This window comes from Pelodiscus sinensis, chromosome 1 (genome assembly GCF_052426305.1).
Source record: "Pelodiscus sinensis isolate ZL-2025 chromosome 1, ASM5242630v1, whole genome shotgun sequence".
NCBI lineage: Eukaryota > Metazoa > Chordata > Testudines > Trionychidae > Pelodiscus > Pelodiscus sinensis.
Genome location: NC_143052.1, coordinates 350,077,762 through 350,148,211, shown reverse-complemented (window position 1 = coordinate 350,148,211; position 70,450 = coordinate 350,077,762). Strand labels below are relative to the sequence as shown.

General features: G+C 49.9%; 6 protein-coding genes across 6 annotated transcripts; 2 read left to right on the top strand and 4 right to left on the bottom strand.

Moving 5' to 3' along the window:
* Positions 1-7,879: 7,879 nt before the first annotated feature.
* LOC102446551 (olfactory receptor 51G2-like) lies at positions 7,880-8,815 on the bottom strand. Its single transcript, XM_006113147.4, has one exon. The coding sequence runs from the start codon at positions 8,813-8,815 to the stop codon at positions 7,880-7,882; it is 936 nt and encodes a 311-aa protein (XP_006113209.3).
* A 13,336-nt stretch (positions 8,816-22,151) lies between these two features.
* Positions 22,152-23,105, top strand: LOC102446799 (olfactory receptor 51G2-like). Its single transcript, XM_006113148.3, has one exon. It carries the CDS (start codon positions 22,152-22,154, stop codon positions 23,103-23,105), a length of 954 nt encoding a protein of 317 aa, XP_006113210.3.
* Positions 23,106-28,231: 5,126 nt separating this feature from the next.
* LOC149526024 (olfactory receptor 51G2-like) lies at positions 28,232-29,167 on the bottom strand. The gene has a single exon (XM_089779684.1). It carries the CDS (start codon positions 29,165-29,167, stop codon positions 28,232-28,234), a length of 936 nt encoding a protein of 311 aa, XP_089635810.1.
* A 15,015-nt stretch (positions 29,168-44,182) lies between these two features.
* Positions 44,183-45,118, top strand: LOC102447296 (olfactory receptor 51G2-like). Its single transcript, XM_006113150.2, has one exon. It carries the CDS (start codon positions 44,183-44,185, stop codon positions 45,116-45,118), a length of 936 nt encoding a protein of 311 aa, XP_006113212.2.
* A 6,587-nt stretch (positions 45,119-51,705) lies between these two features.
* On the bottom strand, positions 51,706-52,641 carry LOC102447793 (olfactory receptor 51G2-like). Its single transcript, XM_006113152.3, has one exon. The coding sequence runs from the start codon at positions 52,639-52,641 to the stop codon at positions 51,706-51,708; it is 936 nt and encodes a 311-aa protein (XP_006113214.3).
* An 11,938-nt stretch (positions 52,642-64,579) lies between these two features.
* LOC102448045 (olfactory receptor 51G2-like) lies at positions 64,580-65,515 on the bottom strand. The gene has a single exon (XM_075921967.1). The coding sequence runs from the start codon at positions 65,513-65,515 to the stop codon at positions 64,580-64,582; it is 936 nt and encodes a 311-aa protein (XP_075778082.1).
* Between the last annotated feature and the right edge of the window lie 4,935 nt (positions 65,516-70,450).

Genomic DNA, 70,450 nt, shown 5'->3' with positions numbered 1-70,450 from the left:
GCCCATTCTCTCCCCTCTGACTTTCTTCAGAATCTGAGTTGGTCACAGTGGCTATGTCTAGACTGCAGGCTTCTTTCGAAAGAGCCTCTTTCAAAAGATCGCGTCTAGACTGCAGGCGGATCTTTCGAAAGAGAAATCCGCTTTTTCGAAAGAGAGCACCCAGCGAGTCTGGATGCTCTCTTTCGAAGACGGCCTCTTTACATTGAAGAACGCCTTCTTTCGAAAGAGGGACTTTCGAAAGAAGGCGTTCTTCCTCGTAAATTGAGGTTTACCGCCATCGAAAGAAAAGCCGCGTTCTTTTGAAATAATTTCGAAAGAACGCGGCTTGAGTCTGGACGCAGGGGAAGTTTTTTCGGGAAAAGGCTACTTTTCCCGAAAAAAACCCTGAGTCTGGACATGGCCAGTGTCTCAGCCCTCGTTCGCTTACCTATCAGTTACCCAAAAGTCTCATACAGCTCTGTCCTGGGGTCAATAGCTGATTGGTTCTCTCGGGTTCTGTTCTGTTGGCTAGTAGCCTGTATCCCGAGGGGGAACCGGCACTGAGGTCAAGATAAGAAATATTCATTCTCTGAGCTCTGCCTCTCTAGTAACCCCAGTATGTGATATGCAGGCTTGATGAGGGTTTACAGGAAGTGGGTTTCAGATTCAAATGCCTGAGTACTCATAGAAATGGAACTTCCTTTCCCATCTGAAAGTAGTCTATCTGTCTGTCTGTCTGTCCGTCTCTCTCTCTCTTAAAAAAAGCCATCGCTTATTAACCAGCCCACAGAGGTTGAGGGATCACGCTGGAGCTATAAGCTAGGAAAAGCCTGTATCCAGCCACTTTTCCCAGCTTGTTCTGCCAGCACTGGGGGTGTGTCTAGACTACAGGGTTTTGTCGACAAAAGTGGACTTTTGTCAACAAACCTATATCTGAGTCTACACTACCGCCGAGTTCTGTCGACATAACGTCAATAGAACTCAGTAGTTTTGTCGATGGCGGTAAACCTCATTCTATGAGGAATAACGCCTTTTTTCAACAGAGTTCTGTCGACAGAAGGCGTTATCGCATCTACGCTGTCCTTTGCATCTACACTCACATGTCGACAAAGCGGCTTGCTTTGTCGACAGAACTGGATGTAGTCTAGATGCTCTTTGTTGACAGAAGCTTTGTCGAAAGTATCTGTTGACAAAGCCTCTGTTGACAAAAGCCTGTCGTCTAGACGTACCCTGGGAGTCTGCCCAGAGGGGGGGCAGCTGTTGCTGAGAAGCTCTTCACACTGACGGGCACAGACATGGCTGGGGACGTCTGAAGGCACTGGGCCTGCCTGGGTCCTGTCAGAGTGGGAGGCTGAAAATTATTTTATGAGCAGGACAGAACAAAAAGACACTCAGCCAAACTTTTCTAAGGCTACGTTCTGGTGTAATATAAAGAGAGGACAAAAGTGAACAGTATTCAAAGCTGTTATTTGTACATCACAACAGTGATGTTACTGCGTTACGTTAACCTACTCACAAGACCCAGTCCCATCCTCCAAGTTCTCCAGTCTACGACAAGGCAGTGGGACAGGGGGACATGCCCAGTGACCACTTGCCTGGCTGGGAGCAGAGGCCGTCACCAATGCCTGCGTTGCTGTGCCTTAATGGGGTGAAGTTTGTGGGAAGCTGCTACACCTGGTCTGCTGTACCCCTAAGGTACCCGGCAGGGGTGTGCTGCGCACGCACACACACACACACCCAAGAGGTGCCCACAAAAAGCTCAGAAAGGGAGGTGGGGCAGCTCCCGGCATCCAGCAGCAGATCAGAGCTTCCCCATGCTCCCCTCAAGAGATTTCCCTTCTCCACCCCTTCCCCGGGCATTCTATCCTCCCTGGAACGCCTCAGCTCCAGGGCAAAGCTCTGAGAATTTTTACAATGTCTAAATATTTGTACACTCAGGAGGGTGGGATCCTACCCCAGGAGAAGGGAGGGTCCGAGGCCTGACATCTGGGACTCACAGCACAGAGAGTGGGCAAAGAGATGCAGCTATGGTGACTCTGAGGGGTCTCTGCGGGGCAGGGATGCTAGAGCTCTCAGCTAGTCAGGACACAGACATGTGCCCTCTTAGGCCTGTTACCACAGGGGAACACGGCTCTGAACTCCTGCCCTCACCACTGAGCCGGAGAATAACATTTCTGAAAACGCTTTGGCTGATTAAATTTCCAGGAGCAAATAAACCCAAAGCAATTTGGGAACTCAGCTCCTGGCAGGATCTCGCCCAGAGCATCCATAAATGGGACCTACTGGAAATCCTGACTTGGCTGTCAGGGGTTTAACACTCCGGGCTCCTTCTGAATCTCTGTTTAGCTTAAATACCCCAACATGGAGCATGGACAGATGTTGGGGAGGGTTCCCAAGCTGCCTAGCACTGCCTTCCCTTCAGCCCCCTCACTGCGTCACCCCGACAGCCCCACTGAGTCCTCTGCCGCTGCACAGAACAGCTGCCAATACAAACAGCCTGCAGCCTTCGCCCTGCACTTGGCATGTTACAGACAGTGAAACCTGCCAACATACCCAGTTCCTGCTAGAACGGAGCCACTGGCACCAGAGGTCTTCACCCTGAAGCACAAGGAGTCACCGGAGAGGTTGCATGGGCAGCAGGCAATGTGTGTTCAGACAGAGAAGGCAACTGCCTTTATGCCGCATGTTTGTACCTTCCCTTGGGGGAACCTCAGCTGCTTGGTTTTGTGGGCACCAGCTTTAACCCCATCACAGCCAATGGCAAACGGCAGGAGGCCAAATCCCAGGGGATGGGGGATGATGCTAAACAACTGGCCAGCAGCACCAGCTGTTCTATAAGCCGTGTTCGTGGAATCTGGACTGTTTGTATCATTCTGATTGGTCACATGGCTCCCTGGGGGGTGGATGTGTCACAGCGATGCTGCTGTCCGACCCAGGATCCAGGGATCCCCAAAGTTACAGTAATCAGAGATGTGCTAGCAGGGCCTGTCACAGTAGCCTCTGCCTTCAGGATCTGCCAAAGGGGCGCAGTGCAGAGTACAGGGGGCTGTACAGAGACAGGGAGCCTGCTTAAAGCAGCTGACAGGCCAGTTCCCCAGCCATTACCTGGTTGGAAGGTTTCGATATCTGCATACTCAGAGTGCAGTGACAGACTCGGTCAGGGCCACCTTCACTGAGTGGTATCCCGGGAAGCTGAGCCTAAACTACATTTTTCTTGGAGCTGATGAGTTTCAGTGTCTGTTCTGCTCTTTGGGGAGGGGCGGTGATCTCAGCTTGAGGTCTTGGCTGGAACCGGACCAGGTGAGCAAGGCAGGATGGTGAGAAGCCCCAGGGAGCAAGGAGGTGCATGTCTGTGGCTTTGTCTGCATCCCAGGAAACACCCCAAAGGGGGTCTTTTGTGACCGTCCTGCCCTCACAGGGCTAGGAGCTTATAAAAATCAAGGAGAGAGAGAACTCACATCCTGGATACAAAATTTCCAAACCCGGGTGCGTCTAGACTGGCAAGTTTTTGTGCCAAAACAGCCGCTTTTGCGCAAAAACTTGCCAGCTGCCTACACTGGCCGCTTGAATTTGCGCAAAAACACTGACGATCTCATGTATGATTGTCAGTGTTCTTGCGCAAATACACTGACGCTCCCACTCGGGAAAAAGCCCTCTTGAACAAAATGCTTTTGCGCAAGAGGGCCAGTATAGACAGGTAAAAACTGTTTTGCGCAAAACAGCCCCGATGGCAAAAATGGCCAATGGAGCATTCTTGCGCAAAATCGCGTCTAGATTGGCACGGATGCTTTTGCGCAAATGCGCTTTTTGCGCAAAAGCATCCATGCCCATCTAGATACTCTTTTCCGCAAATGCTTTTAAGGGAAAAACTTTTCCGTTAAAAGCATTTGCGGAAAATCATGCCAGTCTAGACGCACCCACCATGTTTTGGGGGGAGGTGGGTCTGGAGGGCAGAGGCTTTCTTTGGATCCAGTAGAGACCCCGCAGCAGGTGCTGGCCATGTGCATTCTACTAAAAATGTTCATGTCCTTGCTTGTCCAGCACGTGCATGTCTCGTACCTGAACAAGCTGAGGTGGCCCTCTGCAGCATTGCACGGGGAGCTCGTGTTCAGCTGATTGTCCACTCTGAGCCCCAACTCATTGTCAGAGTCCCAGATCCCTGGGGAGTGTCCCCTATCCATTGAGGACAGCTTGCATCCCTAGTTCCTAGGGAGAACCCTTTCTTGCATGAGCTGTATTAAAACACGTGTTGCTGAGGCAGAGCGAGACTGAGTGAGTTGCCCAAGGTCGCAGGAGAATTCTGTGGCAGAGCCTGGAACAGAAGCCGGCTCTTCTGAAGCCCAGACCAGCACATTAACCCTTCAACCACATTACCAAGGACTTAGGGAATTAAACTCATGTGACATCACTAAACAGGAGCCCAAGAACAATTTCTGTTCCAGACAATAACGCTGAGTCCTGCTTTCTCCTGGATCTGCTGAGGGACAAATCCATGGATCAGGGCCCGGAGCAGGGTCATAGTAACCCCACATGACCTCCAAGCATGATGCTAAATGGGATAATGTGACCCATAGGCCTAAAATAGGGGGAGGTGACAGTTCAGTGGTTTGAGCATTGGCCTCCTAAACTGAGGTTTGTGAGTTCAATTCTTGTGGAGGCTGTTTGGGGCAAAAATATGTCAGGGATGGTACTTGGCCCTGCTGTGAAGAGACTGGACTGGACTCAATGACCTTTCAAGGTCCTTTCCAGTTCTAGGAGCTAGGCAATATCCATTGATTTAATTTAAAAAGGACCACTGGGATCAATGGCAATCACCACAGCTTATCTTGCCTGTCAAAGTCCATCTGTAAAACCAGCCAGGTTGTTTGACCTCCCCAAGCCCAACTCCTGTTAGGCAGCTATTCCAGAACCTCCCTTCTCAGAACCTCATGGGCCCTGCCTCTCTCCTTGCCAGCCTCAGCTTAATCCTGCCCTGTTTCTCACCATTTGTTCTTGTGCTAACGCTATCATGTAGCTTCAGGGGCTTAGTCTCCCTGCCTCAGGTTTACCCACCTGCCCGATGTATTTCTGCTGCAATTCTATCCCCGCTCAGCCTGCATTTTGTCAGGCTCAGCCAATCAAACTCCTTTAACCTCCTCGTAAGACAGTCCCTCTGTTACCCTGCCCATCCTAGCAGCCCTTCTCTGCACCTGTTCCAGCCTGAATTCCTTCCGGAATAGCATGAACAGATATTTACAGAGGTTGCCAGAGCCGGTCTCATCAGGGCTTCTCATAATCATTTTAACACTCCGTTTTCTCATCTCGCATGTTCTAGCCTCTTATTTGCCTTGTTCACAGCTGTGTTACATCACGGCTCACAGTCATCCTGGGAGTGACAAATACACCCAGGTCTTTCTCCTCCTCTCTTGTTTCCAAGTTACCCTTGTCTGCATAAGCAGGATGTAGTGAGTAGGAGCAGGGAGATTGCAAGCTGATGTGATGACTGTGTGCAAGAACCATCATAGGGACCAAACACCGGGTAATAATGGGCTCTTTAATCTACCAGGAATAAGTATAAGAAGAACTAATGGCTGGAAGCTGAAGCCAGAGGAATCGTATTTGTAAACAAAGCAAACAATGTGGATGCTGAAGCAGTGAAAAGAATTCTCAAGTAATGTGATAGATTCTCCTGCTGTCTTCAAATCAAGACCAGGTGCCTTCCTGGAAGACACTTTAGATCAGGGATCTCCAACCTTCTTAAGCACAAGATCACTTTTTGAATTTAAGTGCAATCTAGGATCTACTCTAAACCCAAACACCTTTGCCCCGCCTTCTCCCCACCCCTTCTCCAAGGCCCCGCCCCTACTCACTCCATCCTCTCTTCCTCCCTCATTCTCCCTCACTTTTATCAGGTGGGAGGCAGAGGGTTGGGGTGCAGGGAGGGGAGATGCAGGCTCGGGTCTCGAGCTAAAGGATTTGGAGTATGGGAGGGGCTCTGAGCTGAGCCTGGAGCAGGGAGTAGAGGTGTAGGAGGGGGTTCAGGGTGCAAGGTCTGGGAGGGAGTTTTGGGGCAGGGGGACTCAGGGATTGGGCCAGGGTTTGCAATACAGGAGGGGTTCAGAACTGAGGCTGGGATTCAGGATGCAGGCTCCAGCTGGGTACTGGTTTCTTGGTGGTAGTGCAGTGGGGCTAAAGTAGGCTCACCCCTGCCCTGGGCCCATACCACTCCCAAAAGCAGGCAGAAAACTCTCTCCATCCCTGCCCCCTCTCTGCTCTGTGGAGGTAAGAATCAGGGTGTGTTGAGGGGCACCCTGACATCATCAGCCCCTCAGCTCCCAGGGCTGGAGGAAACCTCCAGGGCAGAGAGCAGGAGCAGCACTGTCAAAGGTTCCAAGATCTACCAATCGATCCTGATGGACTGGGTGGTGACCCCTGCTGTAAATGAATACAGTTGTGCAAGACAAGCCATTGGAATCAATAAAGAGGTAACTGGATGAAATTCTGCAGGAGATTGGCCTAAATGATCTAATATTCCTTTCTGGCTTTAATTTCTATAAATCTGTGAATCACTGCCTGGAGGGGATAGCAACAGGTTGCTGCTCTGATTGCTGACAGGCACTCAACAAAGACACACCCTGACCAACGAGGAACAGAAGTGTCACCGTAAAACTGGGCTGTATGCTCCCTCTTTACTTGACACCTGGGCCTTTTGTGTCTTGGAGGGAGTTTCACAATTTAGTCAGGACGGGTGTGGGGACAGCCAATAAGGAAGTGTTACTGATTCCTTGTCATAACACAGGAAGGAGGGAGCTCCACATGTAATTAATAGGAAGCAGGTGCAAAGCAAGCAAATAGGCGTATTTCTTCACATGGCGCGCAGCCTGTAGAACTCTACCCCAGAGCATCTTGTGAAGGCTAAGACTATAGCAGTGTTCACAAGAGAGCTGTATAATTCAGAGGTCACGTCCATGAATGGATGGCCGGACAGGTGCCCCAGCCGCTGTTTGCCAGAAGCTCAGAGTGGGCATCAGTGCAGGACTCATTTGATATCTCCAGATTCTGATGGCTCCCTCTGGGGCATTGGATACTGTTGACAGACAGGTCACTAGACTGGATAGATCTGCACAAATGGAGGAGCTGGGGAAGGAATTTGAGCCTGAGTCTTTTGCCAGGACTCCTGCATATCAGACCCTCCCTCGCACACACACAGCTCTGTGCAGAGCGGGCTCAGCAGGTGTGCGGCGTGCAGAGACATCAGCAGGAGCATGGGGCTGGGGAGCTGCTGGACCAGCATCTCCTGCGGCTCCTGCATAAATCATGTCTCTCACATGACTGAGTCACAAGCTCCTGGATGAGGGTGTGGAGGAAGGTGGATGTCTGTGCTACCATGAATAACCCCTGCCCACAGCTGGTGCTGTCCCATGGATCACACAGCACCCAGAGTGTTCAGGGGGAGGGCAGGATTGTGACCATACAACAGCTCTGCAGCTGTTTTCATGGCCCATGCATGGTTAATAAGAGATGGGGGCAGAGACAACACAGTGTAATAAGACACAACGTCCATATCCCTTCTCTTTATTGACTGTATCAACAGGAATTCCAAGGTTACAGCAGTTATTGATATGGTTTGTTATGTGCAACATCCCACCTGTCCCCTGGCTCTCCATGCACACTGTCACCTTGTAAATTTTCCTTCCCGCCTTGGTCTCCATCCTCCCCCACCCTATTGTTCTCTAAAAACTCACCAGCCCTTCTTCCATTGTTCCAGGCTTTAAATCCCACCATAACCTCTCTCTACAGAGTGGATATCAGTAGGCCATATTGTCTCAGATGTAAGGGTCTAGGATGGAATAGGAGGAGGTGACCTATGTGTGTTGTCTCCCACATCATGAGCTCTGGAGCCAGATGGTGAATGGAACCTTCATTTGCTAAACACCTTGATTATACTCGCACGAAGGTTTTTGCTTTTGATGCTGTACACTAGTGGGTTCATCAGGGGTGGGACCATCAGGGAGATGTAGCTCAGTAGAACTGGAAGCAATGGAGAAGAACCTTTCACAAATCTATTTATCACAGAGATGCTGATCTCGGGAATGTAGAAGAGCAGGACGGTGCAGAAGTGGGAGACGCAGGTGTTCAGAGCCTTAAGGCACTCCGCATGGGTGGCGATGCTCAGCACTGTTTTGAGGATCATTACATAAGAGAAGAAAATGAGCAGCAAGTCCAACCCCATTGTTAAGATTTTAATGGTCAAGCCATAGATGCTGTTGACGGTGATGTCTGCACAAGCCAACTTCATGATGTCTTGGTGTAGACAGTAGCAATGGGAGAGGACATTGGCTCGACAGTATTGGAACCGTTTCAGGAGAAAGGGGAGTGGGAATGTTACAGCCACCCCTCTTAGCACAAACGCCAGCCCCATCTTGGCTATTCTCGGCAGGGTTAAGATGGAAACGTATCTCAGCGGGTTGCAGATGGCGATGAAACGGTCAAAAGCCATCAACAAGAGCACAGCAGATTCCGTGCATTGAAGTGCAGCAATGAAGTACTGTTGGGCAAAACAAGCATGGAGGCCGATCTCCCTGAAGTTAAACAAGTACACGCCCAGTATGGTTGGCATGGTGGATATCAAATAGCCGAGGTCTGTGAGCGCCAATATGGAAAGGAAAATGTACATGGGCTCATGGAGGCTTGGATCTGTTTTTATAATGAACAGAATGACTGAATTTCCTACTGTTGAAATAACATATATGAAGCAGAAGGGGATGGAGATCCAGAGATGGACATCTTCCAGCCCAGGTATCCCGCTGAGAAGGAACATGGCATAGCTGAATGTGGTGTCATTGACAGCTGACATCATGTACTGGGCAGGTCCAAGGAGTTTTGAATTTTTCTTCCTGAAAGGAACGAGATTAGACTAATTTATAATTACAGAGTCTCAGAGGGGCAACCATGTTAGTTTGTATCTTTAAAATCAATGTGTAGTTCTGTGGCACCTTACAGAATAACCAAAGTATATATGAAGTGGGTTTTTCCCACAAAAACTCATACTAGATCTAGATCTGTAGCTAGATCTAGATCTATACTCATAGTATGTCTATATCTAGCTATGTCTGTATCTATCTATCTATAGCTAACATATAAAGGAGAATGTTTGTAAGTTTGTGCGCTAATAACTTGGACACTATAAGAGCTACCGCAACCAAACTTTGCATCGGATAACCTTTCCTCCAGGAGAAGGTTTTGAGGGACTTTTGGACCCGATTGGGCCCGAGTTCAAGCTGTAAAAATCAAAAAGTAACCACCGCTGCCCTGCCCACCCTAGGTCCTATGCCCACCGCCTGCAGCCCCCAGTGCCATCTGGGACTCACCCCCTCCCACCCACAAGGTTACATAAATGACCCTCTTTCTCCTCCTCCGTCCCGTGCCGGCACACAGCGCCCTGACCCCCAAAAGCACAACAGCTCAGGCACTCACCCTGCCCCCCGCAACACCTACAGCCCCAGGCGCGAGCTGAGGTGCCCCCCAGTGTGTAACCTCCCCTCCACCCAGGGTCACACACCACCCCCTGGAGATGACACGGACCTATATTTTAATCCCTATAGAAATCAGTGCAACTTTTCTACCATTCAAAAAAAGATAACGGACTGCTGTTTTTCTACATTTTGTTCCTCCAGTTTCCCGAGCAACGCCGGGTAACTCCAGCTAGTCTATCTATATATTTAGATCTAGATTAGATATAGTATGAGCTTTCATGGGCAAAACCTACTTCATGAAATGAGCTGGAGTGGAAGTAATAGGAACCCAGAATTTATAACAGAAAGAGAAGGGAGGGGAGGTACCTGCCAATTGTAGGACTGGTGCTAATGAGGCTAAATGGGTAGGCTGGAAAGGTCCCATATTTAGCTTTTGATGTAAATGAGGTTGTAATGGGACACTCTGATGCCCTGCTATGGAGCTGCTCCATCCCCGGCATTATGGGGCGAGACTGCTCTCCGGCTGCATCCCCGGCTATGCTGTGCCTGTGTCAAGGCCATCCAGAGTGGAGCGCAGGATGCCCCGCCCCCCTCCACACAGGACGCCGAGCCGGCAGGTCGCGCCGGGAGGGCCTCACCAACGTAAGAGAGGTCTGCTCCCACCTGACTCAGATGCACACGTGCAGCCGTGGCCCGGGGCTCGACGCGAGGTCGCCCCACCCCTCTCCCTTCAGATGCTGAGCCAGCAGGACGCTTCAAAAGGGCGTCACCGGCAGGAAGAAAGGAAGAGTGAGGAAGAAGCTCTCCAGGACAAAGGAGGGTGTTCCGGCTGTGGAGAAGGCCACCAACTGAGGGAGGTAGGAAGCGATCCAGGGCATGGCAGAGGATTGCCCGTGGGCTGGTGCGTTGCGGGTAGTTACCCCCACCAACCGAACCATAGGAAAGGGATTCCTCCGGTTCTTAGGGCTGTGGCTTGGGGCTCAGAGCGGGGGTGGGCCTGACCCCTCCTACTGCTCCCCCTCGGCCAGGGGTGCCGGTGAGGTAACCAGTTATAGACTAGGATCCCACAGGAATAAACCCAAGGGTTTAACCGCATGCCTAGACTGACATCTCACAAAAGGGTGGTGGGCACTATCTCGCCCAGGTGGGTGGGCCCCTGTCCGGGCAGGGGCGACGACCTTGGCTGTGGGGAACCACTACAGCTGGGTCACAGAGGTGTTACATGCAGGGAAAGCTGGCTTTATAATGCGACATCTGGTTAATGTCTTTGTTCAAGCTTCAGGGAAACAGTCTCAAATTTGCAGCTGAATGTCACTTTTGTACTCTCTCTCTCTCTCTTATTGGTTAGTGACATTCCTTTGTAGAAGAATAACTATTTTCAAATCCATTAATGAGTGCCGGCAGGTTAATATGTTCCCCTACAGTTTTATATGTATTACCATTCCTGATGTCTGACTTGTGTCCATTTACCCTTTGTCGTAAAGGGAACAGATTTAAAACTAATAAAAGAAAGTTCTTCTTCACACAGCGTGTAGTTAACCTGTGGAACTCCTTGCCAGAGGAGGCTGTGAAGGCTAGGACTATAACAGAGTTTAAAGAGAAGCTAAATAATTTCATGGAGGTTAGGTCCATAAAAAGGCTATTAGCCATGGGATAGAATTGGTGTCCCTGGTCTCTGTTTGTCAGAGTTCTGGAGAGGGATGGCAGGAGACAAATAACTTGATTATTGTCTTAGGTCCACCCTCTCTGGGGCACCTGGTGCTGGCCACTGTCGGCAGACAGGCTATTGGGCTAGATGGACCTTTGGTCTCACCCAGTATGGCCATTCTTATGTTCTTATGTCATAGACACTGTCCAGTTTGGCCAGTAGTCATGGCAGAGAGGCATTGCTGGGACTTGATGGCACAGGTGACCTTTGAGGATGTGCAGTAGTATGAGCCTCTGATGTTTACAGAGGCATCGTGCTGCTCTCAGTGCAAGTCTAGAAAAATGACAGTCGGTCATACTTATTTAAGTAATAAAAACACTTTTTTAAGTTTTTGTGTAATATTTGGATGGCTGAAAAGGACAAAAGTGAACGATATTCAACGTTCTTATTTATACTTCACAACAGCGATATTAGTAAGTTACGTTAACCAACCCCCTGGACCCAGTCGCATCCTCCAGGTTCTCCAGTTTATGAGAAGGCAGCAGGGCAGGGGGAACATCCCCAGAAGTCACTAGCCTGGCTGGGAGTGGAAGCCGCCAGAAGTCACCACCCTACTGCGACTTACTGGAACCTGCGGGAGATGGGTATCAGAGAGGTAGCCGTGTTAGTCTGAATCTGCAAAAGCGACGAGGAGTCCTGTAGCACCTTATAGACTAACTGAAGTGTAGGAGCATAAGCTTTCGTGGGCAAAGACCCACTTCGTGATGCATCTGACGAAGTGGGTCTTTGCCCACGAAAGCTTATGCTCCTACACTTCAGTTAGTCTATAAGGTGCCACAGGACTCCTCGTCGCTTTTGCGGGAGATGGTTACACCTGGCCCAACGTATTCCGGACCCTACCCCCTCCAGCTGGGAGGATCGCGGCAGCGGTGTACTGCATGCACACACACCAGAAGTTGCAGCTGTGCTGACACTAGAAACGCTAAGGAAAACATCACAGTGGGAGGTGGAGAGGAACAACCGCTGCCAGCCAGCATCAAGGTTGGAGGGATCCCCTAATAGAATTGCCCTCTCTGGCTCTGAGAACCACTTAGCACAGGTTTTGGGAACTGTAGACCCTGTGGAGATGCCCTGCAACATAGAACAGGCCCCATGGCCATGGGGCAGGGTCTCTTCAGCTCTACGTCAAAGCTCAGTGGGTTTCTTTTTAATGATATCTACATGTTTTTATAGATTTTACAGACAGGTCCAAAGTTAGCTCTGTTATATGAACTGACCCTGAATTTACTGACTCTGGAACCTGGGTAGGAGGACTTGGGGTCAGAGACGTGTTCACACCTATTCACCCCACATTACGATTTATTCCTCCTGTTCAGATTAAACAGTATTTTGGTTCTAGGAGGCCGCCTAGCCGCTTGTCTCATAGAAGGCCTAACATTTGGGACTTGCAGGCCAAAGCGTTGGCAGCAGTGCTCGTAGCCCTGTAACTCTGAGGGGTACCTATAGAGCAGTAATCCTGGAGTCCTCAGCCAACCTGGGAAACAAAATACCACAGAGCAACATAGCTCTAAATTCCTGCCCTCACAACTGAGAATACAATTTTTGAAAATGTATTTGCTGGTTAAATTTCCAGGCGCAAATAAACCTGAAGGGCTACGTCTAGACTGGCATGATTTTCCGGAAATGCTTTTAACAGAAAAGTTTTCCGTTAAAAGAATTTTTGGAAAAGAGCATCTAGATTGGCACGGACGCTTTTCCGCAAAAGCACTTTTTGTGGAAAAGCGTCCGTGGCCAATCTAGACGCGCTTTTGCGCAAAAAAAGCCCCGATCGCCATTTTCGCGATTGGGGCTTTTTTGCGCAAAACAAATCTCAGCTGTCTACACTGGCCCTTTTGTGCAAAAGTTTTGCACAAAAGGGACTTTTGCCCGAATGGGAGCAGCATAGTATTTCCTCAAAAAGCACTGATTTCTTACAGTAGGAAGTCAGTGCTTTTGCGGAAATTCAAGCAGCCAGTGTAGACAGCTGATTTTCCAGAAAAACTGGCCAGTCTAGACACAGCCAAGCTGTTTAGAAACTCAGCCCCTGGCAGCATCTCACCCAGAATTCACAACACTTCTAGAACTGGGACCCACTGGGATATCCTGACTCTGGGCATTGGGGGTGTAACACCCCATACTCATTTTGAATTTCTGTGTTGCATAAATCCACCACCATGGAGCATGGGCAGATGGAGGGGAGGGTTCCCAAGCTACCTAGTGCTGCCTGCCCTCCAGCCCCATCACTGAGTCACCCCGACAACCCAGCTGAGTCCTCTGCCGCTGCACAGAACAGCTGCCAATGCAAACAGCCTGCAGCCTTCGCCCTGCACTTGGCAAGTTACAGACAGTGAAACCTGCCAACGTACCCAGTTCCTGCTAGAAGGGAGCCGCTGACACCAGAGGTCTTCACCCTGAAGGGCAAGGAGTCATCAGAGAGGTTGCACGGGCAGCAGGCAGTGTGTGTTCAGAGAGGGAGGCAACTGCCTTTATGCAGCATGTTTGTACCTTCCCTTGGGGCCACTTGGCCCTCAGGGAACCTCAGTTGCTTGGCTTCCTGTGTTATTCCTGGTGAATAATAATAAGCCAAAATTTGTCTGTGCAAATCCTGCAACTTGCATCAAGAAGCTGCAGCTGTTCCAGGGGTGGCTTAGACTTTCCTGGCCTAGTTTATTCACCATCTATAATTCCCATTATTTTAGCTTCTTTTGATTGTGACTGCACTTTGAGCAGATGGTCTCAGAGAACTATTCTCTGTGACTCCAAGAGCTCTCTCTTGATGGATAACAACTAATGTAGAGCTCGCCATTTTGTATGGTTAGTTGGGATTGTGGCTTTCCAATATGCATTCCTTTACTTGTGTCAACACTGAAATTTGTCTGCCATTTCATTGTGAGGTCACCAAGTAATTTTGTCTTGTTTGCTAAGTATCAAGTATCAGAGGGGTAGCCGTGTTAGTCTGAATCTGCAAAAGCGACGAGGAGTCCTGTGGCACCTTATAGACTAACTGAAGTGTAGGAGCATAAGCTTTCGTGGGCAAAGACCCACTTCGTCAGATGTATGTAGTGGAAATTTCCAGAGGCAGGAATAAATATGCAGGCCAGGATCAGGCTGGAGATGACCAGGTGGATCCAATCAAGGAGGATGAGGCCCACTTCTAGCAGCTGATCTGGAGGTGTGAATTCCAAGAGAGCAGAAGCTGCTTTTGTAGTTAGCAAGCCATTCACAGTCTTTGTTTAATCCAGAGTTGATTGTGTCAAACTTAAAGATGAACTGTAGCTCAGCAGTTTCTCTTTGAAGTCTGGTCCTGAAGTTTTTTTGCTGCAGGATGGCTACTTTTAGATCTGCAATTGTGTGTCCAGGAAGATTGAAGTGTTCCCCTACAGGTTTTTGTATGTTGCCATTCCTAATATCAGATTTGTGTCCATTGATTCTTTTACGTAGGGACTGTCCTGTTTGACCGATGTATATAGCAGTGGGGCATTGTTGGCACATGATGGCATATATTACGTTGGTGGATGTGCAGGAGAATGTACCAGTGACAGTATGGCTGATCTGGTTAGGTCCTGTGATGGTGTTGCTGGTGTATATATGTGGGCAGAGTTGGCACCGAGGTTTGTTGCAAGGATTGGTTCCTGAGTTCGAGTTATTATGGTGCGGTGTGTAGTTGCTGGTGAGAATATGCTTCAGGTTGGCGGGACCTGAAGCATATTCTCACCAGCAACTACACACCGCACCATAATAACTCGAACTCAGGAACCAATCCTTGCATCAAACCTCGGTGCCAACTCTGCCCACATATATACACCAGCAACACCATCACAGGACCTAACCAGATCAGCCATACTGTCACTGGTACATTCTCCTGCACATCCACCAACGTAATATATGCCATCATGTGCCAACAATGCCCCACTGCTATATACATCGGTCAAACAGGACAGTCCCTACGTAAAAGAATCAATGGACACAAATCTGATATTAGGAATGGCAACATACAAAAACCTGTAGGGGAACACTTCAATCTTCCTGGACACACAATTGCAGATCTAAAAGTAGCCATCCTGCAGCAAAAAAACTTCAGGACCAGACTTCAAAGAGAAACTGCTGAGCTACAGTTCATCTTTAAGTTTGACACAATCAACTCTGGATTAAACAAAGACTGTGAATGGCTTGCTAACTACAAAAGCAGCTTCTGCTCTCTTGGAATTCACACCTCCAGATCAGCTGCTAGAAGTGGGCCTCATCCTCCTTGATTGGATCCACCTGGTCATCTCCAGCCTGATCCTGGCCTGCATATTTATTCCTGCCTCTGGAAATTTCCACTACATACATCTGACGAAGTGGGTCTTTGCCCACGAAAGCTTATGCTCCTACACTTCAGTTAGTCTATAAGGTGCCACAGGACTCCTCGTCGCTTTTGCTAAGTATGACACCACAATGCTTACCCCCTTCTCTAGATAATGTACAGTAGACTTCCGATAATCCGGAACCTATGGGACCTAGGTGGTGTCGGATTATCAGATATGCCGGACTATCAGGAGGTACTATAAACTGATTATATATATATACTGTATACATTATATACTGTATAAAAAGTGTTCTTAACCGTTTTTATTGTACATACTGTATAAGGTATACTGTAATGTTTTAATTTTTTTAACCCTTTTTTACCCTTTTTGCTCAGTTCAGCTGCTGCCGCTGTTACCTTGTGACTCATTTTTTGCCGAAGCTGTCACTAGGCTCTTGCCATTTTGATGCCGGACTATCAGGAGTGCCGGACTATTGGATGCCGGACTATTGGAGTTTTACTGTATATATATTTAGAACAGCGCTGGTCCTAGTACAGATCCCTGTGGAACACTGCTAGATACCTCTTTCCCTTCTGAAAACTGATCATTATTTCCTGCCATTGTTCCTTACTTTTAACCAGTTACTAATCCAGGAGAAAACCTTCCTTCTTAAGACATGAGGGCTTATTATTCTTGAAAGCCTTTAGTGAAGGAACTTGTCAAAGAATTTCTGAAAGTCCAAGTTCGCTACATCCTCTGGATCACCATTGCCCAAATTTTGTTGACCCTCTCAAAGAATTCTGTTAGACTGGCAAGCCATGATGGTGTAGATAACTGATAATTCTCTACTGTATGATAGTTTCAAGGAATTTGTTTGGTTCTAAAACCAGGATTACGAGTCTATACTTGCTAGGGTCACTTTCGGAGCCCTGTTTTAAAAATCAGCATAATACTCACTGTTAGCCAGTCATCGGGCACAGAGGCTGATTAAAGAGGTACATTACCTCCTTAATGATTAGTGTTAATGATTCTGGGCTGTATTACCAGGCGTGTTGTGAGCAAGACACAAGAAGTTATTCTTCCTCTCTACTCTGAGCTGATTAGGCTTCAACTGGAGTATTGTGTCCTGATCTGGACACCACATTTCAGGAAAGATGTGGAGAAATTGGAGAAGGTCCAGGGAGCTGGAAGGAGGAAGCCAGGGGGAGAAGGAGGAGGGGAAGTATAAAACTATGGTACGCCATATCTTCAGTACTGTGTACAGATGTGGTCTCCTCGCCTCAAAAAAGATATTTTGGCATTGGAAAGGGTTCAGAAAACGGCAACTACAATGATTAGGGGTTTAGACAGGTCCCATAGGAAGAGAGGCTAAAGAGACTGGGACTTTTCAGCTTAGAAAAGAGGAGACTGAGAGGGGATATGATAGAGGTCTATAAAAGCATGAGTGGTATGGAGAAGGCAGATAAAGAAAAGTTATTTATTAGTTCCCATAATAGAAGAACTAGAGGACACCAAATGAAATTAATGGGTAGCAGGTTTAAAACTAATAAAAGAAAGTTCTTCACACAGCGTGTAGTCAACCTGTGGAACTCCTTCCCACAGGAGGCTGTGAAAGCTAGAACTATAACAGAGTTTAAAGAGAAGTTAGATAAATTCATGGAGGTTGGGTCCATAGAGTGCTATTAGCCAGGGGGGTAGGAACGGTGTCCCTGGCCTCTGTTTGTGGAAGGCTGGAGATGGATGGCACGAGACAAATCACTTGGTCATTGTCTTCAGTCCATCCCCTCCGGGGTACCTGGTGGTGTCCGCTGTTGGCAGAAAGGCTACTGGGCTACATGGACCTTTGGTCTGACCCAGTACGGCCATTCTTATGTTCTTAAGTTCTAAGCTCAGGGCTCAGGGTTGGGGGTCTCACTGGACCAACTTGATTTTCATGCAAACCTGCTTCTGGGTTCTCATGTGGCCTTTGGTGGCCAGATTGGCAGCTATCCTGCCCTAGATGGCCACTTTCCTGTGCCTAGTGTGGATAACGTGGATTTTGGAGGACTCCCCCCAAACCTAGATGAGGTCCACGATCTCCGCACTGGACCAGGCAGGTGCCTGCCTATTGCGGCCCCAGGCACACTCCTGTGAGCTGCCAGCCTGGTCCTGGGAAGAGGCGGAGGGCTGGATGGAGCGGGTGGCTGTCTAATGCTGTGCCAGGTGCAGGGTCTGCTGGCTGGGTGCTGGCAAGCTTGCAATTGGCATGGGCACTGTAGCCAGACAGTGCCCCTTTAAGGGCTCCAGGGCTTGGAGAGGGGGCAGAAGAGTTTCCCTGGTTGTTCCCAGAGTGGCCACCAGGGCAAGCTGGGAAGGGCTAGCCTCCAATTAGTTCCAATTAAGTGGCTATACAGCCCTTAATTCGAACTACTTAATTCGAACTAGGCATTACTCCTCGTAGAATGAGGTTTACCTAGTTCGAATTAAGCGCTCCGTTAGTTCGAATTAATTTCAAACTAGCGGTTTGCATGTATAGACGCTATGAAAGTTAATTCGAACTAACGGCTGTTACTTCGAATTAACTTTGAAGTGTAGACATACCCATAGGGATCAGTACTGGGGCCAGTGCTGTTCCATGTTTTATAAGCTTTCCCAACATTGCTCAGGTGCCTCAGAGCAGAAGGCTGGTGGTGTGGGTGGGTGCAGGAGTCAGGGCAGGAGGAGTTGTGGGGCTTAGGACCAGTAGTGGAGGATGCTTGAGTCAGGACAGGAGATGGGAGGCTGAGGGAAGAGGACTCAGGGCAGGAGGCTAGAAGGCCGGGTGGGACTCACGGAGGCAAGGACCATGCTGCAACTGCCACCTCTGGCTCCTCCTGGGAGAAGCAGACAGCTGTGGCTGTGGTGCCTGGCCCCAGCCACTTGCTCCTTTGGGAGGGGGGCAGACATGGTTGCGTGTCCTGCTGAATTAGAGCAGCCATTACCTGTAGGCTGTCCTCAGTGTTCTCTGAGACTGACCTAGTGGAGGACAAACTTTTCCTGGGGCCTCTTGTTTGCTCTCATGGCCCATTACCCTGAATATACCCTTCACAGTCAGCTGTCTGATCTGGAAGTGTTTGACCTAGTGGTGTCTCCCAGATGCAGCTACATTTGAAATACGGATACTTGGTCAATTTGTGTAAATTCAGATACACGCACACAAACGGGATCTCCATGGTCTTCAAATCGTAACTTTTCCATAGACACCTCACAAGGCACATGTTGTGCAAGATGCACCATAACTATGTCATAATCCCTTCCCATATCACGCTGCTCCTCAGCTCCCCTGGAACCTACAATGGCACGTATAAAAAGCTCATGTTCCCAGGGAAGAGACTAGCGTTTCCTGTGGAGAGGTTTGAACTCTCAGGAGGGGAGACAAAATGCACCTGCAGGGGATCAGACAGACCCCGGGCTCCTCAAAGCAGGGTTGTGTGTGGAGTTGGGGGCTCCAGCCATGGAGGAGAGGGCATAGCTTAGGCAGCAGTGGTAGGGGTGGGATGGCTCTAGCCTTCATCCATGTTGGGAAGCATCAGTAAAAACATAGTTAACAAAAGAGAGAATATTATTTTGCCTGTGTGTAAGTCCGCATCTTGAATGCTGTGGGCAGTTCTGGGTGCCCCATCTCAAAAAAGATATATTTGATTTGGGAAAAGTGCAGAGAAATGCCAGAAATGTTGGTGGTTGTGGAACGGCTTCCAGATAAGGTGAGATTAAAAAGACTAGGCCTGTTCTTACACAAGTAAGAGTGGTGCTGATGATAGAGGTCTATAAAAACATGAGTGGTATGGAGAAAGTAAATTTGGAAGTGTTATTTACCCCCTCACAAGAGGCAATTAATAGGAGGTAAATTTAACACACACACACACACACACACACACAGAAAGCACTTTATAACACAACACGCAACCCATGGAAATGTTGTGAAGACCAAAAATACAACTGGCCCCCAAAAAGATCTACCTGAGTCCCTGGAGGATAGATCAATTAATGGCTATTAGCCTAGACCGTCTGGGAATCAGCCCCCGTGTTTTGGGTGTCTCTGAGCCTGACTGCCAAAAGCTGAGAACCGATGACAGGAGATAGGTCTCTGTTGGAGGACAGGATATTGTGCTAGATGGACCATTGGGTTAACCCAATATGGCTGCGCTTACGGCCAAAAACTGTTCCAGAGCTGGCTGGGATGCTATTTCCAGGGGATCCTTGAGCCACAAAGCTGTCATCGCTGCCCTAGCAAGGGACCAGGGTCTGTTGAATCTGGGAGGTTGCTGGAGGGTTGAATGGTACTAGGTAGGGGAGTGCACTGTGGCATGAATGACAGAGGGGGATGAATTGAGCCAGAGCTGGGCTGGAAAACCAAGGGATTATTCCCCTCCACAAAACACCCTGAGTCAAACAAATATTTCCCCTTCATCCATTTCTGAGGTGAGTTTTCATTGTTCTCTGCAGAAAGCTCTGTGGCCAGCATGCAGCCCAGCTGCTTAGACCCCAAAGAGACGCTGGAGACTTAGCACCTGCCTCTCCCTCGTAACGGAAAGGAGGGTGGCACTGAGAGTCTAGGGCTGCCTTCTGGGTATGGAAAGGTCACAACTTCCCTACCAGTCTCGAGCTGGGGTACTGGGCCCATCAGCTATTCCAACCAGCCTTCCCCTCTGTGTGCAGCATCCTCCACTCTGCACAACGCCCCTTCCGCAGATTCTAAGGGCAGTGGCTGCTGTGACCATCTCAGATGAATCTAAGTTGGGGATTCCCTGGACCGTGGGTCTGACACCATCATCATCACCAGCCATCCACCCTGTGGGTGCCATGTGACTCATGGGAACCACACAAACAAGCCTGGATTCCAGTGGTGGAGCCTGGTGCAGGGCTGGTGCTGCACGCCAGTTGTTGAATATCAACCCCCCCCACCCCAACTCCACCATCCCCTGAGATTTGGCCTCCTGCCATTTGCCACTGGCTGTGATGGGGTTAAAGCTGGTGCACATGAAGCCAAGCAGCTGAGGTTCCCTGATGGCCAAGTGGCCCCAAGGGAAGGTACAAACATGCTGCATAAAGGCAGTTGCCTCCCTATCTGAACACACACTGCCTGCTGCCCGTGCAACCTCTCAGATGACTCCTTCTCCTTCAGGGCGAAGACCTCTGGTGCCAGCGGCTCCCGTGTAGCAGGAATTGGGTACGTTGGCAGGTTTCACTGTCCATAAAATGTGAAGTGCACGGCAAAGGCTGCAAGCTGTTTGCATTGGCAGCTGTTCTGTGCAGCGGTAGAGGACTCAGCTGGGCTGTCGGGGTGACGCAGTGATGGGAGTAAAGGGAAGGCAGCACAAGACAGCTTTAGAACCCGCTGGTACAACTGCCCATGATCCATGATGGGGTATTTAAGTAACATAGAAATTCAAAATAGCGTGGAGTGTTACACCCCCCCAATGTCCAGAGTCAGGATTTCTCAGTGGGTCCCAGTTCTAGAAGGTGAGATGCTGTCCAGGGGTGCGTTTCTAAAGAGCTTTGGGTTTATTTGCTCCTGGAAATTTTACCAGCAAATGTAGTTTTAAAAATTGTATTCTCTGGCTCAGTTGTGAGGGCAGGAATTCAGAGCTCCGTTGCTCTGTGTCTAACAGGGCATGTTTGTGTTTCCTATCAGGCCGAGGGCTCTAACATTTCTGCCCTTTACAGACCCCTCAGATTGACAAGGGCTCCTGGCACCTCAGCCCTGTCTCTGAACTGTGAGTCCTAGATGTTAGGCCTCTTAGCTGCCCTCTGGTGAGGTGCAATCCTGCAACCTTCCCACCCTTTTGTTGGCTCTGGGTTACCGCACACTGTGGTTTGACTGAAGTTGCCCTGTAGCTCTGAGGTGGTTCGGCATCTATGGTTCTTCCGATTGGGAGCCTGCAAGGGGAGAGATGTGGCCAGCCGGTCTTCTTCCACCAGAATACTGTGCAATCTGAACAGCGGGAATAAATCATAACGTGGGCGAATATGTCTTCTTTAAAATAACAGCCTGTCCACTCAGACCCCAAACTCTTTTCTCCAGGTTCCAACCGTCAGTGAATTCATGGACCGTCCGTAAGAAAGAGCTCACATTGGACCTGTCCCTAAAATCTATAACAACATGTAGCTATCATAAAGAAACCAACAATACTGAGTCTTGATGTAGAACTAAGGAGTCCCTCCCCTTGGCCTCGGGGCCAGATCCATGCTGCAGGGCATCTGCCGGGACTCTACCGTTTTCAGCACAGGGCTGGAGAGGAGAAGTTTCCTAGCAGGGGCTCTCCCCAATCTGCTGCTGACTGCAACTCTCTGCCTCCCATTTTCGCTCTTCCTTGACATGTAAAGCATTAGCACAGCTGCATCTTTTGGTTGGGATCCCTACAACTGGAGGGAGTAGGGAAATGGGACAGCGGGCTGGGCATAGCAGCCTCCCACAGGTTCCCTACTGGCAAGTCACAGCAGCGCGTTCACGGCTGTTGGCCTCTGCTCCCAGCCGAGCAAGCAGCTTCTGGGTATGTCCCTCTGTGCCGCTACCTTGTCACAATCTGACCTTTTCTGGCAGTGTCTGTCTTCCTTTCAGTGGGGCCCATCGCAGTCTGTCTTTGCTGATTTCCCTTTATCTCCTGTGTGTATTCAGACTTGTCTTGAGAGCAGAGAGACGTGTCTTTAAATATCACTTCATCTATTCTTGTACCTTTCAGGAAAAAAAGGACAAAACTCCTCAGACCTGAGCCGCTAGTAATGTCAGCTCTCAATGACACCGCATTGAGCTATGCCGTATTTCTTCTCAGCAGGATACCTGGTCAGGAAGATGTTTATCTCTGGATCGCAATCCTCTTCTGCTTCATATACGTAATTTCTATAGTAGGAAATTCAGTCATTCTATTCATTATAAAAACAGACCCAAGCCTGCATGAGCCCATGTACATTTTCCTCTCCATGTTGGCTTTTACAGATGTTGGGTTTCTCATAACCACCATGCCGACCATACTGGGCGTGTACTTGTTTAACTCTAGGGAGATCGGCCTCGATGCTTGTTTTGCCCAGCTGTCCTTCATTGCTGCGCTTCAGTGCACGGAATCTGCCGTGCTCTTGTTGATGGCCATTGACCGCTTCATTGCGATCTGCAACCCACTGAGATACGCCTCCATCTTAACTCTGCCGAGAATATCCAAGATGGGGCTGGTGTCTGTGCTAAAATCAGTGGTGCTAGTATTCCCATTCCCCTTTCTTCTGAAGCCGTACCGCTACTGTCGAGCCAATGTCCTCTCCCACTCCTTCTGCCTGAACATGGAGGTCATGAAAATGGCGTGTTCAGACATCACGGTCAACAACATCTATGGCTTGTTCATTAGAATCTCAACGATGGGGCTGGACTTGCTGCTCATTTTCTTCTCTTATGTGATGATCCTCAAAACAGTGCTGAGCATCGCGTCCCGTGTGGAGTGCCTCAGGGCCCTGAGCACCTGCGTCTCCCACCTCTGTGCTGTGCTGCTGTTCTACACACCAGAGTTCAGCTTGTCTCTGATACACAGATTAGCGCATGACACTTCTCCTTTGCTTCGGATTCTTCTGAGCTACGTCTCCCTGCTCGTCCCACCCCTGCTGAATCCGATAGTGTACAGCGTGAAAAGCACACGCCTGCGTGCGAGGATCATCAAAGTGTTTTTGGGGGGCAGAGGGACTCAGGGATAGGGCTGGGTTTGGAGTGGAGGAGGGGTTCAGAACTGAGGCCGGGGTTCAGGATGCAGGCTCCAGCTGGGCACCGCTTACCACAGGTGTCTTCTTGGTGGTGGTGCAGTGTGGCTAAGGAAGGCCAACCCCTGCCCTGGCTCTGCACCACTCCCAAAAGCAACCTGCAAACTCTCTCCATCCCTGGTGGGGTCCAGGGTGGAGGTCTCCCTGACAGCAGCACCCTCTCTTTTACTTCCCGTGCCCTGCACAGCAAGGCAACACCCGGGGATGGCGGACACCTCCAAGGCAGAGGGCAGGAGCAGCACGGCAGTGCTAAGGGACAGGTGAGGTGCCTGCACTCGACAGCCTCCTGGCCAAACCTGTCAGGATCCCTGTCAGAGGCTCCAAGATCTACCAAGATCCCAATTGACTGGCTGGTGACCCCTGCCCTAGAATGTCTCAGGTGACACAGAGCAGTGTTACACGCATTGTAGAGGCCCTGATGAGACCGGCTATGGCAACCTCTGTAAAATTCTGCTCATGAGATTCCGGGAGGAATCCAGGCTGGAACAAGTGCAGAGGATGGTCTCCTAAGATTTCCAGGGCAGTAGAGGGACTGTCTATGAGAAGATGAAAGGAGTGTTATTGGCTTAGTCTAACAAAACACAGGCCAAGCGGGGATAGTATTGGTCTATAAAAACATTGGGAAGGCGGGTCAACACCAAGGAGAGAGCCAAGCACCTATAGCTAAATGTCAGCGTTAGCACAAGAACCAACGGTGAGAAACCAGCCAGGGTTAAACTGCATCTGCAAAGAGAAGGGGGGTATCGAGTATCTGAGAAGGGCGGTTCTGGAATAGCTGCCTAACAAGAGTTGGGCTTGGGGAGCTCAAACAACCCAGCTGGTTTTAAGATGGAGTTGGACAGGTTTAGGCATGAAAATATATGTTGTGGTGACCACCACTGACAAAAGAGGTCCCTTCCATGCCTGTGTCCCTAGGAGTCACATTATCCCAGTCAGCTGCACACTGAGAGCTCACATGGAGTTGTGTATCCACACCGATTCTGCTCTCAGACCCTGCCAATGGATTTGTCCCTCTGCAGATCCAGGAGGAAGCAGGACTCAGTGTTGTTGTCTGGGACAGGAAATGTCTTAATTCGAGCACTTAATTCGAACTAGGTAAACCTCATTCTACGAGGACTAACGCCTAGTTCGAATTAAGTAATTCGATTTAAGGGCTGTGTAGCCACTTAATTCGAACTAGTTGGAGGCTAACCCTTCCCAGCTTCCCAGCTCGCCCTGGTGCCCACTCTGGGTCAATCCAGGGAAACTCTTCTGCCCACCTCACAGCCCCAGAGCCCTTAAAGGGGCACAGTCTGGCTACAGTGATTGTGCCAGGTGCAAGCCTGCCAGCACCCAGCCAGCAGACCCTGCACCTGGCACGGCATGAGCCAGCCACCCACTGCCATCCAGCCCTCCGCCACTTCTGAGGACCAGGCTAGCGGTTCCCAGGAGCCTGCCTGGGGCCTCGAGAGGTGAGCGCCTGCCTGGTCTAGTGCAGAGATCGTGGACCTCATCCAGGTTTGGGGGGAGGCCTCCAACATCCACTATCTCTGCACTAGGCACAGGAAAGTGGCCATTTAGGGCAGGATAGCTGCCAGCCTGGCCACCAAAGGCCACATGCGAACCCAGGAGCAGGTTTGCATGAAAATCAAGGTGGTCCACTGAGACCCCCAGCCCTGAGCTTAGAACATAAGAATGGCCGTACTGGGTCAGACCAAAGGTCCATCTAGCCCAGTAACCTGTCTGCCGACAGCAGCCAACACCAGCTACACCAGAGGGGATGGACCGAAGACAATGACCAAGCCATTTGTCTCGTGCCATCTATCTCCAGCCTTCCACAAACAGAGGCCAGGGACACTGTAATAGCACTCCATGGACCCAACCTCCATGACTTTATCTAACTTCTCTTTAAACTCTGTTATAGTTCTAGCCTTCACAGCCTCCTTTGGCAAAGAGTTCCACAGGTTGAGTATTTGATTTGTGAAGAAGAACTTTCTTTTATTAGTTTGAAGCCTGCTACCCATTCATTTCATTTGGTCTCCTCTACTCCTTCTATTATGGGAATTAAGAACTTTTCTTTATTCACCCTCTCCACACCACTCCTGATTTTATAGACCTCTATCATATCCCTCCCTCAGTCTCCTCTTTTCTAAGCTGAAAAGTCCCAGTCTTTTTAGCCTCAATTCATATGGGACCTGTTCCAAACCCTTAATCATTTGAGTTGCCCTTTTCTGAACCCTTTCCAAGGCCAAAATATCTCTTTTGAGGTGTGGAGACCACATCTGTACACAGTACTGAAGACATGGCGTACCATAGTTTTATACTTCCCCTCCTCATTCTTCCCCTGGCTTCCCCCTTCCAGCTCCCTCCTCCCAGATTTCTCCCTCCCCTCTCCCACCCTCTCTCTTCCCCTCTCCCACCTCCTTTTCCCAATATCCCCAGAGGTTAATCCCCCCCGCCCAGTTTTGTTAAATAAAGAGAGTTTCTATTTTTGAACACACGTGTCCTTTATTTTTTACATCAGGAAAGGGGTCTAGGGAGGGGTAAGTGGAAAAAGGCGAGGGAGGAATGGGGTACGAGCCTCCGATGGGGAGGACTGGGGTGGCTCTGCGGGCTCCTCGGGGTGGAAGCTCTCCTGCATGGCCTCCTGGATCCTGACAGTCCCCCGATTGACCTCTCCTCCACTCCAAACCCAGCCCTATCCCTGAGTCCCTCTGCCCCCAAACTCCCTCGCAGAGCCTGCACCCTGAACCCCCTCCTACACCACAACTCCCTGCCCCAGGCACAGCTCAGAGCCCCTCCCACACTCCAAACCCTTTAGCCCAAGACTAGAGCCTGCATCCCCCTTCCCTGAACCCCAACCCTCAGCCCCCAGCCTGATAAAACTGAGTGAAGATGAAGGAGGGAGGGAGGATGGAGTGAGTAGGGTGGGGCCTGACAGAAGGGGCGGGGAGAAGGTGGGGCAAAGGTGTTTGGGACTGAGGTGGATCCTGGATTGCACTTCAGTTCAAAAAGTAATCTCATCCTTAAGAAGTCTAGAGATCACTGTCCTAGGAAACTATTAGACTTGTTCCCAGCTGTGTCACATCACAGCTCACAGTCATCCTGGGAATGAAATGAACACCAGGGTTGTGTTCATCTTGTGTGCTTCCCAAGGTACCCTGAGCTGTATACACACGGATGTAGTGAATAGAAGCAGGGAGACAGTGAGCTGAATTGACGATTGAGTAGAAGACCAAACCTGGGTGATAACGGGCTCTTTAATTAATGAGGGATAATTATTAAAAAAACAATGTCTGCAAACTGAAGTCAAACACATTACATTTGGAAATGAGGCATTGGGGTTTTATCAGTGAGGATGCTAAACCAGTGAAATGAACTCCCAGACTATGTAATAGATTTTCCTTGTACCTCCAAATCAAGAAGAGATACTGTCCTGAAATAAATGCTTAAGATGAACACAGTTAATGCATTACTTCAGCAAAAGTCATTGGGTTCAGTACAGGGGTAAGTGGCTGAAGTTCTGCAGGAGGTCAGACTAGATAATCCACTATTCCTTTCTGGCCTTAATGTTTATGAATCTGTGAATCATTGTCCCAATGGGATCAGTATCTTGATTGAAACTTCAGCAAGTTGCTACTCCAAATATAGGCAGTCACTCCACAAAGATATAGCCCGATATACTCCCACCAAGAAGAATCAGAATTGTCTCAGGAAAACTGGGATATGTAGTCTCGGTTTGCTCTGCTCATTCTGAACCTGGTTAATTCTTGTTTGGGAGAAATCGCACAATTGGCTCGTGACTGGTGTGGGAAGGTCTATAAGGAAGTGTTAGTAATTCCTTGTCATCATGCATGGCCATTGAATTTATATTAATTTTATTTCACTAATGAAATCAGCAGGAAGCAGGTTTACAGCAAACAAATGGAAGTGTTTCTTCCAACAGCCAACCTATAGCTCCCCTTCCCAGAAGAGGCTGGGAGAATAGGTGCATGAACAGCGATTAGCGAGGATGCACAGGGACGGTGCCCCTAACCTCTGTTTGCCAGATGCTCGGAAAGGGACCCTTGATCATTGAAGATTCTGATGGTCCCTTCTGGGGCACCTGCCATGGGTCACTGTTGGCAGACAGGACACTAGACTGGATAGACAGCACAAATGGAGGGGCTGGGGAAGAAAACTGCCCTGAGCCCCTCCCTCTCACACACAGCTCTGCCCTGCCTGGGTGGGTAGGAGTCTGCAGTGTGCAGGGTGCAGGGGCCGAGTGTGCAGAGCCATCAGCGGAGAGAGGGGGCAGGTGGTTGCCCGAATGGCTTTTTTTGGAGTTCCTGCATGAGTCACGTCTCTGACATGAATTCCTCACAAACCCCTGGCTGAGGGCGTAGGGGAAGGGTGGGTGTCGGTGTCTCTCGAATAACTCCTGGCCACAGCTGATGCAGGGTTCATAGAGTCATAGAATCATAGAGCTGGAAGAAACCTCTGGAGGTCATCAAGTCCAGCCCCCTGACCAAGGCAGGACCAACCCGAACTAAATCAACCCAGCCAGGACTTTGTCAAGCCAAGACTTAAACACCTCTAGGGATGGAGACTCCAGCACCTCCCCCAATGGATCACACAGCACCCAGAGTGCTCAGAAAGGGCCAGGACTGCGAGTGCAGAGCAGCTCAACAACTTTTTTATATCCCCTGGATATTTCACCAGAGATGGGACAGTGACAGTCCAAATGTCCCGGGAAACAAGAGCCACCTCCCGTGTGTTTATTGATTGTATCAACAGGAATTGTGAGCTCAGGGCAGCCACCAATATTGCTCTTTATGTGCAACATTCCCCCTGTCTCCTGGCTCTCCAGAAACACAGTCACCTTGGAAATTCTGCTTCCTGCCTTAGTCTCCATCCTCATCCACACCATTATTCTGTCCTCCTTCCACAGCCTTGCTCCAAGCTTTACACCTCATCCTAAGCTCTGTCAACAGAACAGACATCAGTAGGCCACATTGCTGCACCACTAAGAGATGAAAAAGTAATCGGTGTCCGTGACCGATGGTTGTTTCCCGAGTGCGGAGGATAGATGAGGAACAGATTCTTCACCGGAAGAACACTTTGATGATCCTCGCACGCAGGCGTGTGCTTTTCACACTGTACACTATCGGATTCAGCAGCGGTGGGACGAGCAGGGAGACGTAGCTCAGAAGAATCCGAAGCAAAGGAGAAGTGTCCTTCGCTAATCTGTGTATTAGAGACAAGCTGAACTCTGGTGTGTAGAACAGCAGCACAGCACAGAGGTGGGAGACGCAGGTGCTCAGGGCCCTGAGGCTCTCCACACGGGATGCGATGCTCAGCACTGTTTTGAGGATCATCACATAAGAGAAGAAAATGAGCAGCAAGTCCAGCCCCATCGTTAAGATTCTAATGAATAACCCATAGATGTTGTTGACCGTGATGTCTGTACACGCCAACTTCATGACCTCCAAGTTCAGGCAGAAGGAGTGGGAGAGGACATTGGCTCTACAGTAGCGGTACAGCCTCAGAAGAGAGGGGAATGGAAATACTAGCACCACTGATTTTAGCACAGACACCAGCCCCATCATGGATATTCTCGGCAGAGTTAAGATGGAGGCGTATCTCAGTGGGTTGCAGATCGCAATGAAGCGGTCAATGGCCATCAACAAGAGCACGGCAGATTCCATGTTTTGAAGCGCAGCAATGAAGTACAGCTGGGCCAAACAAGCATCGAGGCCGATCTCCCTAGAGTTAAACAAGTACACGCCCAGTACGGTCGGCATAGTGGTTATCAGAAAGCCAAGATCTGCAAAAGCCAACATGGAGAGGAAAATGTACATGGGCTCATGGAGGCTTGGGTCTGTTTTTATAATGAATAGAATGACTGAATTTCCTACTATAGAAATTATGTATATGAAGCAGAAGAGGAATGCGATCCAGAGATAAACTTCTTCCTGCCCAGGTATCCTGCTGAGAAGGAACACGGCATAGTTCAATGTGGTGTCATTGACAGCTGACATCATGTGCTGGCCAGGTTTGAGGAATTTTCCTGAAAGGTACAAGAATAGATGAAGTGATATTTAAAGACACGTGTCTCTGCTCTCTATACAAGTCTGAATACACACAGGAGATAAAGGGAAATCAGCCAAAACAGTCTGCGATGGGCCCCACTGACAGGGAGACAGGCACCGCCAGACAAGGTCAGATTGTGATAAGGTAGCAGCAGAGAGGGACATACCCAGAAGCTGCTTGCCCGGCTGGCAGCAGAGTCCACCAGCCGTGACCGCGCTGCTGTGATTTACCAGTACGGAACCTGCGGGCGGCTGCTATGCCCAGCCCACTGTCCCATTTCCCTACCCCTTCCAGCCCAACCAAAAGTTGCAGCTGTGCTAATGCTTTAGATGTCAGGGAAGAGCTAAAATGGGAGGCAGAGAAGTGCGGCCAGCAGCAGATTGGCGGGATCTCCCTACTAGGAGACTTCACCTCTCTGGCCCTGTGCTGAAAACGGTAGAGTCCCGGGAGAGGCCCTGCAGCATGGATCTGGCCCCGAGGCCAAGGGGAGGGACTCCTTAGTTCTACACCAAAACTCAGTGTTGTTGGTTTCTTTATGATAGCTACATGTTGTTATGGATTTTACGGACAGGTACAATGTGAGCTCTTTCTTATGGACGGTCCATGAATTCACTGACGGTAGGGACCTGGAGAGAAGGGTTTGGGGTCTGAGTGGACAGGCTGTTATTTTAAAGAAGACATATTCGCCCACGTTATGATTTATTCCCGCTGTTCAGATTGTACAGTATTTTGTTGGAAGAAGGCCGGCTGGTCACGTGTCTCCCCACAGCTCGCAGGCTCCCAAAGGGAAGAACCATAGATGCCGAACCACCTCAGAGCTACAGGGCAACTTCAGTCAAACCACAGTGCGCGGTAACCCAGAGCCCACAAAAGGGTGGGAAGGTTGCAGGATTGCACCTCACCAGAGGGCAGCTAAGAGGCCTAACATCTAGGACTCACAGTTCAGAGACAGGGCTGAGGTGCCAGGAGCCCTTGTCACTCTGAAGGGTCTGTAAAGGGCAGTAATGTTAGAGCCCTCAGGCTGATAGGAAACAGAAACATGCCCTGTTAGACACAGAGCAACGCAGCTCTGAATTCCTGCCCTCACAACTGAGCCAGAGAATACAATTTGTAAAACTGCGTTTCCTGGTTACATTTCCAGGAGGAAATAAACCCAAAGCTATTTAGAAACCTACCCCCGGACAGCATCTCACCTTCTAGAACTGGGACCCACTGAGAAATCCTGACTCTGGGCATTGGGGGGGTGTAACACTCCACGCTATTTTGAATTTCTATGTTACTTAAATACCCCATCATGGATCATGGGTAGTTGTACCAGCGGGCTTCCAAAACTGTCTTGTGCTGCCTGCCCTTTACTCCCATCACTGCGTCACCCCGACAGCCCAGCTGAGTCCTCTACCACTGCACAGTACAGCTGCCAATGCAAACAGCTTGCAGCCTTTACCGTGCACTTCACATTTTAGGGAAAGTGAAACCTGCCAACGTACCCAAGTCCTGCTAGAAGGGAGCTGCTGGCACTAGAGGTCTTCCTCTATAGCACAAGGCGTCATCGGAGAGGTTGCACTGGCAGCAGGCAGTGTGTGTTCAGCTAGGGAGGCAACTGCCTTTATGCAGCATGTTTGTACCTTCCCTTGGGGCCACTTGGTCATCAGGGAACCTCAGCTGCTTGGCTTCATATGCACCAGATTTAACCCCATCACAGCCAATGGCAGGAGACCAAATCCCAGTGGATTGTGGCGGTTGGGGTGGGGGCGTTGACGCTAAACAACTGGCCTGCAGCACCAGCCCTGCACCAGGCTCCACCACTGAAATCCAGGCTTGTTTGTGTTGTTCCCATGAGTCACATGGCCCCGCGGGGTGGATGGCTGGTGATGATGATGGTGTCAGACCCACGGTCCAGAGAATCCCCAATTTAGATTCATCTCATAGACTCATAGACTTTAAGGTCAGAAGGGATCATTATGATCATCCAGTCTGACCCCCTGCACAGTACAGACCACAGAGTCTCACCCACCCCTCCTAGAATAATCTTCTCACCTATATCTCAGATATGGAAGCCTTCAAATACTTGGAAGACCCCAAGATGCAGAGAATCCTCCCGCTAGTGACCCGTGCCCCATGCTACAGAGGAAGGAGAAAAACCTCCAGGAGGTTCCTGGAGGAAAATTCCTTCCCGAACCCAAATATGGCGATCAGCTAAACCCTGAGCATGTGGGCAAGACTCACCAGCCAGACACCCAGAAAGTTCTCTGTAATAACTCCTATCATCCCTCCATTGACCTATTTCCCATCTGAGAGGGTCACAGCAGCCACTGCCCTTAGAATGTGCGGAAGGGGAGTTGTGCAGGGAGCAGGGTGCTGCACACAGAGGGGAAGGCTGGTTGGAGTAGCTGATGGGCCCAGTACCCCAGCTCGATACTGGTCGGGAAATTGTGACCTTTCCATACCCAGAGGGCAGCCCTAGACTCTCAGTGCCACCCTCCTTTCCGTTACAAGGGAGTGGCAGGTGCTAAGTCTCCAGCGTCTCTTTGGGGTCCAAGCAGCTGGGCTGCATGCTGGCCACAGAGCTTTCTGCAGAGAACAATGAAAACTCACCTCAGAAATGGATGAAGGGGAAATATTTGTTTGACTCAGGGTGTTTTATGGAGGGGAATAATCCCTTGGTTTTCCAGCCCAGCTCTGGCTCAATCCATCTCCCTCTGTCATTCATGCCACAGTGCACACCCCTTCCTGGTACCACCAAACCCCTACCAACCTTCCTGATTCAACAGACCCTGGTCCTTTGCTAGGGCAGCACTGACAGCTTTGTGGCACAAGGATCCCCTGGAAATAGCATCCCAGCCATTACTGGAGCAATTGTGGGCCGTAAGCACAGCCATATTGGGTCAACCCAATGGTCCATCTAGCGCAGTGTCCTGTCTTTCAACAGAGACCTGTCTCCTGTCATCTGTTCTCAGCTTTTGGCAGTCAGGCTCAGAGACACACAAAGCATGGGGGCTGATTCCCAGACGGTCTTGGCTAATAGCCATTAATTGATCTATCCTCCAGGAACTCACGTAGATCTTTTGGGGGGCCAGTTGTATTTTTGATCTTCACAACATTTCCATGGGTTGAGTGTTGTTTGATGAAGTGCTTTCTTTGTGTATAGAATAGTGATAGAAATGTAGCCGTGTTAGCCTGGTGTATCTGAAACAAAATACACGACTATGTAGCACTTTAAAGATCTTGTTAGTCTTTAAAGTGCTACATAGTCCTGTATTTTCTTTGTGTGTGTGCGTGTTTGCGCATGCGTGTGTGTGTTAAACTTACTTCCTATTAACAGCCTCTTGTGAGGGGGTAAATAACACTTCCAGATTTACTTTCTCCATACCGCTCATGTTTTTATAGACCTCTATCATCATCACCACTCTTACTTGTGTAAGAACAGTCCCAGTCTTTTTAATCTCACCTTATCTGGAAGCCGTTCCACAATCACCAACATTTCTGGCACATCTCTGCACTTTTTCCATATCAAAGTGTATGTCTACACTAGCCCCCTAGGTCGAACTAGGGGGCTAATGTAGACATACCCCAATATATCTTTTTTGAGATGGGGCACCCAGAACTTCCCACAGCATTCAAGGTGTGGATTTACACACAGGCAAAATAATATCTCTCTTGTTAACTATGTTTTTACTGATGATTCCCAACATGGATGAAGGCTAGAGCCATCCCACCCCAACCACTGCTGCCTAAGCCGTACCGTCTCCTCCATGGCTGGAACCCCCAACTCCACACACAACCCTGCTTTGAAGAGCCCGGGGTCTGTCCGAGCCCCAGCAGCTGTATTTTGTCTCCCCTCCTGACACTTGAAACCTCTCCACAGGAAATGCTAGTCTCTTCCCTAGGAACGTGAGCTTTTTATACGTGCCATTGTAGGTTCCAGGGGAGCTGAGGAGCAGCGTGATATGGGAAGGGATTATGACATAGTTATAGTGCATCTTGCACAACATGCGCCTTGTGAGGTGTCTCTGGAAAAGTTACGATTTGAAGACCATGCAGATCCCGTTTGTGTGCGTGTATCTGAATTTACACAAATTGACAAAGTATCCGTATTTCAAATGTAGCTGCACCTGGGAGACACCACTAGGTCAAACACTTCCAGATCAGACAGCTGACTGTGAAGGGTATATTCAGGGTAATGGGCCACGAGGGCAAACAAGAGGCCCCAGGAGAAGTTTGTCCTCCACTAGGTCAGTCTCAGAGAACACTGAGCACAGCCTACAGGTAATGGCTGCTCTAATTCAGCAGGACACGCAACCATGTCTGCCCCCCTCCCAAAGGAGCAAGTGGCTGGGGCCAGGCACCACAGCCACAGCTGTCTGCTTCTCCCAGGAGGAGCCAGAGGTGGCAGTTGCAGCATGGTCCTTGCCTCCGTGAGTCCCACCTGGCCTTCTAGCCTCCTGCCCTGAGTCCTCTTCCCTCAGCCTCCCATCTCCTGTCCTGACTCAAGCATCCTCCACTACTGGTCCTAAGCCCCACAACTCCTGCCCTGACTCCTGCACCCACCTACGCCACCAGCCTCCTGCTCTGAAGGACCTGAGCAATGTTGGGAAAGCTTATAAAACATGGAACAGCACTGGCCCCAGTATAGATCCCTATGGGACACCACCTGTTGCCTCTCTCCCTCCTGAAAACTGGCCTTTTGTTCCTACCCTTCATTCCATATTTTTAACCAGTTATTGATCCAGGAGAAAACCTTCATTCTTAACCCATCGACGGCCTATTCTTCTCAGAAACCTTAGGTGATTAAACATGTGAAAGAATTTCTGAAACTCCAAGTACACTATAACCTTCTGGATCATCCTTTTACAGATTTTTGTTGGCCTTCTCAAAGACCTCTAGTAGACTACAGAGCCATGTTTCCCTTTCCAAAACAAAACACGATCATGTATGTAGCTGATAATTCTCCACTGTGTGATCGTTTCAAGCAGTTTGGTCCTAAAACCAGGGTGAATAATCACCAGGATCATCTCTAGAGCTTTTTTTAAAAGATCAGCATCACAGTCACTGTTAGCCTGTCATCCGTTCAGAGGTCATGGTACAGAGGCTATTTAAGTGGTCAGGGGTGTAGCCCCATGCTCTGGATGTCTCTGATCCTGACAGCCAGAAGCTGGGAGCTGATGACAGGGGATGGATCTCTCTTGCCCCCGTTTTGTTCATTCCATCAAAAGTATCAACACAGTCCGCTGTTGGAAGGTAGGACAATAGGCTAGATGGACCATCGGTCTGACCCAATTCCTAAATTGTTTGATGGCTTGACTACTGCAGAGAAGCATTTTCCAGGGGACTCCTGTGCCATGGAGCTGTCAGAGCTATCCTATTAGAGGCTCCAGGCATGGTGAGGCTGAGGGTGTGGACCTGTAGCATGAATGACAGAGGAAGATGAACCAAGCTAGAGCTGAGCTGGAGAACCAGTGGTTAATTTCCCCATTTACCTCCATGAAACAAAATTGAGCCAAACTGAAATGTTTCCCCTTCGTCCATTTATGAGGTGAGTTTTCATGGAAAACTGATCGCTGTTCTCTGAAAGCTCTGTTTCCATGACACTGCCCCAATGCAGCTCCCTGGAGACATTGGAGATTTTTCATCAGTGTTGGGGTGCAAGCTCTGCTGGCCAGTCCAAGATGTGAGCGGGCTGCCCCCTGCCTTGTATTGTCACCCCCAGGAGATGGGTATCTACAAGGTCTTAGTCCCAAAGTGACAGCCTCCCCGGGTGCTCAGCACTGTGCGTCCTGTGCTTGGCCGTGCAGATGGGGAGGGCAGAGGGGCCTGGGCCTGCCCTCACTCACGTGTCCCAGCCCAGGGCCCTAAGAACAGGTACAACTGGACCTGTTCAGCCAGCGGGGGATCTCTTCCAAAATCCTCCGGCTCGCCCCCCGACGTCAGCATGCCGGCTCGCCCCCCGACGTCAGCATGCCGGCTCGCACTCTAACGTCAGCATGCTGGCCCGCACTCTGACGTCAGCACGTCGGCTCGTGTCCTTGACCCCGCTCCTGCCGCCAGGTTGGCCCACGGCGGCCGTGCAGGGCGCACAGAACCGCCGCATTCCCTGGGAGGCACCGAGGAGCGTGAGCGTGACCGCCAGCTCAGAGCGGGGCGGATTCGCCTCGGAGGGGCAGAGGCGCTCCGCACCGTCACAATCGGCCTCTCCCTTGTGATGGAAATGAAGGTGGCACTGACAGAATCTAGGGCTGCCCTCTGGGTATGGTTAGGACACAACCTCCCCATCCAGACTCGGGTTGCGATATTGGACCCATCAGCTACTCTGACCAGCCTTCCCATCTCTGGGCCCCCTCCTTCGGCAGCCCTGCCTGCGCAACACCCCTTCGGCAGATCCTGCCGGCAGAGACTACCATGACAGTCTCTGATGAGTCTTGCTTTACTCCTCTGCTCCAAGGAAGCCATGTGACTAATCATAACCACAGTGAGGACAAGCCTGGATTCCAGGGATGGAGCCTGCAGACGACCTGGTAACGTGACCGCCCATCCCCTGGGATTTGGCCTCCTGTCATTTGCCATTGGCCATGACGAGGTTAAAGTTGGTGCACAAAAAGCCAAGCAGCTGAGGTTCCCTGATGGCCAAGTGGCCCCAAGGAAAGGTACAAACATGCTACATAAAGGCAGTTGCCTCCCTATCTGAACACACACTGCCTGCTGCCCCTGCAACCTCTCCGGTGACTACTTGTGCTTCAGGGTGAAGACCTCTGGTGCCAGCGGCTCCCTTCTAGCAGGAACTGGGTACGTTGGCAGGTTTCACTATAAAATGGGAAGTGCAGGGACAAGGCTGCAAGCTTCTTGCATTGGCCGATGTTCTGTGCAGCGGTAAAGGACTCAGCTTGGCAGTGACAGGGCTGGAGGGCGGACAACAGGGGGAAGCTTGGGAACCCCCCCCCCCCACCTCTGCCCATTCTCCATGGTAGGTTATTTGAGCCACACAGAGATTCAAAGCAATCGTAGGATGTTATATCCCCACTGTCCCTAGTCAGGATTTCTCAGAGGATCTTGTTTCTAGAGGTGCCATGTGCACTGGGCAAGATATTGCCAGGGACAGAGTTGCAAAATCACCTCAGGTTTATTTCCTGACTGACTGCTGGCTCCAGCATTTCTGCCCTGTAGACACCTCTCAGAGGTACCATAGCTGCGTCTCGGCCCCTCTCTGGTCTGCGCGTGTCACCTGTCAGGCCTTATCTCTCGCGGGGTGGAATTTCATCGTCCTCCCGTCCTCGGCCTGGATCCTGGGAGGCTGTGACTAGCAGTGAGACTAGGACCAGACGGCCTTCCTGAACCAAAACACGGCTCAGCAGGAATAAATCGTAACACGGGAGACTCAATCCGTTGGAGAACAACCATCTGTGCATGTCTCTGACCCCAAAGTCTCCCATCCAGGTTCCAACCATCAGTCAAATCACAGACAGTCTGTAAGAAAAGAGCTGCCAATAAAATCTGTAAAGAAATTGTATATGTCGGTAAAAAACAGCGAGCTTTGCTGTTGTGCGGAGGCGTCCTCCTCTTTGGCGCTGGGGGGCCACCTCCATGCTGCAGGGCGTTTGCAGGGAGTCTACCATTCCCTACACAGTGGCAGAGACAAGATTTCCTCTAGCAGGGGCTCCCTCTGACCTCCTTCTGTACTGCCCATGAAATCATTTTCAGTAGTTGGCAGCCTTGCCTCCCACTCTGACAGGGACCCAGGCAGGCCCAGGGCCTTCAGCCTTCCCCAGCGTGTCGGTGCCTGTCGGTGTGAAGAGCTTCTCAGCCACAGCTGCTCCACCTCTGGGCAGACTCCCAGCGCTGGCAGAACAAGCTGGGTAATATGGCTGGAGCCTGGAAACAGGCTCTTCCCAGCTGGAGCTCCGGTGTGCTCTCTCAGCCTCTCTGAAGTAGAGGACACCAAATGAAATTAATGGGGAGCAGGTTTAAAACTAATAAGTGAAAGTTCTTCTTCACACAGCGTGTAGTCAACCTGTGGAACTCCTTGCCAGAGGAGGCTGTGAAGGCTAGGACTATGATAGAGTTTAAAGAGAAGCTAGATAATTTCATGGAGGTTAGGTCCATAAAAGGCTATTAGCCAGGGGATAAAATGGTGTCCTTGGCCTCTGTTTGTCAGAGGCTGGAGAGAGATGGCAGGAGACAAATTGCTTGATCGTTGTCTTCGGTCCACCCTCTCTGGGGCACCTGGTGCTGGCCACTGTCGGCAGACAGGCTACTGGGCTAGATGGACCTTTGGTCTGGCCTAGTACGGCCGTTCTTATGTTCTTATGAAGTGCTCCTGAAGCGACGGCTTTTGGGGGGCTGCTGCTTCCCTTCCTGCTTGTTTCCAAGCAGGCTGCTTTTAATTTGAGGAGAGATGGACTGGTTCAACCCAATACAGCCATAACATCAACATCCCAACCAAGCCTGGCCCTAGGCAAGGCGAATAAGGCAAATTACTTGGGCCCCACGCTTTTGGGGTCCGCGCTGCTGAGTATTCACCATCCACCGGCTGGGCCTGGGGTCCTGCACCCAGCGTCCTGCTTTGGGCTCTGTAAATCCTTTGGCCAGGCCTGATTGCAACAATTAACCCAGCATAGCTCTACAACAAACATCCCAAGAATTGGGTTTCTCAGGCATTCTGCGAGCTCCACGTCTGTCCCAGTGCTGTTCCCGTATGTCAGGGCATAGTCCGGCTGTGTCTAGACTACACCTCTCCTTCGACAGAGAGAGGTAGATTAGGCACGTCGAAATTGCTAATGAAGAGGGGATTTAAATATCTTGTGCTTCATTAGCATAAATATGGCCACCGCTTTTTTTCGAAATGGAGCTTTTCAAAAAAAAATGGCAGTCTAGTTGTGGATCTTTCAAAAATAAAATCATTTTTCGAAAGATCCCTTATCTCCCATAAAATGAGCTTTACAGGATCTTTCGAAAAAGGGTTTATTTTTTGAAAGATCTAGACTGCTCCCTTTCGGAAAAAAGCAGCAGCCATGTTTATGCTAATGAAGCACGAGATATTTAAATCCCTGCTTCATTAGCAATTTCGACGTGCCTAATCTACATCTCTCTGTCGAAGGAGAGGTGTAGTCTAGACACAGCCTCTGAGACAGAGAAAGCAACAGACTACTGTCATGTGGGAAATGAGGTGCCATTTCCAGGAATACTCAGGCATTTGACTCTAAAACCCACTTTCTGCAAACCCTCCACATGCCTGAAGAACAGGTTCTGGGGTTACAATGTACCAGAAAGTGAGAGCTCAGGAAATGGATATTTCATATACTGATCCCAGGGTATGTTACTAGTCCGGATATGGGCAAAAGGGTGACAGAACAGAACCCGAAGAGAACCAGTCAGCTCTTAAGCCAGGAAGAGGAGCTACTAGACTTTTGATTTCTGACAGGTGACTGAATGAGGATCGAAATGCTGCGATCTTCTCAGGTTCTGAATAAATTCAGAGGGGAAGGAATGCTTTGGCAATTGTGTACCAAACAGATGTTCAAATGTTAGGCCAAAACGTCCCATCGTATTATATCTATTACAAGCCAATCTTTGAGGACATGCTTGTATATTGAAATTCAGCAGCAGAGTTATTGGAATCACTACAGGCTGAAGATGTGGCAACTTTCCGGATTAATGGGTTTTACTGTAGAAGGTATTTCACATATTCTTTGCAATGGGTTTGTGCTACTAACTGTATTCAGAGAACAGTTGTGTGATATGGTTTCCCAGCAACTGAGCAGAAGCTGTTTCTAAATCGACTTTCTACACAGTCCCTCTGCAGTACCTGTGCAAGACACTCCAAAATATCCTGAGAGAACCCAACCACAGGGCAAGTGAGGGTAATAGTGTAATTTACGCCTATCTCTTGCTACAGGTGCATGGCTGAATTCCTTAGACGCTCATCCAGATATTAGTAAAAATCTAGCGTTTGTCCTGTTCACCCATTTTTGGTCCCAAACCCTTCCCCAACCAGCTGAAATGACCGACAGTGCTTGCTTGTACCTTGTCAGATAACTACAGACCTCGCATGGGAAGAGAAAGGATTCAAGGAAGGCATGGATGTTTGAATTTCAGTTGTGAAAATAGATTTAAAAACTCTTGGAAAAGCTTGAAATCTTCCCTAAGTATATTACAACGTATGTCTAATGAGTGAGTGTCTGCTCTCTTCCTGGGAGTAACTTTTGTCTCACCTGCCTATTGCGAGGCTTCTTCCACCTTCCTCCAAAGTGTCTGGAACTTGCCAATCGCTACTGTTGGGATATGTAAAAATTAATAGGTGGTCTGGGATGACTATACAGGAAACCCCCGAGATGAGACCGCCTGAGTTGTGACCCCCTGCACTTACAACCATTTTTGTAAGTGCAGAAGAGGCCGAAAACCCCCAACTTACGTCCTCAGCCCGCATTTACAATGGTGCATGGTGTCTATCGTAAATATGGGTTTGAGTTACGATGCCTCCAACTTGCGATGCTTCCCCAGAAACCGATTGTGTGGCAAATCGGGGGCCATCTGTACATCAGGGGTCCAGCCAAAATAATTATTTCCCTTCAAACGTGGTTTTTTCCCCTTTGTTTGTGCAGTCTGGAAAGATAAAGTCTGGCCAAAGCAGGTATTATCCTTTCTAATGTTATGCTCTTCCCCTTTCTCCTTGCAGCCTAGGAAGATAGATAAGCATTCAGTTGCTCTTCCTTATTGTGTCTTATACTTACCCTCACTGGCTCTGTATAAAATATTTTCAGGGTTAATTTTCTTGGAATCTCTGTAACCTGCTGATTTGGAAAGTTTGTAGTGTGGAAAAGTATTGATTTAATTAGAAATTCTGTAAATAGTGATTAGGCATGGGTATAATTATGTCTGTCACCTGCCTGTTAATATTCATTGTATGGGAGTTAACATCACTAAATAAGATTTTAGGGAAAGTAGTGATAGATGTGTTAATTTACATACTAAAATAGATAAAAGGGTTTAACTGGTGCCAAATTGTTGCCACTCAGAATGATGAGTTGGGGGTCCAAGGTAATTGTGCGTGGGCAATACAGTAGTATTGTTTACTCCATCTGTTCCTGGGTCATCTGTTTCTTCTCTAAGGGTATGTCTACACTACAGCACTAATTCGAACTAACTTAATTAGAATTAGTTAATTCAAATTAAGCTAATTCGAATTAGTGTATCTAGACTTAAAAACGAATTCGAATAAGCGTTTTGCTAATTCGAACTAGCGTGTCCACACTGATTGGATGCTGGGTCACATTTAAGGGCAGCTGAAACCGGTTCTGGAAGGGCATCAGGTCAGTAGTTGCTTTGTGTGGCTGCTGTCTGAGGCTATCTGAGGCTCGTGCTTAAAGGGACCCCCCTGGACAGCCGGTTCTCAGCTCTTCTGCTTGCTTGCCTACCTCGCCGAGGGACAGCAAAGCATTTTTCTCTCCGCCTGTCTGTGTCAGTGCTTCCCATTGGGGACGCCGCCACAGTTGGCAACATGGAGCCAGAACTCACCCTGGGCATGCTGCTTCAGTTTTTAGACTTGCTGCTGCAAGTCTGCCAGCAATGGGTGGAGGCTGCCTTGCACCATGTGGTGCACATCAGCCCCCTGCCTCTCCCCCTGGCCTCCCTGGGGGTCGTGGAGGAGCGGCAGCTGCACCCGGACACCAGCATGCCCCACCGCATCTGGCTTCTGGACACTAGCAGCGACTGGTGGGACCGCATCATCCTGGAGCGCTGGGGAGACCAACAGTGGACCCAGAACTTCAGGATGAAGAAGGACACCTTCCTGGAGCTCTGCAAGTGGCTCACCCCTGCTTTGCGGCGACAGGACACTCCCATGAGGCCCGCCATCCCCCTCCAGAAGCATGTGGCCATCGCCCTGTGGAAGCTCTTCACGCCGGACAGCTACCGATCCGTCGGGAACCAGTTCGGCATGGGGAGATTCACCGTCGAAGCAGTGCTCATGCAGGTACAGCACCCACCAGCAACAAGGGAAAATGTGGGGGGAGGAGGGGAAAGTGCCCCACACGGGAGGGTGTGGTCTGTCCCAGCCGTACTACACGCCTCCCACGGGGGTTGCTTCTGGAAGTGGGGCACGGGGCAGTGCCAGGGAACGAACACTCCCAGCCACCCAGGGGTTCCAGTGATTTGCGGTTTGCTGTCTCTCTGCAGGTGGTCAAGGACATCAACAAAGTGTTGCTCCACAGGGTGGTCCACCTCACCGACCCGGACGTGGTCATCTGGGGGCTTGGCACCCTCGGCTTCCCCAACTGCGGGGGGGGGGCCATTGACGGGACGCACATCCCCATCCGTGCCCCGGAACATCAGGCCTCCCAGTACATCAACCGCAAGGGGTACTTCTCCGTTCTCCAGCAGGCCGTGTCTGACCACCAAGGCCAGTTCACGGACATTAATGTGGGCTGCTCCGGCAAGGCACATGACGCCAGGGTGTTTTGAAACTCTTCTGTGTGCCAAAGGTTGCAGGCCGGGACCTTCTTCCCTGACCGCCATATCAGGGTCGGGGACATGGATATGCCTGTCTGCCTGGTGGGGGATGCGGCCTACCACCTACAGCCCTGGCTGATGAAGCCTTACATGAGGCACCTCAACCCCTCCCGGCAGGCCTTCAATGACAGGCTCACCAGGGCCTGCAACATGGTCGAGGGGGTCTTCGGATGCCTGAAAGCCCAATTTCTATGCCTCCTCACACACCTCGCCGAGCACAATATCCCTCCCGTGGTGGCAGCATGTTGTGTGTTGCACAATTTATGTGAGTGGAAGGGGAAGGCTTTCCTGCCAGCCTGGATGGCTGAGGCTGAGCACATGGCTGGCCAGTACACATAGCCCCGCACGCCACCATACGGGAGGCCCAGCGGGGGGCGGTCCGGATCTAGGAAATCCTGTGGGAGAGCTTCCAGGTGGAGCAGGAGTGAACTCTCCCTGCATGCCCCACTGGGGCCTTCTTCCACCCTTCCCTCCTTCCCCTTTCCCCTCCCTAACCCCCCTTCCTAATGTAAAAAACACACCTGTTTTGCCAACAAAAATTTCTCTTTATTGTACATAACTGGGGTGGTGGATGGAGGAGTGAGGGTGGGAGAGGGGAGGGGGAAACCTGGGAAGAGGGAGCAGGAAGGGGGAGAAAGGGAAGGAAGGGAAGGGAAAGCTCAGGCTTGGGGGTCCTGCTGGCTCTCCTGTCTCGCAGCACTGTGGGTGCAGGGGCGTCTGGGAGGAGTGGGTGTGGAGGATGGGGCAGTAGGGAGGGTGCTGTGGAGGAAGCGGGAGGGGAAGCAGGGGCGGGAGGAGGAGCGAGAGCGGGGGCGGCCACAGTGGCTGGAGCAGGAGTAGGTAGGAACCTGTCCACCAGGGTCTGGAGGTGGCCTCTGAGGGCACGCCTCTGCTCTTCTAGCACCTCCAAGCTCTGCTGCTGCAGCTGCAGGTCCTCCCGGACCCACTGCTCCTGGATGCAGATCTGGTGCTCCAGTAGCCACAGGTTCCACCGCTGGTACTCCTCCAGGTTCCTGATGCACCTGCTGGCCTGGGTGCGGGTGGCTGTTGCACGCGGGGTGGTGTGCCCTGCAGTCCCAGGTGCTGCGGCTGTGGTGAAACAAGAGCAGTGGTCAGTTCTCTCTGGGGACACAGTGGGTGAAACCCAGCCCTCCTCTGCAAGGCAAGGTCAGAGTGCGGGGAACAGGCCAGGGTCCCTGCATGACACCCAGCTGCTGCTCCACGGTGGGCAAGGCCCAGGCGCACGGTCCCTGGGCTCCCTCTCCCCCCCACGCTCCCTATATACATAAGGGGAGCATGATGGTACTCACATGTGGAGCCCTCCCTGACCTCAGATGACACAGGCAATGTGCTCTGTGGGGTGCCTCGGGGGTCCTGGGTCCTGGGCAGGCTCCCTGCAGGCTCCTGGTTCTCGACATCCTCCTCCTCCGTGTCCAGAATGGGTCCCTCTGCCCTGGGGTCGATCACCACCCAGGGGACATGCACTGTGTGATCCCGCATGATGTGGTCCAGGGCTTCATAATGTGGGCAGGCCTCCGGGTCGGCCCCTGGCTGGGAGGCCCTGGAGTAGGACTGCCGCAGGTCCTTAATTTTGCAGCGGACCTGCTCCTGGGTCCACATGTGGCCTCTGGTGGCCAGGATGTTAGCCATGCGGCTGTAGACAGCCGCATTCCTGTAGCTAGTGCGGAGATCGGGGATATTAGAGGCCTCCCCCCAAATCTCAATGAGGTCCACGATCTCCTCACTAGACCAGGTGGGCACCCACCTCTTGCGGCCCCAGGCAGGCTCCTGGGAGCCACCAGCCTGGTCCTGGGAAGAGGCGGAGGGCTGGGTGGCAGCGGGTGGCTGGTTAGTGCCATGCCAGGTGCAGGGTCTGCTGGTTGGGTGCTGGCAGGCTTGCAACTGGCACGGGCACTGTAGCCAGACTGTGCCCCTTTAAGGGCTCCGGGGCCGGGAGGGGGGCAGAAGAGTTTCCCTGGTTGTGCCCAGAGTGGCCACCAGGGAAAGCTGGGAAGGGCTAGCCTCCAACTAGTTCGAATTAAGTGGCTACACAGCCCTTAATTCGAACTACTTAATTCGAACGAGGCGTTAGTCCTTGTAAAACGAGGTTTACCTAGTTTGAATTAAGCGCTCCGCTAGTTCAATTTAAATTTGAACTATCTGTTTGCACGTATAGATGCTATGAAAGTTAATTTGAACTAACGGCTGTTAGTTCGAATTCACTTTGTAGTGTAGACATACCCTAACAGATACTGGATTAGACTGACTGCAGGTCTGATCCAGTCTGGCAGTGCCTCTCTCCCTATTGGTGGTGTAAATCCAAGACTATATTTTTGCTGATTTTGAGCTTCTGAGAATCTTTAGTCCTGCACTGACAGCACAAAGATGTCTCTTTAAATATTCATTTTATTCTTGTTCTTTTCAGGAAAAAAAATTGAAAACTCTTTGAACCTGACTAGTACAGGATGTCAGCTGCCAATGACACCAGATTGAACTATGCTGTGTTCCTTCTCAGCGGGATACCTGGGCAGGAAGACGTCTATCTCTGGATCTCTGTTCCCTTCTGCTTCATGTATGTTATTTCAACGGTAGGTAATTCAGTCATTCTGTTCATTATAAAAACAGACCCAAGTCTCCATGAGCCCATGTACATTTTCCTTTCCATGTTGGCCCTCACAGACCTTGGCTATTTGATAGCCACCATGCTGACAATACTGGGCGTGTACTTGTTTAACTCCAGGGAGATCAACCTCAATGCCTGTTTAGCCCAGTTGTACTTCATTGCTGTGCTTCAAGGCACAGAATCTGCTGTGCTCTTATTGATGGCCATTGACCGCTTCATCGCCATCTGTAACCCTCTGAGATACGCTTCCATCTTAACCCTGCCGAGAGTAGCCAAGATGGGGCTGGTGAGTGTCCTAAGAGGAGTGACTCTAGTACTCCCACTCCCTTTTCTTCTGAAACGGTTCCAATACTGTCGAAACAATGTCCTCTCCAGTTCCTATTGCCTGCACCAGGATGTCATGAATTTGGCTTGTTCAGATGTCAGAATCAACAGCATCTATGGCTTGTTCATTAAAATCTTAACAATGGGGTTGGACGCTCTGCTCATCTTCCTGTCCTATGTGATGATCATCAAAACAGTGCTGAGCATCGCGTCCCGCATGGAAACCCTCACGGCCCTGAACACCTGCGTCTCCCACCTGTGTGCTGTCCTGCTCTTCTACACACCTGCCATCAGCATCTCTGTGATAAACAGATTTGGGAACAGTTCTTCTCCCTTGCTTCAGGTTCTCCTGGGCTACGTCTCGCTGCTGGTCCCACCCCTGATGAACCCGATTGTGTACAGTGTGAAAAGCAAACACCTGTGCGCGAGGATCATCAAAGTGTTCATCAAGTGAAGGTGCCGCTCATCATCTGTCTCCAGTGCTCATGACACGGGAGGCAAAAGTCACAGGTCACCACCGCCTATTCCATCTTAGACCCTTACATCTGAAAGAATATGGAGAGCCATGGGATAGGTGAGATTTGCATAGAAAGAGCGATATCAATGAGTGATCCAACTTTGGAATTCCTGTTGATACAGTCAATAAAGAGAAGGAATGTGGATTTTTTTCCCTATTACGCCGGGCTTGTCACTGCTCCATCTCTCACTAGAACATAAGAACATAAGAACGGACGTACTGAGTCAGACCAAAGGTCCTTCTAGCCCAGTATCCTGTCTGCCGACAGTGGCCAGCACCAGGTGCCCCAGAGAGGGTGGACCGAAGACAATGATCAAGCGATTTGTCTCCTGCCATCCTTCTCCAGCCTCTGACAAAAAGAGGCCAAGGACACCATTTTATCCCCTGGCTAATAGCCTTTTATGGACCTAACCTCCATGAAATTATCTAGCTTCTCTTTAAACTCTATTATAGTCCTAGCCTTCACAGCCTCCTCTGGCAAGGAGTTCCACAGGTTGACTACACTCTGTGTGAAGAAGAACTTTCTTTTATTAGTTTTAAACCTGCTACCCATTAATTTCATTTGGTGTCCTCTAGTTCTTCTATTTAGGGAACTAATAAATAACTTTTCTTTATCGGCCCTCTCCACACCACTCATGCTTTTATGTTTAATTAAAGAGCCCATTATTACCCGGTATTTGATCTCTATGATGGTTCTTCTGTTCTATCATCAAGTCAGCTCATAATCTCCCTGCTTCTACTCACTACATCCCTGCTTATACAGCCAAGGGTAACTTGGAAAAAACAGAAAGAAAGAGTCCTGGGTGTATTTGTCACTTCCAAGATGACTGTGAGCCACAATGTGACACAGCTGTGAATAAGGCAAACGAGATCCTAGAATGCGTCAGGCAAGACAGAGAAATGTTAAAATGATTATGACCTCCCCTGGCAACCTCTCTCAAATTCCGTTCATGCTATTCCTGAAGGAATTTAGTCTGAAACAGGTGCAGAGAAGGGCTGCTAAGATGGGCTGGACAATAGAGGTAGTGTCTTATGAGGAGACTACAGGAGTTTGGTTGGCTTAGTCTAACAAAAACACAGGTTGAGTGGGGATAGCATTGCTCTATAGGCTGTAAACACCAGGGAGGGAGACAAGGTCTCCAAAGTTAAATGTCAGTGCTAGCACAGAACAAAGAGTGGAAACAGGCCCGGATTAGGCTGAGGCTGGCAAGGTGAAGGAGCTATCTGACTCTGAGAAGGGAGGTTCTGGAACAGTTGCCCAGCAAGAGTCTGCCAAGCAACCCAGCTGGTTTGAAGGAGTTTGACAGGTTTATGCTGTGGTAAGTGGTCTGGTCGACCCAGAAGGTCCTATGTCCCTACGGGTCACTCTAGCCCATTTTGCATCACACTGGGAGCTCATGTAGGGTTATTTGCCAACTGTGACCCTGCTGTGTGTCCTGGTCAGTGGCTCTGTCCCCCAGTAGATTCAGGAGAAAGCATGACTCAGTGTTATTGTCTGGAAAAGCAGTCGTTCTTGGGATGGGTGACAGAAAAGGGATCATGTGAGGATGATTCCCTCCTGTGTTTCCTCCCTCTGGGGCATCTGGTATTGGCCACGGTCAGCAGACAGCTAGATGGTCTAACCCAGTATGGTTGTTCTTATGTGTCTATGTAAGCCTATGGTAACTGGTTTGCCATTGTATTCTCAATAAACGCCGCGTATTGCCTTTTCCCACCTGAAAAGATCCCGTGTGCTTCACAGCCTGTTATCTTAAAACCACTTTCTCTGACACTTTGTGGTGTATTTTGCTAATACAGCTACTTGTTGTTGGGCAGCTGGGAATGAGTGTATAGCTCTAGCTGTGAGCACCTGAAGGGCAGCGATTCAGGTGTCCTGTCCGATCTGTGTGATGATAAGCACCTGGCCTAGATAGGGGGTTGCTCCCAGCTCGAAGAGCAGGACATATTGAGATTCCTCTCAAGACATGAAAGGACCTGCTTTAGGGTATGTTTACACTACAAAGTTAGTTTGAACTAACTTTCATAGGCGCTACACTAGTGCTCCGTTAGTTCGAATTTAATTCGAACTAACGGAGCGCTTAGTTCGAACTAGGTAATCCTCATTCCACGATTAAGCCTAGTTCGAACTAGCTAGTTCGAATTAAGGGGTGTGTAGCCCCTTAATTCGAACTAGTGGGAGGCTAGCCCTCCCCAGCTTTCCCTGGTGGCCACTCTGGCCAACACCAGGGAAACTCGTCTGCCCCCCTCCCGGCCCCGGAGCCCTTAAAGGGGCACGGGCTGACTACGGTGCCCATGCCAGTTGCAAGCCTGCCAGCACCCATCCAGCAGACCCTGCACCTGGCACGGCTCGAGCCAGCCACCCGATGCCCCCCAGCCCTCCCCCTCTTCCCGGGACCAGGCTGGTGGCTCCCGAGAGCTTGCCCGGGACCGCAAGAGGCAGGCACCCGCCTGGGCTAGTGCGGACATCGTGGGCCTCGTCCACGACCTCCACACTAGGCACAGGAAAGTGGCCGGCTAGGGCAGGAGAGCTGCCAGCCTGGCCACCCAGGAGCAGGTGTGCACGAAAATCAAGGTGGTCCACTGAGACCCCCGACCCTGAGCCCTGAACTTACAATGGCCGTACTGGGTCAGACCAAAGGTCCATTTAGCCCAGTAGCCTGTCTACCGACAGCGGCCAACCCTAGGGACCCTGGAGGGGATGGACTGAAGACAGTGACGAAGCCATTTCTATCGTGCCATCCCTCTCCAGCCTTCCACAAACCTTGGGCAGGGACACCACTCCTACCCCCTGGCTAATAGCACTCCATGGATCCAACCTCCATGACTTGATCTCACTTCCCTTTAAACTCTGTTCTAGTTCTAGCCTTCACAGCCTCCTGCAGCAAGGAGTTCCACAGGTTGACTCTTTGCTTTGTGAAGAAGAACTTTCTGTTACTAGTTTGAAGCCTGCTACCCATTCCTTTCCTTTGGTGTCCTCTAGTCCTTCTTTATGGGAACTAATGAAGAACTTTTCTGTATGCACCCTCTCCACCCAACTCCTGCTTTTAGAGACCTCTATCCTGTCCCCCTTCCGTCTCCTCTTTTCTAAGCTGAAAAGTCCCAGTCTCTTTAGCCTCTCTTCATATGGGACCTGTTCCCAACCCCTGATCATTGTAGTTGCCCTCCCCTCTCCCAGCCTCTCTCTTCCCTTCTCCCACCTCCTTTTCCCAGTCTCCCCCAGTTTTGTTCAATAAAGACAGATTCCATTTCTGAACACAATTGTCCTTTATTTTGTACATCAAGAAGAGGGGCTAGGGAAGGGTAAGTGGAAGGAGGTGAGGGAGGAATGGGGTACGCGCCCCCGATGGGGAGGACTGGGCTGGCTCTGTGGGTTTCTGGGGGTGGAAGCTCTCCTGCAGCCCCCCAATTGTCCCCTCTCCCCAGATGGCAGCCTGCGGCAAGTGCAGCCGGGCTGATGGCCGAGTGTTGTGATGTGCCTAGTGTGGGTACTCCGGGCAATCCAAGCCAGGACTGCTTTGCAAGCGGGGCACCCCTGAGAACTGTCTGTCTGGGGTGGGGGTCGGGACCCTTTAAGCACAGCCCTCGGCTAGCCTGAGACAGCATCTCCATGCTCTATGTCTTCCTCTGATGCCCTGCCGGCACTGCTTCCGGCCATCCTAAACCCCGGTTTAGGGTCCACTTAATGTGGACGTGCTAGTTCGAATTAGCAAAACTCTAATTCAAACTAGTTTTTAGATCTAGATGCATTAGTTCAAATTAGCTTAGTTCGAATTAACTAATTTGAACTAAGTTAGTTCGAATTAGCACTGTAGTATAGACATACCCTTAGAGAGTAAATACACCATATACACAGGTGTAATTCCCAATTCTACCTGGCCACTACCTAGCATGTTCACATGCCTATCAGCATTCAGAGGAGCAACTTGTTAAAGCTGCATCCGAGACAATGATCTGCTCAAGACAATCAGTCATAGAGTCATAGAATTTAAGGCCAGAAGGAGCCATTAGAAGATTTTGTCTGGAGTTTCTCAAACTGGGGGCTGCCCCCCTAGCAGGGGTGTGGAATGTATTTGGGGGAGCGTAAGAAGGCGTTGGGTGGAAAAAACTGCCCACCTTTTACCCTCAGCAGTGAATAACTAGCCAACCTGATTCCTCCAGACAGATTTGGTCCTCAGATGCTTCTCTGCTTTTTGGTCGACTTCTGTGAAGCTTGCCTGGGCCCAGTCATCAGAGTGCTAAGTCGAATTCGTGTTACAGACCAAGGTGACCTTTGCCCTTGGGCTGCTTTCTCCCAGCCACACTTTGCACACACACATCCAGTGACTGTACTGAAGCTCTTGTCATTCCTGTGACGCTCCAGTGCTCCCCTCAGAAATCCACGGCCCACCCCTCACTGTCATCCCCAAGCCCCCCACACACACCATGGGGTGGGAGTCACGGGGCTTCCCAGAAGCCAGCTGCCATAGGAGGCTGTGGTAAAAGGCCTTTTATAGGAAATGTCAGAGGTTTTGCTCTGTGGAACCCCAACATAGCCCTGAGCATAGAGTATCCAAGCACCTTGAGTGTATTTATCCTCCTGCCACCACTGTGAGGCAGGACAGGGCTCTTACACACCTGTGCAGAGACTCACAGACAGCCAGTGGCTTGCCCATAGTCATACAGGGCAGTAGAATCAAACCCAGCTGTCTTGAGTAACAGGGCAGTACCCAGACCATGGGACCAGCAATCCAGCTCTCTGAGCTGTGACCAGCCTGGCTGGATTCTTTGCTATGCCAGTAGAGTTCCCCTCTGTGCTTAGGGAGAAGGATAGAAAGGAGCCACTTACGTGGTTTGATTCCCTGATCCCTCCTGTCCTAGAGCAGCCTGGGAGCTGGGCTAAGCTCCGCCCATTTGTACTGGCTTTCAATAGCACAGATCACTGTGGTCCAGTCCTTGCCAACAGGGAGCAACCCGAAGACTCACATTGGGGCCTGACATAGCCCTGCAGGCACCCTGTCTAAGGTCCTCTCTAGCCTGGGATACATAAAACAAGAGCCATCTTTGGGGCCCCACATGAATGCAGTCTCCTCCAAAGCACCAACTCTCCAACCCTCCAGCCCCATCCTCCTCCTTCACACAAGAGCCCTCCCCACTGACTTCCCTGCTGGAATCAGCATTGGTTGAGGGTTGACAAAACCTAGGTTCCACCTTGTCCCTGGAAGCCCCACCTCCGATCCATCCTTTCCCACTAGTCCAGCCCCTTGGCTCCTCCACTTCCCCCGAGGCTGTGCTTCTCCACCAGGCCAGAAATGGACGGTGGCGAGCTCTACCCAGGGAGTCCAGGCTGCTGTGGCGAGTTTCGAATGCTCCACCGTACCAATGGGTTGCACCCTGGGGGCAGGGAGACAGGTTTGGTTCTTCTAGTCAAACACGAAGCCCATTGGCCAGAACAGATGAAGGCTCTGGGGCTCCTCACAGTGGCTCTGGCTTCCTGGGCACCTCTTTCCACAGTCCTACTCCCACATCTGCCCTGGGGAGTGGTTGGGGCCTTGGGTAATGAGGAGAAGCAGGAGGTGGAGCTTTGAGGGAAGAGATGAAGCAGAGGAGGGGGGTTCAGATAAAGGGGAGGAGCAGAGGGCGGGAGCCCAAGAGAGAAGAATGGGGAGGGGTCACAGAAGGGAAGGGACTCTGTCCTTTTACCTTTTGAAAAGTTGGTCACCCAACTGAGTGAGCTGGGCCGGGATAGGAGTGACCCGTGGTTCTGTCAGAGAAATGAGGTCCAGTTCTAACCCTCTCAAAGCAGCTGGGGCAGCACAGAGGGGAGGAAGATGAGGGAATCTGGACCTGAGCTCCCTGTAAGACTCCTGTGCTTCAGGCCCTCCCTCACACACAGCTCTGCCCTGCTTCAGTGGGGAGTGCCTGGTGTGCTGTGTGCCAAGCCATCATCAGGAGAGGGGCTGTCTAAAGGGCTTCCTTTGGGGCTCCGGTGTTAATCACATCCCTGTCATGAGTCAGTCACTCACCAGCATAGGGCAAGGGCGGGCAGCTGTGCCCTTGAGTAGTCGCAGCCCACAGCTGGTGCAGCCCCATGGATCACGCAGCACCCAGAGGGCTCAGGAAGGACCAGGATTGTGACAACAGAACAGCCCTGCTGCTTTTTCTTTCCCCGTACTTGTTTAAGCAGAGACAGGCCAGGTGTCATGGGAAACAACAGCCACACTCCTTCTCTTTATTGTTTGTATTGACACGAATTCTGGGGTGGGAGCAGCCACAGATACATCTTTTTGTGAGCCAATATTCCTCTAGATCCATTGGTTGTCCTCAGTCAGATTTATTTTTAAATGCTGCTGTCTCCTTCCCTCATTGCTTTGCCCTCTCTCTCCCATCACTGCAGGCTTTTGACCCCATCGGAACCTCCCTCTCCAGAGTGGAGATCAGCAGCTCATGTCCTCTTTGATGTAAGGATCCAAGATGGAGCAGGAGTACGTGGTTGTCTTTCTGTCTTCCATCTCACCACCATTGGAACCGGGGGGTGAACGGATCCTTCACTTGGCAAACACCCGGATGATCCTCTCACGCAGGTGTTTGCTTTTCACGCTGTACACGATTGGGTTCAGCAGGGGTGGGACCAGCAGGTAGACGTAGCCCAGGAGAATCTGAAGCAAAGGAGAAGAGCCCTCCCCGAATCTGTGTATCAAAGACAGGCCCATTATGGGCGTGTAGAAGAGCAGGACGGCGCAGAGGTGGGAGACGCAGGTGTTCAGGGCCCGGAGGCTCTCCGTGCGAGAGGTGACGCTCAGCACCGTTTTGAGGATCATCACATAAGAGAGAAAGATAAGCAGCGAGTCCAACCCCACGGTTAAGAGTGCAACCGATAAGCCATAGACACTATTAACTCTAAAATCCGAACAAGCCATCGTCATGACCTCCTGGTGCAGGCAGTAGGAATGGGAGAGGATGTTGTCTCGACAGTATCGGAACATTTTCAAGAGAATGGGGAGTGGGAGTATGACAGCCGCCCCTCTAAGCACACACACCAGCCCCATCTTGACTATTTTTGGCAGGGTTAAGATGGAAGCGTATCTCAGCGGATCACGGATTGCGATGAGGCGGTCAAAGGCCATCAGCAAAAGCACGGAGGATTCAATGCATTCCAGTGTGTGGATGAAGAACACCTGGGCAAAACAGGCATCAAAGCTAATCTCCCTAAAGTTCAACAAGAATATGCCCAACGTCGTGGGCATGGTGGATATCGATAAGGAAAGGTCAGTGAGGGCCAACACGAAAAGGAAAATGTACATGGGCTCGTGGAGGCTTGGATCTGCTTTTATAATGAACAGAATGAATGAATTTCCTACTATTGCAATAGCATACATTATGCAAAAGGGGATAGAGATCCAGAGATGGACGTCTTCCTTCCCAGGTATCCCGGTGAGAAGGAACACTGCAGACTGGAATCTGGTATCGTTAATAGCTGACATAGTATGCTGGGTAGGCCTGGTGCGTTTAGTTCCCTCCTGAAAGGAAAAAGAGCAACTAGATAGCATTTAGAGATACACTCTCTGCTCTGAGTGCAAGTCGAGCGAATCCCAGGAGTTCAAGAAAGATCAAGATGAATACGATCTTGGATTTGCATCACCCATAGGAAGATAGGTATTGTCAGACTGGTTCAATAACTGGATTTTCTGTTACCATATAAACATCCAGCCCTTTTTGAAGCCTGCTAAACTCCTGGGCTACATCTAGATTGGCATGATTTTCTGCAAATGCTTTTAACAGAAAAGTTTTCCGTTAAAAGCATTTGCGGAAAAGAGCGTCTAGATTGGCACTGACGCTTTTCCGCAAAGCACTTTTTGCAGAAAAGCGTCCGTGCCAATCTAGATGCACTTTTGTGCAAAAAAGCCCCGATCGCCATTTTCGCGATCGGGGCTTTTTTGCGCAAAACAAATCTGAGCTGTCTACACTGGCCCTTTTGCGCAAAAGCTTTTGCGCAAGGGACTTTTGCCCCAACGGGAGCAGCATAGTATTTCCGCAAGAAGCACTGATTTTGTACATTACAAAGTCAGTGCTCCTGCGGAAATTCAAGTGGCCAGTGTAGACAGCTGGCAAGTTTTTCCGCAAAAGCATCTGCTTTATTTTGTTTTCTTAACAATTTTCTTTCTTCCCTTTTCTACCTCTGTAACCACTTAAATACACCTTGTGGCAGTTAATAAACTTATTCCTTATTTATAATATAACCCAATTTCTGTCATTTCTAACTGGAGGAAGCTGTGCATCACTTCCTCCACATGGAGAGAGGTGGGGAATTTTATATAATCTTGGATTTGTACTCCAAGGGAAGTGGACATCTGAGAGCTGTGGCAAGTCCCTGCAGCCGAGCCCTTACAGAGCTGGTCCCAGTGTGTGTATGGTTCTGCAGTTGGGTGTGGCCCTTAAGTCTGACTCAGCAAGAGAGGGCTAACGGTGCCCAGGCTAATAGACACAGTGGCATCTTCAGCATGTCATATGACAGCCCATCATACTTGGCCCCATTGACATCTTGTGGCTGGGAGTTCCTCAGTCTAATTTAGCAATGTAAAACTGTGACATTCTCACAAACACCTTTTCCCACTCTCCACCTCTGTGTAGCCCATTATGTCAGGACATATGTGTAAGCATATGAGAAATGTGTCATGAAAACTGTCATTAGATTTACCTGTTGTGCTTGGGAGCTATTTATAAATGTATTTCACTGCCTCGTTTTATATATATACGTATATATATAGGGCTCGATGATCGCGGCAAAAACCACTCGTCAGCCCCGCACCACACATGCGCGAGACCCACACTGCGCATGCATGGACTGCCAGTGAACGGGGCGATCGGCTGAAATCTACTCACCATGGGCGAGGAGATAAGCGTATTTGTTGAGCCCTATATATATACTTTTCTTCTGGCCACTTCATATTATACTGTCTCTTTTCAGTTGATGGGATAAATTCTTAGGGAAAGGTTCATAATTCGATTACATTGATTTCTATGGCATCACTCCCAATTGACACGTGTAAATTCCATCAGAACTGGAGTCTATTAACTTTAAACTACGAAATACTCCGGGTAATACACACACCTTCAAGATTTCCGGCCAGAGAAATGGAATGCTTGGCCTTGCTAGTGCTGTCTGAATCCAGAGAGGTGGCTCACTCTACAGGATTCTCTTCATGCTTACGAGACCTGAATCCTCTGAAGTTCTGCTCTCCCGGGACATTTTGGGAAGTCTTGCACAGGTGTTGCAGAAGCAGCGCATTCATGACCCTGAAAGCAAGTGTTAGAAACAGCTTCCAGTCAGTTAAGAGGAGACAGTCTCAGACAACTGTTCCTTGCATGAAAAGTTAATAGCACAACCCCATTGCAAACAGTATTTGGAGTACTTCTGAAATCTTGCTATATATTTTAGAAATGTGTGCCTGTCTGTCTGTCTGTTCATGCACCCGTGAGTCCATTTGTTCCTCCTAAGAGGTCAGAGCTAGTTCCACCGCATTTGGTATACAACTTCCTCTTATCATAACTTAAAGCAAGGGAAGCATTTGGTTGTGCCAGGACAATGGGATGTGCCTGGAATTCGATTGTTTCTCATAAAATAGAAAGGGGGGGATCTGGTAGGGATTCTGGTCATTATACTCTAGAATGACCATGCGGGGGGCCAGAGATGGGGACCAGGACAGTGATAACCCCATTGGGCCAGCAGGGGGCAGGGATGGATAAAGGGACAGCTATCTACTATATATATTTCAGAGAGCTTGTCTGTCTGTGTGTCAGCTTGTCTGTTTATCCCCAGGAGTGGCTGAGGATGAGCTGCCAGCAACTGGTGCTGTAGGCGAAATGCGCGATTGGCACCCCCACCTCCAAACCCTTCAATGGCCGTTTAATTTGGCGCCCTAAGCAACCGCCTAGTTCGCGCCTATGGACGGGCCGCCACTGTCTATCCCCCCAGCTGGGGACATGCGCCCCTCCCCTGGCTGTGTTCCCTACAGCTGCAGTGGCCACGGAGAAGGGCTTCTCACCTGGCCCCAAGCTGCTGCAGTGAGACAAAGCTGGGAGTGTTTTCATTCCTTGAGACAACCTGCATCCTGGACCCTTCATCTCCAGCCCCACCCCAGAACAATGATTTAAATGAAGAAAAACAAAACATATTTGAGTTGCGGACCCGAGCAACACTGGGATAAATCTATTATTGTATAAAACAAATATTTTATAATACAGTTACCCCTGCTCCTTCTTGTAGAGATTCCAATAACACAGTTGCTGCCCTTCCATAGAGACGCATGGCTTGCAAGTTTGGTTTGTAATACAATGAAAAGATTTGACAGAGCATTTACACAGCTGTACTTTAGTACACACGTGTCAACCCAGTCTTCTCAGTCTGATCTTCTTTCAGAGATGATTTCTCTGGTTAGGGATGGACCTAAAATGTAGCATCTGTCCTCAGAATTTCCTCATGCATTGAAAACCCATTTGTCATCAAACTAAAGTCTAGTGTCTCCTCTGATCCTGATTATTTTCCCTCAGGTTCTGTTCTGTCTGCCTGTCACCTGTATTCAGAGTGGTAACAGGCATTGGGAGCAGTTTAAACATATTTATCCCCTGAGCTCTTACTCGCTACTCCACAGTCACCCCAGTACCTGTTCTTCAGGCATGACGAGGGTTTGCAGGAAGTTGGTTTCAAAGTCAAATGCCTGAGAATTCATGGAAATGGAACTTCATTTCCACAAGACAGCAAGACTCCCTCTCTCTCTCTCTCTTTCTCTCCTCCACTCCTGTCCCCTCCCCCAACTCTCTCTCTCTTTGACTGTAGCTGTCCTTTACACATAACATTCATAACACCCGGGAACCGCATTGGGATAGAAATGGAGATGAGCTGTCATACTGAATGTGTCTGTTAAACCCGGTTCCAGGGATGTTTGCTAGGTTAATTATTGGGATGTTGAGGTGATGTGGCTTTACTGGGTTAAACCAGTCTGGTTCTTCTTAGTTGAAGAGCAGGCTGCTGGAAAACAAGCAGGAAGGGGAACAACAGCTCAAGAAAAGCTGTTGCTCTGTGAGTACCTCAGGGAGGCAAGAGACCAGACCGGAGCTACAAGCTGGGAAGAGCCTGTTTGCAGTCTCCAGCCACGTTACCCAGCTTGTTCTGCCAGTGTTGGGAGTCTGCCCAGAGGGGGGACAGCTGTTGCTGAGAAGCTCTTCAGACCGACAGGCACAGACACAGCTGGGGAAGTCTGAAGGCCGTCGGCCTGCCTGGGGCCCTGTCAGAGTGAGAAGAGTGGGGCTCAAATATAAGTACAGACTCTTGCTAAAAAAACTCTCTTAGTCTCCCATGTTATGCATTATTCATGATTTTCCTGTGAAACAGCATATTGGTTCAAGAGGGCTGGCTGGTCACTCATCACCACTAGTCACAGCCTCCCAGAAGGTAGAATCACAGGTGTTGATCCCACCCGGACAAACTGGAAAAGCAGAGGCGACCTGCAGCGTGCTGTAGCCCAGAGCCAGGTCTGACGGTTGGAGGATCCAGGGATACAAGGCCTGACATCAGGCACTTGTAGATGAGGGAGGGGCAGAGATACAGCTAGGGTACCTCTGAGGGGGATCTACAAGGCAGAAATGCTGGTGTCCTGAGTTAGGAAACAGAAATCTGCCTTAGTGGATCTGTTACCACAGAGCAGTACAAATCTGAGTCCCTGTCTTCACAATCAAACAAGAGAATAAAACCTTTGAAAATACATTTGTGGACTATATTTCCATGGGACCCACTAGAAATCCTGACTTGGGGCATTGGGGCTGTGTCTACACTGGGCCACTTATTCCGGAAAAGCAGCCACTTTTCCGGAATAACTTGCCAGCTGTCTACACTGGCCACTTGCTTTTCCAGAAAAGCAATGACGATCTACTGTAAAATTGTCAGTGTTTTTCCTGAAAAACTATGCTGCTTCCGTTCGGGCAAAAGTCTTTTTCCGGAAAAACTGTTCCGGAAAAGGGCCAGTGTAGACAGCACTGTAGTCTTTTCCGCAAAAAAGCCCCGATCGCGAAAATGACGATCGGGGCTTTTTTGCAGAAAAGCGCATCTACATTGGCCACGGATGCTTTTCCGGAAAAAGTGCTTTTCCAGAAAAGCATCCTGCCAATGTAGACGCGCTTTTTCCGGAAATACTTATAACGGAAAACTGTGCCAGTGTAGACGTAACCTGGGGGGTTAACACTCCAAGCTCATTTTGAATCTCTGTGTAGCTTAACTAACCCACAGCAGAGCTTGGACAGATGGAGGGGAGGGTTCCCAAGCTATCCAATGCTTCCTACCCTCCAGCCCCGTCACTGAGTCACCCCCACAGCCCAGCTGAGTCCTCTCCCGCTGCACAGAACAGCTGCCAATGCAAACAGTCTGCAGCCTTCGCCCTGCACTTGGCATGTTACAGACAGTGAAACCTGCCAACGTACCCAGTTCCTGCGAGAAGGGAGCTGCTGACACCAGAGGTCCTCACCCTAAAAGGCTAAGAATTATCAGAGAGGTTGCACGGGCAGCAGGCAGTGTGTGTTCAGCTAGGGAGGCAGCTGCCTTTATGCAGAATGTTTGTACCTTCCCTTGGGGCCACTTGGCCATCAGGGAACCTCAGCTGCTTGGCTTCGTGTGCACCAGCTTTAACCCCATCACAGCCAATGAAAAACATCAGGAAGCCAAATCCCAGAGGATGGCGGGGGGGGATGCTGAACAACTGACCTGCAGCACCAGCCCTGCTGCAGGCTCTGTTCCTGGAAGCTGGGCTGGTCAGCACTGCTCCTATGGGTCTGATTAAGCACATGGCTCCCTCAGGGGTGATTGAGTGGTAACAAGGATGCTCTCACAACTGTAATCTTGATGAAATGAAAGAAAATAGAATAAGACTAGAGCACCCGATTTCTCCCCTGCAGCCTCCTTTCCTGAATCACAAACTCAGGGTTCAGGCCAGGAAAGGGAGATTCCACACGGCTGCGTGCATGGACATTTTTCTCACATTGTTCTAGGAGAGGAAATTCCCTTCCCCTCTCCCTGAAGAGTGAAAGGGGGACCCAGAATCCAGGGATCCCCACAGTTAGGCACAGAGCTCAATAATCCACTGGTAGCTCGATCCAGCCACCCACAATCTCTGGGCCTTCAAAGCGGCTATCTGACCCTCTCCAGCTCCCTGCTAGCATGGGTTCATCAGAGATGTGCTACTAGGGCCTGTCCCATCAGCCACTGCCACAGGATCTGCTGCAGGGGCGTTGTACGGGGCGGAGGAAACAGCACAGAGAAGGGAAGGCTGGTAATAGTCATTGATGGACACCATATCCAAGACAGAGACTGGGCAGGAAGTTTCGACATTTCTCTAGCCAGAGCGCAGCCCTGGATTCCCAGTGCCAACTTCAGTTATGTTACAAGGGAGAAGCAGCTGAAAAGCCTCCAGTTTGTCTTTGGGGTCCAACAGCTGAGCTCTCAGGGGGAAATGATCCATTTTCTATGAAAACTCAACCTTCCAATGGATGGAAGGGAAACATTTTAGTTTGGGTGAGAAAAGGGATGCAAATTAGATGTATCGCAATTGCTAATGAAGCGGTGATTTAAATCGCCTCCACTTCATTAGCATAAAAATGGCTGCCGTTTTTTCCGGCTCGGAGCTTTGCTGGAAAAAAGCGCCAGTCTAGACGCGGATCTTTCGGAAAATAAAGCCTTTTCCGAAAGATCCCTTATCCCGTATTTTAAGAGGGATAAGGGATCTTTCGGAAAAGGCTTTATTTTCTGAAAGATCTGCGTCTAGACTGGCACTTTTTTCCGGCAAAGCTCCGAGCCAGAAAAAAGCGGCAGCCATTTTTATGCTAATGAAGCAGGGGAGATTTAAATCCCCGCTTCATTTGCAATTGAGATACGTCTAATTTGCATCCCTTTTATGAAAAAAAAGGGATGCAATCTAGACGTAGCCAAAGAGAGGGGAAAACTAAATGGAGAGGGGGGGAAAATCTCTCTGTTTTCCAGCCCAGCTCTAGTTCAAAGCAGGAGCCTCTGTCCTTCAGGTTCCACGACCAGACCCTTTGTGTGCACCGCCATGTTCCCCGTAGGCCTTCCTCATTCAGCAGGCCCTGGACATCTACTAGGGTGACTATTCCAGCTCGGTGAGGGAGAAATCCCCAGAACAGAACATAAGAATGACCGTATTAGGTCAGACCAAAGGTCCATCTAGCCCAGTAGCCTGTCTGCTGACAGTGGCCAGCACCAGGTGTCCCAGAGGGGGTGGACCGAAGACAATGATCAAGCGATTTGTCTCGTGCCATCCATCTGCAGCCTCTGACAAACAGAGGCCAGAGACACCATTTCTATCCCCTGGCTAATAGTCTTTTATGGACCTAACCTCCAAAAATTTATCCAGCTTCTCTTTAAACTCTATGGGTACGTCTACACTACGGCGCTAATTCGAACTAACTTAGTTCGAATTAGTTAATTCGAACTAAGCTAATTCGAACTAACGCGTCTAGAACTAAAAACTAGTTCGAATTAGCATTTTGCTAATTCGAACTAGCAAGTCCACATTGAGTGGACCCTGAACTGGGCTTAAGGATGGCCGGAAGCAGTGCCGGCAGGGCATAAGAGGAGGACTTAGAGCGTGGAGATGCTGTCTCAGTCTAGCCGAGGGCTGCGCTTAAAGGGTCCCGACCCCCACCCCGGACAGACAGTTCTCGGGGTGCCCCGCTTGCAAACCAGTCCTGGCTTGGATTTCCCGGAGTACCCACACTGGGCACATCACACCACTCTACCATCAGCCCGGCTGCACTTGCCGCAGGCTGCGATCTGGGGAGAGGGGGCAATCGGGGGGCTGCAGGAGAGCTTCCACCCCCAGAAGCCCACAGAGCCAGCCCAGTCCTCCCCATCGGGGGCTCGTACCCCATTCCTCCCTCACCTCCTTCCACTTACCCTTCCCTAGCCCCTCTTCTTGATGTACAAAATAAAGGACAATTGTGTTCCAAAAATGGAATCTGTCTTTATTGAACAAAACTGGGGGAGACTGGGAAAAGGAGGTGGGAGAGGGGAAGAGAAAGGCTGGGAGAGGGGAGGGCAACTAACATGATCAGGGGTTGGGAACAGGTCCCAGATGAAGAGAGGCTACAGAGACTGGGACTGTTCAGCTTAGAAAAGAGGAGATGGAGCGGGGACAGGATAGAGGTCTCTAAAAGCAGGGGTTGGGTGGAGAGGGTGCATTCAGAAAAGTTCTTCCTGAGTTCCCATAAAGAAGGACTAGAGGACACCAAAGAAAAGGAATGGGTAGCAGGCTTGAAACTAGTAAGAGAAAGTTGTTCTTCCCAAAGCAAATAGTTAACCTGTGGAACTCCTTGCTGCAGGAGGCTGTGAAGGCTACAACTAGAACAGAGTTTAAAGGGAAGTGAGATCAAGTCATGGAGGTTGGGTCCATGGAGTAGTCTTAACCCGGGGGTAGGAGTGGTGTCCCTGCCCAAAGTTTGTGGAAGGCTGGAGAGGGATGGCACGAGACAAATGGCTTGGTCACTGTCTTCGGTCCATCCCCTTCAGGGTCCCTAGGGTTGGCCGCTGTCGGCAGAGAGGCTACTGGGCTAGATGGACCTTTGGTCTGACCCAGTACGGCCATTGTAAGCTCAGGGCTCAGGGTCGGGGGTCTCAGTGGACCCCCTTGATTTTCATGCACACTTGCTCCTGGGTGGCCAGGCTGGCAGCTCTCCTGCCCTAGACGGCCACTTTCCTGTGCCTAGTGCGGAGATTGTGGACGAGGTCCACGATGTCCGCACTAGCCCAGGAAGGTGCCCGCCTCTTGCGGTCCAGGGCAAGCTCCCGGGAGCCGCCAGCCTGGTCCCGGGAAGAGGGGATGGGCTGGGGGGCATCGGGTGGGTGGCTCTGTGCCGTGCCAGGTGCAGGGTCTGCTGGCTGGGTGCTGGCAGGCTTGCACCTGGCACGGGCACCGTAGCCAACCCGTGCCCCTTTAAGGGGTCCGGGGCCGGGAGGGGGGCATAGAGTTTCCCTGGTGTTGGCCAGAGTGGCCACCAGGGAAACCTGGGGAGGGCTAGCCTCCCACTAGTTCAAATTAAGGGGCTACACACCCCTTAATTCGAACTAGTAAGTTCGAACTAGGCTTAATCCTTGTAAAATGAGGTTTTCCTAGTTCGAACTAAGCGCTCCGCTAGTTCGATTCAAATTCGAACTAGCGGAGCGCTAGTGTAGCGGCTATGAATGTTAGTTCGAACTAACGTCCGTTAGTTCGAACTAACATTGTAGTGTAGACATACCCTATTATAGTCCTAGCCTTCACAGCCTCCTCTGGCAAGGAGTTCCACAGGTTGACAACGCGCTGTGTGAAGAAGAACTTTCTTTTATTAGTTTTAAACCTGCTACCCATTAATTTCATTTGGTGTCCTCTAGTTCTTCTATTATGGGAACTAATAAATAACTTTTCTTTATCCGCCCTCTCTACACCACTCATGATTTATAGACCTCTATCATATCCCCCCTCAGTCTCCTCTTTTCTAAACTGAAAAGTCCCAGTCTCTTTAGCCTCTCCTCATATGGGACCCGTTCCAAACCCCTGATCATGTTAGTTGCCCTTTTCTGAACCCTTTCCAAGGCCAAAATATCTTTTTTGAGGTGAGGAGACCACACCTGTACACAGTATTCAAGATGTGGGCGTACCATAGTTTTATACAGGGGCAGTAAGATATTCTGGGTCTTATTTTCTATCCCTTTCCTAATAATTCCTAGCATCCTATTTGCCTTTTTGACCGCCGCTGGACTCTGTGTGGAAGTTTTCAGAGAACTGTCCACGATAACTCCAAGATCTCTTTCCTGATTTGTCGTAGCCAAATTAGCCCCCATCATACTGTACGTATAGTTGGGGTTATTTTTCCCCGATGTGCATTACTTTACTCTTATCCACATTCAATTTCATTTGCCATTTTGTTGCCCAGTGTCTCAGTTTGGTGAGATCTTCTTGGAGTCCCTCACAGTCTGCTTCTGTCTTGACTATCCTAAACAGTTTGGTATCATCTGCAAACTTTACCACCTCACTGCTTACCCCTTTCTCCAGATCATTTATGAATAAATTGAAAAGGATTGGTCCCAGGACTGACCCTTGGGGGACACCACTAGTTACCCCTCTCCAATCTGAAAATTTACCATTTATTCCTACCCTTTGTTTCCTGTCTTTTAACCTGTTCTCAACCCAAGAAAGGACCTTCCCTCTTATCCATGTAATTTACACAAGAGCCTTTGGTGAGGGACCTTATCAAAGGCTTTCTGAAAATCCAAGTATACTATATCTACTGGATCCCCCTTATCCGCATGTTTGTTAACCTCTTCAAAGAACTCTACTAGATTAGTAAAACAGGATTTCCCTTTACAGAAACCATGTTGACTTTTGTCCAACAAATTATGTTCTTCTACATGCTTCACAATTTTATTCTTTACTATTGTTTCGACTAATTTGCCCGGTACTGAAGTTAGACTTACCGGTCTGTAATTGCCAGGATCGCCTCTAGAGCCCTTTTTAGAGCACTCCGGCATATCCAATAATCCAGCACCACCTAGGTCCCAATGGTGCCGGATTATCAGAAGTCTACTGTATATATGCAAATTTATGCAAATAGTTTTTCACACTGACAGGCATGAATACAAAGATTAAGGCAAGACTACACAACACACAGGCCCCATTTAAGTCAGTTCTGCTGATATTAATAAAATGCAAGATTTACCCGATTTCCACCCCTACGACAGCACTTTTAATGAGCAATGGCAGTCCAGGAATTTAACTACTAAAACACACAGCAACAGAAGACCATTATACTGACTACTTTTTTGTTTTGGCGCACACCCATGAGCCATGTGTTGAGCCCTGTGTAAATCCAAACCACACCGTGTGCCGCAAACAAACAGACCACGGGCCACATTTTGAGTAGCCCTGATTTCTATGAACACAGTTATGCGCGAGTCAGAGGCAAGTCATTTGAATCAACACAGGTGTTCTGCAGGGGGTCAGACCTGATGATCTGCTATTGCCTTCTGGCTTTGTTTCTATGAATCTAGAAATCAATGTCCGTAACGGATCAGTATTTTGGCCACAAGTTGAACAAGTTGCTGCTCTGAATGTGGATTGCAAGACGGGGCCATCAAACCGCATTGGGAGGCAGCAGGTGTAACTAAACATAAGTATTTCTTCACCGAATCCACAGTCACCTTCTGGACCTCCTTGCCAAGATTAAGGCCAAGATTAAAACAGTGTTACAAAAAGAACTCGATACATTCACAGAGGATTCACATCAACGGCTACTAGCCAGACTGGGTGGAGACGGTGTCCCTGGCATCTGTTTTCCAGAAGCTGGGAACAGTCAACATGAATCACTTGATAACTGATTTCTCCACTCTCCCCATGGTTGGAATAATTTTTGTTAGGTGCACCAAGGCATGTACCGATGTGCACCCCTCATATAAACTATGCTGCCAGCTGTGGGGGGCTGTGAGTGCTCTGGTTATCACCTGGGCAGCACCTGAATCTCACCTGAGTAGAGTGGCCACCCAAGTGCTCAGCTAACAGGGAACACTGCTCCTGGGCACCTGGCATCGGACACTGTTGGAAGGCAGGATACTAGGTTATTAGATGGAACAAAACAAAAAGAGGGCGACCTGGACCTGAGGTTCTTCCCAGGACTCCTGTGTGTCAGACCCTCCCTCGCACACACAGCCCTGCTCTGTCTCTCTGGAGAGTGGGCTGAAGGGGTGTGTGGCGCGTGGCAACACTGGCATGGGAGTGTGTGGGGGTGGGGATTTGCCTGAATGGCTTTTCCTGAAGCTCCTGGATTAATCACAGCTCAGTCACAAGCACCTAGATGAGGCTGTGGGGCAAGGGTGGGTGTCTGTGCCCCTTGAATCGCCCCTGCCCCAGCTGGTGCAGTCCCATGGATCATGCAGCCCCACAGTGCTCAGGAAGGGCCAGGGCTCCGACTGCAGAACAGCCCTGTGGTTTATCTCATGGCCCATGGATGTTAAAACAGAGACAGGAGAGCGACAGGCCAGGTGTCATGGGAAACAACAGTCATACCCCTTCCCTTTACTTTCTGTATTGACAAAAATGTTGAGGTTTCAGCAGCCACAGATAAAGCTCTATAAGAACCCACATCGTACCCGACTACTGACACTCCACGAACACAGTCACTTGGAAATGCTGCTACCTGCCCCGGTCTACTTCCCCCAGTGCCCTCCCCAGCCCCTCCCCCTGGCTCAAGGGAACAGACGCCCTTGGAGCCTCTCTCTACAAAGTGGACGTCAGTAGCTCATGTTGTTTCAGAGGGCCTAGGGGGTGATGCCCCATGGTTTTTATCTCCCATGTCACCAGCGCTGGAATCAGGGGATAAACTGTTCCTTCACTTGATGAACACCCTGATGATCCTCACCCGCAGGTGTTTGCTTTTCACACTGTACACAATGGGGTTCATCAGGGGTGGGACCAGCAGGGAGACGTAGCCCAGGAGAATCTGAAGCAAGGGAGAGGAGCCCTTCCCGAATCTGTGTATGACAGACAAGCTGATCTCTGGGGTGTAGAAGAGCAGGACGGCGCAGAGGTGGGAGACGCAGGTATTCAGGGCCCGGAGGCACTCCACGCGGGATGCGATGTGCAGCACCGTTTTGAGGATCATCATGTAGGAGAGGAAGATGAGAAACGAGTCCAGCCCCATAGTTAAGAGTTTAGTAAACAAGCCGTAGATGCTGTTGACACTGATGTCCGAACAAGCCAACTTCATGACGTCCTGGTGCAGGCAGTAGGAATGGGAGAGGACGTTGCCTCGACAGTATTGGAACCGTTGCAGGAGAAAGGGGAGTGGGAATATTACGACCACCCCTCTTAGAAAAAACACCAGACCCATCTTGGCTATTCTGGGCAGAGTTAAGATGGAAGCGTATCTCAGCGGATTACGGATTGCGATGAACCTGTCAAAGGCCATCAACAGGAGCACGGCGGATTCAGTGCATTGAAGCAAATGGATGAAGAACTGCTGGGCAAAACAGGCATTGATACTGATCTCCGTTGAGTTAAACAAGAGTACACCGAGGATTGTCGGTATGGTGGATATCAATATGCCAAGGTCTGTGAGGGACAACATATAAAGGAAAATGTACATGGGCTCATGGAGGCTTGGATCTGTTTTTATAATGTACAGAATGACTGAATTTCCTGCTATAGAAATAACATACATTATACAGAAAGGCACAGAGATCCAGAGATAGACGTCTTCCTGCCCAGGTATCCCGCTGAGAAAGAATACGGTATGTGTGAATTTGGTGTTATTGGCAACTGACATAATGCACTGGACAGGTCTGAGGCGTTCGGAACTTTCTTTCCTGAAAAGAGAAAGAACAGAATAGAGAATGACACTAGGAGATATACTCAAGATTGCTTGTATCCTTAACTTAGTAGGGGTCTTTTTTGGCAGCAGAAATAAAAGGAAAATGTACATGCTTTATTTAAATGATTGTAATTTTAAAAAACACTACTATTTTTAAGAAGGAAAAGGATTGTTAACATTTTTTCCATTTTTTATTAAATGTTTTTAAATGGGAATTGTATCAAGTGTATTTTTTCTGCACTATGTTTTAATTAAAAATGGCTATAGTCAAATTTGGTTCAAACTTTTTTAAGCATTGATTGAGCTGTGCCAAAATAGAGCAGTACTCAACTCTCTCCATTGTATTTCTTTTCTGTAAAGGTATATTAAGAAGCAAACATATTCCAGGTTCCTTCTGTTGTTCTGGCTCATCTTGGTTCAGTCCCAGGGTGAAAGTAATTTATTTTTTTTCAGGTACTGTCATATAGCAACATCCCCCACCCTCTGGAGTATCCTCAGGGCAGGAGGTTGTGGGGGAGGGGAGGAAGAGTGACACAACAGTACCTGTAAGAAATGTAAGTGTGGGGTGGAGTGTGGGGGGCTCAGGGCAGAAGGTGGAAATGTGAGGGGTACAGGAGTCTGAGCAGTGGCTTGGTAATGTGGTGGGCTCAGGGAAGAGGGTTGTGTGAGGAGTCAGGGTTGGGGGTAAGGAGGGGCTGAGGGCAGGAAGCTGGAAATAGGGGGTGCAGGAGTCAGGGATGGGGGTGAGGAGGGGTTTAGGGCAGAGGGCTGCAGTTGTGGGGGGCTCTGGGTGAAAGGTCCCAAACATATGTGAGCTAACTGCTATGTGGTGAAAGGTCCCAGATAAAAACTCAGCTCAACGTACCGGACATGGCCTGTAATTCTTTTGTGTTACAGCCAAACTGCCCATATAAGCCTACTGTAACCTACTGTGATAAACATAGAATCAAAACCCCAAGGAAATAATACATTTATATCTCTATAGGCAAGCAAGCAGGTTAGCCCTATAGCCTACAGTGGCAGCCTACAACAGAGCCCTGGGAGCCAGGCTGGGAGTGAGTATGGTCTGCCAGACAAGCCTTGTACTTGATGACCTCTCAAGGTCCTTTCCAGTTCTACTATTCTGTGAGTCTGTGGCCTCCTCCCGCAGCTGGCAGGCTCCTTCTTACCGGGTGGCACACCGGGCCACACGGACTTATTTTCACCTCTGGTTCAGTGTCTTTCAACATGTGCTGAGTTATATCCGTTTCGAGGACTGTACTTGGTGACAGATTTGGTGATTCTGTCTCTTTCCTGTTTGATTTTCTGAGATCCAATCCCATTCCAGGAACATCCCGTTTTCCTGGCACAACCAAACCCTTACGTTGCATTAATTTATGGTAAGAGGAAGCTGTATACTGAATTTGGATCTCCTAGCTCTTACCATTTAGAAGGAAAAAAACCAGCAAGCAAATGGTCTGGTAGTTCTTTATAGATTAACAAAACATGTAGGCTACGTCTACACTGGCATGATTTTCCGCAAATGCTTTTAACGGAAAAGTTTTTCCGTTAAAAGTATTTGCGGAAAAGAGCATCTAGATTGGCATGGACGCTTTTCTGCAAAAACACTTTTTGCGGAAAAGCGTCCGTGCCAATCTAGACGCGTTTTTGCACAAGAAAGCCCCGATCGCCATTTTCGTCATTGGGGCTTTTTTGCGCAAAACAGTTTTTAGCTGTCTACACTGGCCCTTTTGCACAAAAGCATTTCCGGAGAAGGGCTTTTGCCCAAACGGGAGCGTGAAAGTATTTGCGCAAGAAGCACTGATTTTTACATCACAAAGCCAGTGCTCTTGTGCAAAATCAAGCAGCCAGTGTAGACAGTTGGCAAGTTTTTGCGCAAAAGCAAGTGCTTTTGCGGAAAAACTTGCCAGTCTAGACACAGCCCTCGATGATAAAACCAGCAAACAGATAAATTCTCTAAAACGTATAGTAGAGTTACTAAACCATCTTTCTGCTCTCAGTATCCCAAAGACTTCAGGAGTTAAGGACAGCACCAATAGGAATTTAAGTTTTGCTATACAGGATCAGACCTATAGCCCTTCTAGCCCAGTGGTCAGTTCCAGATGCTTTGAGGAAGGTGTAAGAAGTCCTGAAATAGGCAGCGATGAGAAAACTTTCTCCAAGGGAAAGATTTTCCCAGATAGCTGCGAGTTAAACATATTTTGTGGTGTAAATCAAGAAGGTTTAGAGCCCATCCTAGACTTTTAAAAAGAAATACTTATTGTTGTCATTGGGTGTTCTGGTTACCCATATAAACCACAAGGCTCTCTTTGAATCTTGCTAAGCTTTTGAACTCACTGATATATTGAAGCTGAGTATTCCACAGCCTAACTCAACACTGAAAGTGCATCTACACAGCACCATAAAATCAAAATAAGATACGCATAAGTGTATATTATTTCAAAACTATTTCAGATTAGCTTATTTTGAAATTTGGTGCATCTGCACAGCTATTTCGAGCTATCCCTTATCCTTCATGCAGCAAGGTTTACCAGGACGGTGAAATAGCGTGCTAGTTATTTCAAAAAAATATTTCAAAATAATAGGCATCTTGATTAGACACAAGGTAGCTATTTTGGGATACTTCTGGTATCCCAAAATAGCCATGCAGTGTAGACGTACCGTGCAGTGAATTTACAATTGTGAGTTTCACCATGACACCTTCTCTGGCCTTCCACTTCTGAAAATGGCTGATTTCATTATGACGTGTGTGTAAACACATGTCTAGTGCATGACAAAATGGTCATTGGATTGATCTGTCTGGCATTTGAGCAATATGCAGACATGTTTAATCACCTCATTACATTATATCTATATAGCTATATCTAGACGTAGACATATATGTGTATATTTCTCCACATCTGAGAATCCAAATTACGCCACTGAATCTTGCCAGGACATGACATGAATTTTTAGAGCCATTTTTAATTCAATGTGTAACGAAGGGGTCTGTCCCACCCTTTGTTTCTCTCAGTTCCTCCTCCGAAGCTTGCCGTTGGCTAGGTGACTTTTAATTCCTCACCAATGAGGATGGGGGGTCCAGGCCCACCCTCTCTCCCGGACCCCAGCCTAGGGCCCTAAGGACAGGATCGTCCGGTCCTGCTCTGCTGGCGGGACGGTTGCCCGAAACTCACCAGCACGCCGGCTCCTTGCCCTGCCCTGGGCTACTTCCTATCCTCGTTCTGTATCCAGTCTCGCCAGCTCTGACCCTCCGTGTCCCTCTTGCCGGCCCTCCTCTCTGTCACCTCCGCCCGTCCCGTCTCCTACCTGGGGGGGGTCTCTCTCTCTCCTCCCTCTCCACGCCCTTCGCCTCTCCCCCTTTTACTCGGAACCCACCTTGACTTAAAATACCTGCGCAGGTGCCCCGACGTCATCACGTTGGCTGTCACGTGCGTCGGCGCCACCCCCTTCCCGTCCATCTCCCGGCTGCCTGCCAACAACGGACCTCCCGTGCCGGCCTTACCGCCGCTCCTTAGCTGGGCAGCGGTGACAGAGTACGCGCCGCACGTCCCCCTTGCACTGCGGGCGGCCCCTAGGAGCGTGAGGGCAACCGCAGGATCAGTGCGGGGTGGGTCCGCATCCGCGGTGTGGAGGCGGCCCGCTCCGTCACACAATGACATTGACTTTGATGGTTTCCCTCCATATTTCCATGTGTAAATTGGATCAGATCGGGGCTTTATTACCTTTCCCTTGCCAAATGTTCCCGGAGATACACTCTGGCCCCCAAGAATCCCTGCAAGAGAAGCTGAAGGGCTTTGCCTGGCACCCTGAGAGTTCAATCATCCTGCAGGATTCTCTTCATCCTCACGGTACCTGCATCCTCTCCCCAAGACAAGATCCCTGGCCACAGAGCAAGGCAGCTCTGAATTCCCGTCTTCACAATCAAGACAAGGAGCAAATAAACCCAAAGCCATTTGGGAATAAGTCTCTAATATGCCATGGGGCGTCCTGTCACTCAGCCCCTGGCAAGATCAGCACCTCTAGAAACAGGATGGATCGAGACACCCTGACTCAGGGCACAGGGGTGTTAACACCCCCAGCTCACTTTCAAAGTCAATTGTTTGTGCCGTTTGAATAATTCACCAAGGATCATGGGCAGATGTACAGGGGCCGGGATCCCAAGCTACCTATTGATGTCTGCCTAAAGCCCATGTCTAATCATGCCGACAGCCCAGCTGAATTCTCTGTTGGTGCACAGAGCATCTGCCAATGCAAGAAGCTTCCAGCCTTTGCCTTGCACTTCCCATTTTACAGTAAAACTTGCCAACGTACCTAGTTCCTGCTAGAAAGGAGACGCTGACACCAGAGGTCTTCAACCTACAGCACAAGGAATCATCAGAGAGGCTGCACGGGCAGCAGGCAGTGTGTGTTCAGATAGGGAGGCTACTGCCTTTATGCAGCATGTTTGTACCTTCCCTCGGGGCCACTTGGCCATCAGGGAACCTCAGCTGCTTGGCTTCGTGTGCACCCGCATTAACCTCGTCACGGCCAATGTCAAATGGCAGGAGGCCAAATCACAGGGGATGGGAGGGGATGCTAAACCCCTGCTCTGCAATGCTTCACCGGACTGAGAAGGAGAAAGATGCTCCCCACATTCCACTCTCACACCAGAGCCCAGGCGTGTAGATTGTGTGCTCAATCTCCACAGGCTCCCCAATGCAGCGGGGGAGCCCTGAGGCTCGGGGGCCAGATCCAGGCAAGCTGGGGGCTGCATTCAGCCCACGGGGGCCCACCTCTGCTCTATATTACACCAGAATGTGCCCATATCTTGAATATTCCGTACAGATGTGGTGTTGGCTCAAAAAAGATCTATTGGCATTAGAAAAGGTTCCGAAAAGGGCAACCAAAATG

Excerpts from the sequence above, each read along its gene's own strand:
- LOC102446551 (XM_006113147.4), bottom strand. The coding sequence starts at position 8,815 with ATGTCAGCTGTCAATGACACCACATTCAGCTATGCCATGTTCCTTCTC.
- LOC102446799 (XM_006113148.3), top strand. The coding sequence starts at position 22,152 with ATGTCAGCTCTCAATGACACCGCATTGAGCTATGCCGTATTTCTTCTC.
- LOC149526024 (XM_089779684.1), bottom strand. The coding sequence starts at position 29,167 with ATGTCAGCTGTCAATGACACCACATTGAACTATGCCGTGTTCCTTCTC.
- LOC102447296 (XM_006113150.2), top strand. The coding sequence starts at position 44,183 with ATGTCAGCTGCCAATGACACCAGATTGAACTATGCTGTGTTCCTTCTC.
- LOC102447793 (XM_006113152.3), bottom strand. The coding sequence starts at position 52,641 with ATGTCAGCTATTAACGATACCAGATTCCAGTCTGCAGTGTTCCTTCTC.
- LOC102448045 (XM_075921967.1), bottom strand. The coding sequence starts at position 65,515 with ATGTCAGTTGCCAATAACACCAAATTCACACATACCGTATTCTTTCTC.